Source organism: Serpula lacrymans (assembly GCF_000218685.1).
Source record: "Serpula lacrymans var. lacrymans S7.9 unplaced genomic scaffold SERLAscaffold_23, whole genome shotgun sequence".
Taxonomy (NCBI): domain Eukaryota; kingdom Fungi; phylum Basidiomycota; class Agaricomycetes; order Boletales; family Serpulaceae; genus Serpula; species Serpula lacrymans.
Window position 1 is genome coordinate 1 of NW_006763312.1, and position 64,542 is coordinate 64,542.

General features: G+C 43.2%; 16 protein-coding genes across 16 annotated transcripts; 11 read left to right on the top strand and 5 right to left on the bottom strand.

The window, feature by feature from the left end:
* Positions 1–476: 476 nt before the first annotated feature.
* Positions 477–927, top strand: SERLADRAFT_404326 (uncharacterized protein; the record flags this gene model as incomplete). The annotated part of the gene is made up of 1 exon (XM_007324779.1): positions 477–927. A coding segment is annotated over one exon (198 nt), but the record flags the coding sequence as incomplete, so codon positions are not given.
* Positions 928–1,227: 300 nt separating this feature from the next.
* On the top strand, positions 1,228–1,606 carry SERLADRAFT_404327 (uncharacterized protein; the record flags this gene model as incomplete). The annotated part of the gene is made up of 2 exons (XM_007324780.1): positions 1,228–1,331; positions 1,408–1,606. A coding segment is annotated over one exon (179 nt), but the record flags the coding sequence as incomplete, so codon positions are not given.
* A 16-nt stretch (positions 1,607–1,622) lies between these two features.
* Positions 1,623–2,078, top strand: SERLADRAFT_339970 (uncharacterized protein; the record flags this gene model as incomplete). The annotated part of the gene is made up of 1 exon (XM_007324781.1): positions 1,623–2,078. A coding segment is annotated over one exon (456 nt), but the record flags the coding sequence as incomplete, so codon positions are not given.
* Positions 2,079–6,298: 4,220 nt separating this feature from the next.
* On the top strand, positions 6,299–7,177 carry SERLADRAFT_444135 (uncharacterized protein; the record flags this gene model as incomplete). Its single annotated transcript, XM_007324782.1, has 1 exon — positions 6,299–7,177. One exon carries the CDS (start codon positions 6,299–6,301, stop codon positions 7,175–7,177), a length of 879 nt encoding a protein of 292 aa, XP_007324844.1.
* A 579-nt stretch (positions 7,178–7,756) lies between these two features.
* Positions 7,757–8,169, bottom strand: SERLADRAFT_404329 (uncharacterized protein; the record flags this gene model as incomplete). The annotated part of the gene is made up of 1 exon (XM_007324783.1): positions 7,757–8,169. A coding segment is annotated over one exon (195 nt), but the record flags the coding sequence as incomplete, so codon positions are not given.
* Positions 8,170–8,298: 129 nt separating this feature from the next.
* SERLADRAFT_404330 (uncharacterized protein) lies at positions 8,299–8,550 on the top strand (the record flags this gene model as incomplete). Its single annotated transcript, XM_007324784.1, has 1 exon — positions 8,299–8,550. A coding segment is annotated over one exon (252 nt), but the record flags the coding sequence as incomplete, so codon positions are not given.
* A 2,396-nt stretch (positions 8,551–10,946) lies between these two features.
* On the top strand, positions 10,947–15,616 carry SERLADRAFT_404331 (uncharacterized protein; the record flags this gene model as incomplete). Its single annotated transcript, XM_007324785.1, has 2 exons — positions 10,947–11,361; positions 15,523–15,616. One exon carries the CDS (start codon positions 10,950–10,952, stop codon positions 11,112–11,114), a length of 165 nt encoding a protein of 54 aa, XP_007324847.1.
* Positions 15,617–16,133: 517 nt separating this feature from the next.
* Positions 16,134–16,965, top strand: SERLADRAFT_412243 (uncharacterized protein; the record flags this gene model as incomplete). Its single annotated transcript, XM_007324786.1, is given in 5 exon segments — positions 16,134–16,163; positions 16,297–16,408; positions 16,458–16,526; positions 16,576–16,882; positions 16,902–16,965. 5 exon segments carry the CDS (start codon positions 16,134–16,136, stop codon positions 16,963–16,965), a joined length of 582 nt encoding a protein of 193 aa, XP_007324848.1.
* A 3,514-nt stretch (positions 16,966–20,479) lies between these two features.
* Positions 20,480–21,406, top strand: SERLADRAFT_412244 (uncharacterized protein; the record flags this gene model as incomplete). Its single annotated transcript, XM_007324787.1, has 3 exons — positions 20,480–20,597; positions 20,939–20,994; positions 21,200–21,406. 3 exons carry the CDS (start codon positions 20,480–20,482, stop codon positions 21,404–21,406), a joined length of 381 nt encoding a protein of 126 aa, XP_007324849.1.
* A 384-nt stretch (positions 21,407–21,790) lies between these two features.
* SERLADRAFT_375165 (uncharacterized protein) lies at positions 21,791–22,957 on the top strand (the record flags this gene model as incomplete). Its single annotated transcript, XM_007324788.1, has 3 exons — positions 21,791–22,199; positions 22,384–22,678; positions 22,801–22,957. 3 exons carry the CDS (start codon positions 21,791–21,793, stop codon positions 22,955–22,957), a joined length of 861 nt encoding a protein of 286 aa, XP_007324850.1.
* Positions 22,958–23,578: 621 nt separating this feature from the next.
* Positions 23,579–24,865, bottom strand: SERLADRAFT_412245 (uncharacterized protein; the record flags this gene model as incomplete). The annotated part of the gene is made up of 6 exons (XM_007324789.1): positions 23,579–23,656; positions 23,749–24,063; positions 24,121–24,452; positions 24,512–24,560; positions 24,619–24,675; positions 24,734–24,865. The coding sequence occupies 6 exons, from the start codon at positions 24,863–24,865 to the stop codon at positions 23,579–23,581; spliced, it is 963 nt and encodes a 320-aa protein (XP_007324851.1).
* A 10,012-nt stretch (positions 24,866–34,877) lies between these two features.
* Positions 34,878–37,714, bottom strand: SERLADRAFT_481149 (uncharacterized protein; the record flags this gene model as incomplete). Its single annotated transcript, XM_007324790.1, has 11 exons — positions 34,878–35,428; positions 35,484–35,584; positions 35,648–35,667; positions 35,727–35,891; positions 35,999–36,095; positions 36,147–36,329; positions 36,382–36,666; positions 36,722–37,005; positions 37,068–37,146; positions 37,206–37,366; positions 37,430–37,714. The coding sequence occupies 11 exons, from the start codon at positions 37,624–37,626 to the stop codon at positions 35,306–35,308; spliced, it is 1,695 nt and encodes a 564-aa protein (XP_007324852.1).
* Positions 37,715–41,685: 3,971 nt separating this feature from the next.
* On the bottom strand, positions 41,686–41,865 carry SERLADRAFT_353386 (uncharacterized protein; the record flags this gene model as incomplete). The annotated part of the gene is made up of 1 exon (XM_007324791.1): positions 41,686–41,865. One exon carries the CDS (start codon positions 41,863–41,865, stop codon positions 41,686–41,688), a length of 180 nt encoding a protein of 59 aa, XP_007324853.1.
* A 3,240-nt stretch (positions 41,866–45,105) lies between these two features.
* On the top strand, positions 45,106–45,717 carry SERLADRAFT_444143 (uncharacterized protein; the record flags this gene model as incomplete). The annotated part of the gene is made up of 2 exons (XM_007324792.1): positions 45,106–45,499; positions 45,572–45,717. The coding sequence occupies 2 exons, from the start codon at positions 45,106–45,108 to the stop codon at positions 45,715–45,717; spliced, it is 540 nt and encodes a 179-aa protein (XP_007324854.1).
* A 9,309-nt stretch (positions 45,718–55,026) lies between these two features.
* SERLADRAFT_412247 (uncharacterized protein) lies at positions 55,027–56,909 on the bottom strand (the record flags this gene model as incomplete). Its single annotated transcript, XM_007324793.1, has 10 exons — positions 55,027–55,201; positions 55,262–55,484; positions 55,541–55,575; positions 55,798–55,917; positions 55,967–55,988; positions 56,230–56,409; positions 56,449–56,486; positions 56,600–56,632; positions 56,705–56,791; positions 56,839–56,909. The coding sequence occupies 10 exons, from the start codon at positions 56,907–56,909 to the stop codon at positions 55,027–55,029; spliced, it is 984 nt and encodes a 327-aa protein (XP_007324855.1).
* Positions 56,910–59,378: 2,469 nt separating this feature from the next.
* Positions 59,379–60,038, top strand: SERLADRAFT_353376 (uncharacterized protein; the record flags this gene model as incomplete). The annotated part of the gene is made up of 1 exon (XM_007324794.1): positions 59,379–60,038. A coding segment is annotated over one exon (660 nt), but the record flags the coding sequence as incomplete, so codon positions are not given.
* Between the last annotated feature and the right edge of the window lie 4,504 nt (positions 60,039–64,542).

Consider the following 64,542-nt stretch of genomic DNA (forward strand, 5'->3'; position numbering starts at 1 on the left):
CTATAGACTGTGAAGCTCGCCTGCATTGCCTCAGTTTGCTGTTGCCTAGAGCCTCTCTCAGTCTGCGGTGTTTGGGGAGCTTAAGTCACTTTGTTGACTCATATACAAGCCCTATTAACCAACACTGTCTCGAGGCGATTTCTCTGTTAATATCAGTGTGGAATTGAAAGGGGAACACAGGCGTAACCCTGTAGCAGCACTAGGAAGCCTTAGCACCCTCCTGGATCGCTTTTGGACCCTTTTTGGACCCTTTTTGGACCTATCCTTGCACTTTCTGACCCTCTCCATATCCTCTCTCTACCGCCTCACCATCTTATCTGCTCGCCTCCTACTGTTGCCCATTGTCTTTGCCACTATTCCATCGCCTATAGCCGTCTCCTACATCATTTATCATTGCTCTATTGTCTTATACAACACCCATCATGTCTGACTCTGATCCCAAATTCCATCCCTTGTCTGGCACTAACTACCCCCAGTGGAGTGGTGAAATGCAAGCTTGGTTGATGACCAAGGGACTGTGGAGGCTCGTCTCTGGCGCTGAAAAGTGTCCTGGGACTGACGCTGAAGCAATAGAGAAATGGGAGTTGAGAGCTGAAAAAGCTGCTGGTGCATTATATCTCAATGTCACCAAAGAGCAGCGCATCCATCTTGATGGCATCATTGATGATCCTGTCAAGATCTGGGAGAAACTGGCAATTGTGCACGTCTCTAAGAAGCCTGGGACGAGATTTAATGCCTATGACGACTTCTTCTCTATCAGAAAGAAGGAGGACGAGTCCCTGCAGTCTCTTATGACCAGAATTGACGAAGGCATGCATCAGATTCAAAATCTTTGTCCTACTGGCTTCTCATTGTCTGAATTGGACGATGAATTGACATGCATGGCCATGATTAGGGCGCTTCCTGATCAATATGCCCACTTCACTTCATCTCTACTACTTCTGGGCACCTTGGACAAGACCCAGCTCAAGGATGCTTTCCTTGCTGAAGAGGTCAATCGCCGTCGTCGTGCTGAAGTCGATTCTGCCTTGCATTCTTCGTCTACCACTGCCAATAGCACCTGCACCCATCCTAACTGCCATCATTGCAACCAATCCACCACCTCTACTCGCGTTCAGTGTGATTTCTGTGGTTTACTTGGTCATACCCAAGACAAATGCCACAGATACATTGCTAGTCGCCAACAGGCAGTGGAGGGTGCTAAGAATCGCTACAAGCGTGGCAATGAGGCTCAGGCAGGCTCCAGCAACTCTCAGAATACCTCTCAGCAGCCCAAATCTTCGCCCAACAATGCCAATTCATCTACTGTGGTCACTGAATCAGCTGGGAATGCAAGTCTTTGTTCTATTCATCCCTCTGATCCTCATTGCCCTCTCCAACTTGATGCTGACATTGATTGGAATGCAGACACAGGCGCCACTTCTCATATGACACCTCATCGTCATTGGATGCACCACTATACCCCATATCGTGTGCCAATCAAGCTGGCTGATCACACTGTTGTCTATTCAGCTGGTGTTGGTACTGTGGTGTTTAATCCTGTGATGAATGGCAAAGTGGCTAGGGCTGTGGAATTCTCTAGAGTGCTCCATGTACCAGATCTTCGAAATAATCTCCTCTCAGTCTTGTATTTAACTCGTCAAGGTGGTTTCAATGTCACTATTTCGTCTCATTCCATGTCCTTTATGCGTGACAACACTCTCTTGTTCACTGCAACTATCAATGACAACAATGCAGCATTCCTTGATGGATCTACTGCTGCTTGTGTTGAATTGGGACATTTTACTGCGACTATACCACTTGATTTGATGCTCTGGCATCGCAGATTGGCTCACCACCATCATGCTGATGTCAAGAGACTGATACAGAGAGATCTGGTCACTGGGCTTACACTGGAATCCAAGGCTGCTCCTGACCCTGTCTGTGAACCGTGCTTGTCTGGCAAGATGCATGCCAATCCATTCCCCTCATCTGATACTCGCTCTGCTCATCCTTTGGACCTCATCCATTCTGATGTACACCAAGTCTCTTCCCCCACATTCTCTGGTTATCGCTACTGGGTCACCTTCATTGACGATCACAGTCGATTCCGTGTTGTTGTGCCTCTCAAGGCCAAGTCAGATGTCTTTGATGCTTTCAAGAGATTCAAGGCTTATGCTGAGACTCAATTGGAGCGTAAAATCAAGGCTCTGCGCGATGACAAAGGGGGAGAGTACATGTCCAAGGAATTTGAGCAATTCACAGATGATCATGGGATTGTCAGACAGCATACCACCAGGAATCGTCCTCAGCAGAATGGTGTGGCAGAGCGAGCAAACAGACTTCTGACTGAGCGTATCACTGCCATGTTATCAGAGTCTGCATTGCCTAACAGCTTCTGGGGTGAATGTCTGTCCGCTTTGGTGCATGTCTGGAACAGGTGTCCCACTGATGCAGTGGCCCATGCCACTCCATTTAAGTTGTGGTATGGACGCAAGCCTGACATGTCTCACCTTCGCGTTTGGGGCTGCACTGCCTATGTGCATGTGCAAAAGGACAAAAGAGGCGTCTTTGGCTCTCATATGGAGAAATGTGTGTTCATTGGTTACCCTGAGGGATACAAGGGATGGAAATTCTACAATCCTACCACCAAGCACACTGTTATCTCTGAGAGAGCTGATTTTGATGAGCGCTACTTCCCTGGCTTGAAAAGGTCTTCTGACGATGTCCCGCCTCCACCTCCCACTCCACCTTCGCTATCCATGCCATTGGGCCTGATTGAGGATGTCCCTGCACCAGGTCCAGGGGGAGATATGGGCCCACCAGCTGCGCTTCAGCAGCCTCAACCATTGCCTGACAATGGGCCTCATTTGGACCTTGATGCAAAACCACCTGTGAATCAACCTCCTGAGCTTCCAAATCACCCTCCTCATCGCTCACCTTCTCCTGACTTGCCTATTGCACTGAGACGCCCTGTAAGGGCTAGGAGACCACCTAGACCATGGTGGCTTCAACACAGACAACCTACTCCTGCCATTGAGAGTGATGACAGTGATTCTGAGGCAGTTGATGATGAAGTGGCACACTTTGGAGACTCTGCTGAGCCTAGGTCGTTTGCAGATGCAATGAAGCGTCCTGATGCAGATAAATGGAGAGAGGCAGCCATGGAAGAGCTTCAAGCTCATGAGCGCAATGGTACTTGGTCACTAGTGGAACTACCTCCTGGAGTCAAGGCTATTGGTGGCAAGTGGGTCTTCAAGATCAAGCGCAACTCAGATGGCACTGTTGAGCGCTACAAGGCCAGATATGTGGCCAAAGGTTATAACCAGCGCCCTGGCTTTGATTTCCTCGAAATATTTGCACCTACTGTCCGCATATCATCCATCAGAGTTGTCCTTGCCATTGCAGCCATCCACAACCTCCATTTGCGCTCCATTGACATTTCCCATGCATTCCTGAATGGAGTCATGGATGTCAAGGTCTACATGCATCAGCCAGAGGGATTCCATCAGGGTCCTCGCAATCTTGTTTGCCAGTTGGACAAGGCCATCTATGGGACAAAGCAGGGAGGCAGAATGTGGAACCAGAAGATGCACACTGTGCTTGAAAAACTCGGATTCAAGTGTACTTATTCAGACTCTGCCATCTATGTCTTTAACAGAGCTGATGTGCGCATTATCCTGCCTGTCTTTGTTGATGACATGACACTGGCATCCACTTCTACTTCTGCACTTGACCAAGCTGTCAAGGACCTCTCCCTGCACTTTAAGCTTCGTGATCTTGGCCCTACTTCTTACCTACTTGGCATTTCCATCACTAGAGACCTAAGTAATCGCACCATCTCCCTCTCCCAACATCAGTACACTCTGGACATTCTGGAGCACTTTGGCATGAAGGACTGCAAGCCTGTGTCCATTCCCATGGATCCTGGTTTGCGCCTCACCAAGGACATGTCTCCCAAAACATCCAGTGATGCTGCTTTGATGAAGGACATTCCCTACCTTGCTGCTGTTGGTGCTCTGATGTATCTGGCCACTACCACTCGTCCTGACATTGCCTACACTGTTGGAGTCCTTGCCAGATATAACTCTAATCCTGGTCTTACTCACTGGAGCGCTGTCAAGCACTTGTTCCGCTACTTGCAAGGCACCCTTAATCATTCCCTTGTCCTTGGTCCTGATCCCAATTCCACTGAACTCTTCACCACTTTCTCTGATGCTGATCATGGTGGTGACAAGGACTCTGGTCGTTCTACTGGTGCCTATATTGTCAAGATGGGATCTGGTGCTGTCTCCTGGAGCTCCAAGCTTCAGAACATTGTTGCTCTGTCCACCACTGAAGCAGAATACATTGCTGCTGTTGAGGCTGGCAAAGAGATTTGCTGGATGCGAAATTTGTTGAAGGAAATGGGCTATCCTATCACCTCTCCTTCCACCCTTCATATTGACAACCAATCTGCCATCTCTGTATCCAAGAACCCTGAGCACCATGGTCGGATGAAACACCTTGATCTGCAATGGCATTGGTTGAGAGATGTTGTTGACTCTGGGCAGATTGCTCCTACCTTTGTTCCCACTGCTGAAATGCCTGCAGACTTGTTGACCAAGGCTCTTGCCAAGCCTAAAGTGGAAGTGTTCAGGAAGATGATGGGACTTATTAGATCAGGGGGGAGCTGATGCTTGGGAGGTGCAGCATCAGGGGGGAGTGTTAGTTTTGGTGATTCTGCACCTTTGTGCTACCTATATATTTTCATTCCTTTCTCTATCTATTCTTCTATCATTCACTATTGATTGTGTTCTCTATTATTTCGCCTTTGTGGCTGCTTTGTTTACCTTTGTTTACAAAACTTCGGACAGTATTGCAGAGTCCAATGCTTCCTATTCTCTAGTTACTCACATTGGACTCTAGGTACTGTATACCTGTCATACTCTCTAATAATAAAGTTACTCACATTGGACTCTAGTTCCAGTCCCTGATTGCTCTCAGCAAGTGGCTAGACACTCCCTTCAAGCTTTGTTCTTAATAAGGAAGGGCGGACAATCCTACAAGACTTCAAGGCTCACATGACTCACGGTTTTGACTACACAGCATCACCAGAGGAAGTACAAGATTTGTTTCTGACAGTGTATGATTTGATGCTGAAGGTTTTATTTGAGGTCAAGTTCTTTGGAATCAAAGTGTCCGAGTATGTGCATGATACTATCTTGCCAGATATATCAGGTGAGAGAGACCTGTAATGCTGGAAAGACGAAGTATATATTTTTGGACATTATACTCCGGTGTGCATAGCAAAAAAATCCTAGAGAATCAGTCATATAGCAAATTTCCTAGTCATTTTGTAGGGGTTCTTCTGTCCAAGTCAGCTTGCAGAAAGTATTGTACAAAAAAGGCAATCTTTAAGGTGTGTGATGGCATTGTACATACATTGGCTGTGAGTGCTTGGATTTCCATCATCGTTCTTTGCCCAGTTCATTCACCATTCCAGTAGCAGTTCCCCCAAATCCCAAGGCACAAGTGTTTGTGACAGTCGGGTGGCTGGTGTTTTCTGCAATGACCAGTAAGTCTATTACTGGTGTTAGTATCAGTTTAGGGGCATACACTGAAATCACACCCAAGCACTGAATGCTGAGCTGTGGTGGGTGCACATCGTATGCAATCCTGACACGCCTATCCTTTGGCAATGCAACCATAGGGGCAATCAAGAAATCAAGCACACCCTTGAAGTAAACATATTACAGTCCTACATGGTGACATGGTGCGTTGTAAAGATGTTCATGTTTTGTTTTGAGCTGATTAATGCCTTTCTTCACTATTCTCACTACTTACATTCATTCTTGCGTCGTTCAATGATGGATCATGTGTTTATCTATTGTTGTATGTGCTACATTTCCTCCCCAATCCAGTAATTATCTTGACTCACTGCAAAGAGGATCCAATGCGCTATCATCACACCAAACCTTCCATGCTCACCAAAGGTAAGTACTCGTCACTTTTTGTTATAACTTCTAAATGAAACTAAGCCAACTGGTATCATTTATCAGAGACTTTGGCTCACTTGCACGTGACGCCAACATTCACCACTGTTAGTTATCATAGTTCTTGCCCCAAAATTCATTTAATGTTGATGCAGGTTTAATATTTGGTGGTCTTACTAGGCCATTTTGGCCAAAACACCGGTATATTTTTATTTTATTGGCATGTGTACAATATTCTGCAATGTGGGGGGTTCACATTGTGTTCCAGCAGCTCCACTGCATGTTCATTACCAAGACCCCCTTGGATAAAATTGTCAATTCAAAGAAGCAGCCTCCATCCATCCATGTCCAAATTCAATTTCCCTCCTCCAAATGAGGTGTTTCAGGGAATGGCGCAGGATGAAGGCGAGATGGAGAGACTTTGGAACTTCTTAAATGATCCTCTGGAAGTCCCCCCTGCACTGACAATATCTGGAAATAATGGTTTTTGGAGGAACAAGCTGGAGGATCGTACAAGTTATGTACTGGATGCAGACTTAGACGACCCTTGGAGCATGCATGAACACCCGCCAGCAACCTCTCCACTCCCAGACACCCAGGCAAACAGCACATCTAACCAGTCAGCCACAGTCAAACCAGATGTGTCAGTCAATCCATCTGACACATTGTCCCCACCTGATCCATCTGGCATGTCGCCCCCACTTGATCCATCTGGCACGTTGCCTCTAACTGATTTATTGCAAGGTGCACCAAAAAAGGCTTTTAATATATTCAGTGGCGCATCAGGTGCGTCTATCCCTCTCATTGACAGAGCAACACTCCCTTCTGGCAGTGTTCATCCTATAGAGGGGCAATTGGCACAGGGCAATAGTGCAACGTGGGCCTCACGCAATCCCACTAGAAGGACATTACCTGTTCGCCCTCCTCCACAGCCACTTACTGATGCTGCAAAGGCCTCGAGAAGTATTGTGAGGAAAGTAAAAAACAACATGCTCAAGAAGCTCAATGAAGACATCATTACATTTGTAAAAGAGCAAAATAATAAAATTACGGACATTGCCAAAAATCATGATGTAAAGGTGGAAAAGGTTAAGAATATGGTAATTGCATACACTCACTACACAAAGGCGCAAAAATTACAGCTTCACAATGCTATATTACATGCCAAAGCATTAGAAATAAATCCAAGTACTGTTACGCACGAAGTGCTTAACAACGTCTGAGGGTTCGTCGAGGTTTTATAGAGAGACTTATCCGAAGACAAGTTCGAGAATGTAGTTCTGAGTGGAGGTCTTCCAATGAGAGTTGGTCTTCTTCTGAGTAGAAGTCTGATCTTAGGAGTCTAGCTTTGTAAGCGTAAACTGTGTAGAATCGTATTGAAGAATACTACTGCTTGTTACATGGTATTTATAATGGAAAGAAATCGGTGATAGGAGTTAGGTCCTATCTAGGGCAGGTCCGTTTGTTGAGGACTAAGTACTATAATAGGTACTGTGAATGCAAGAGGAACGGAAGTGTACGTGAAGGAAATGAGTCATCGGTCTGATGGTATAACCGATGAGTAAAAAAAAATGAGTAGTCCTCAAATGTCCAATAGAGATCGTAACATTACCCCCTTACTTGCTCCGAGTTTCACCGAAATTCGGTACATTCGCCGTCCATATTGTAACTGTCGTCGTAGCTGACATCTCCATGTAATCCTTCCATCAGAATCCTATCCTTGTCTTCCCTGCGGATGGGACACCAATTGAAACTATGTCCCAGTGCACGACGGTCACAGTCGGGACAATAGTAGGCTTCGCAATAGTATGTGCGATGATCGCTCCAACCGCAGTTTTGGCAGTATGGAGCGTTGTTACAAACACCTTCGTGGTATCTTTGTCGGGTGTTGGATGAGGTGTCAGATTGGGGAGTGGTTGGATCGACATCTCCCAGGTTGTACGTTCCTGTGTACAACTGATCGATCATGGCTGCATTGTCGTCTACGTTGATTGGGTTAGAGGGAGAGCCAGTTTCAGGCCTGTGCATTGCGCCAGGCGGACTGTCTTTCTGTCCCTTTGACATACAAGACTGTCATTTCAATGGAGTTCTGGCGGCGGAGATCTGGAGTATCACCTCTTGCCGGCCGTGTCGGGCTCCTCATCAGTTTGTTAGGCGACGGGTTTGGGCGTTTGGCACTGGTCAAGGTGGAGATAATGGGGGAGACGGTGGTTTTGGGTTCGACCCAATGGAACGGGGACTGGAGTGGTTCGACTCTTGTGAGATTGGGCTGGTTGGGACGGTGGGAATATATTTCTCCTCCGACGGGATGGGTGGAGGTTGACGGGTGACAATGTGGTAAGTGCGCTCCGGGGTAACACTGGTCTGGTCTGGGTGCGACAGGGACCGGAGGGACAAACCGGGCGGAGGAGTACTCGTACAACCGTCTCGCTCTATCCGCGTGCGAGCTTTGTTTAGCAATGTCCTCCCACCTGATTCCAAATATTCCTTTGCCGAGTCCATCTGCCCATTCGAGGAGCTCATCCTCAAGCGTCGTTCCAAAGACTCCAAAACTAACTTTTCCATCCAGAGTGCCCGACAGATACCCGAGTCCTGACTGTTGAGCTGCGAATGCTCGCTTTCCAACGAATGTATTGAGTCTATGGCTTTTAGGAGTTCGTCAGCTATGAGGTCTATGGCAAGGAAGGTATGCATGGAAGAAAGAGCATAATACGCATGGGGACAGCATTTTTTGGTCTCGTAAAAGAGATAGGTATAGGCGTCTTTTGCTGACATTAGCTCTATGGCGTCAGTGACGTCGGCTTGGTTGTGTCATTGCCCACGGGCGAAAAACACTTGTTTGTTGGCTAGCAAGTTGGCGTCGCCAGGTATTGAGTAGGTGGTGGTAGGGAAGCCGGTGGAGTTAGAAGTAGACATGTTTTTGTGTTGAGAGACAGAGGCTTGTTGGTAATGGGGTGATTGTCTCTTCAACGCAGCTTGTGGTCCTTCTTATAGGCTTCCAGTATCTCCGCAGCATTGGTTAAATGTTCTTCCGGTTCCCATGAGTTTTTGGAATGAGGGTAATGGCGCCAGTTTCCAGGGTTTGTGTCTAAGAATACTTTCTACTTCGTATTCCTCTTCTTTGTTAATCAGGTCAGGTGGTGGTCGGATAAAGTTCGGGCTGTGAGTGTTGGTTTCCGTATACGGCGTGAGAAGGGATGCGTGGAAAACATTGTGTATCCTCCAATGGGGAGGCAGGGATAGTTGGTAGTTCACCGGGGAAATCTTTTCTTGGATGCGGAAAGGTCCGATGCGTTTCATGTTGAACTTCTTGTATTCGGTAGCTTTTTCTTATAGGTTGGTGTTCTCTAACCACACCTTTTGTCCTTCGGAGAATCGCGTGAACTTTCCATTGTTTTGTTTCATCATCTTGCTTCTCGCGAGTTTGTGTGCTTTTAGGGTGTTTTCCCTTGCCCTAAGCAGTTCGGATAATCGTCTTTCCACTGATGGGATATTCGTGGATCTGTGTTTAGTCGGGATTCCTCGGGGTTCATATCCCATGAGGAGGTAGAATGGCGATTGGTTGTTTGTGGAGTGTGGTCTTTGATTGTGACAGAATTCGGCGGTTGTAAGGTATTTTGCCCAGCTGTGTGGTGTCAATGATGAGGACTGTTGTTAGAAAACCACACACAAAAACAAACTAACAAACAATCCTCCCAGATTCCACGGAACTTGTTTATGGGCTTTGCCTCCTAGAACAGTGGGTGCTCTGGTTGTTCGTGGGGTGGTATGTATGAAGATCCTTCAAAGTAAAACTCAGAGATGTATGGGTGTGGGTATTGAGGAGGAGGGATAGTTGAATTTATAGAAGATGGGGGCTTAATGACGAGTATAGATGAGCACTACCTTGCTAATTGTAGCACAAGGTAGGTTTGAGAATGACGAGGATGACGAGGTGACGAGGTTCCCAGTGATAGCAGGCTCCTGACGCACAAACTGTAGTGCTCAGAAGGACTCTAATCTAAAGGGATAACAATGACTTCAAAAGTGGGAAGTGACGATGACAGCAATTAACAGTGGTAGCAGTGGGAAGTGTTGTGACCACACTGGATCACAAGTAGCAGAGAGTAGTGAACTTGAGATTAGAGAAGAAGTCTGGATTGGAGTTCTTTGTTGTTTTTTTTACAAGGTAAAATACAGGGGTTTATATAGTGAAAAGAAAGGTAGGCTATGCGCAGTATAGCTGTGCAAAAAGGATGAGAAAGAACATGAAGGAAGGAATGTACGCTGATGAATCCTGTGTAGTTGCTACAGGATAAGATCATCAAAATAAGGGAAAGAAAGGGATAGAACAATGAATGCTGTGAATAATGTCACAGGTTTGTACAGCCATAAAGTAAAGTCCAATAGCAAAAAGAGAGCAGGAAAATCATGATGTCATGGGAAGATGCAGTAGAAAAAGGGCAAGGCAAAACACTATCAGTATCAACACAGTTCCTTTATTGTCAGTCAGGCATTTGTAAATGAATTTTCTGCTGAAGAAAAAGAAACTGGAGCCACCAGTCCACCACCTAGTCCAAATCCGACAGTTCCATGGCCTTACCAATGGACTGGTTGTGTTGGACCACCTGATCAAATGAGGGAGGGAGAGGAGTAGTTCCAATTTGGAACAAGTGAGTCCCAGGCAGGGTGTGGTAGGTGTAGCTGTAGCAAAGACGATGGACAAATGATAAGTGTACCCAAGTGAATGGGACAGCGATGAACATGGGCGATGCAAGGGGATGAACCTTCTCCAGCTGAAAAAATACCCACCCACGCTCCAACCAGGCAAGACAAGCGACCAATGTTTTGATAGTATATGATGGCAGATCGACGTCATGAAGATGGACCTGTTGCCCTATTTGAACCGGCCGCCGGGGCTTTGCTGATATCAGCAGTGGCACGTGGTAGTCAACGGATCGGCGATGGAAGCGGATAGGAAGTTGTGACATCAGAAATGGTGGGGGTGCAAATAAGATGAGGAGGAGGAGGGTGGAGGTGACGAAAAAGTGGATTAGAATGGGGATCCAGAAACGACCATCAGGTGAGAATAAAAAGGAGAGGAAGGGGCCCATGGTGGGGCTAGGCAAAGGAAGGGGAGTAAGGGAAATGACAAAAGCGAGGGCGCAATGCAATGTGTAGCCAGTGGCGACGCAAAAATTTGCCGAAATGCCGAAACACGGAAAGTACCGGATGGAAAAGCAAAGGTGAGCGTGACTGGATTGCCTAATAGAGGTGGTGCTGATCAGCCACAAGTTCGAAAAAGGCAATATTAATTACTATTCCATGTGGTACTGTGCCTGTGTGGCGCAAAGGCGAGTCTTTTTGAATATTCGCTTCGTTATTGACACCTGTCCATGCTACCAATCAATTTTGGTGCATGACAGCGGTTGGTTCTGGCAAAATATGCGGAGGTAGATCTCCAGTTCTTGATTGGATCGTTCTGTTTGTCCATCCGTCTGGGGATGATACACAGAGGAGAGTGCGGAATCAATGTTCAGGAGTTTGTGGAGTTCTTTGGATACTTCAGAGGCAAACTGTGGTCCCCTGTCGGATATGAGTTTATCGTGCAATCTGAATTGTTTGAAAATGGAATCATGAAAGATTCGTGCGGTTTCGATTGCGTCAATGGTTTTATGACAAGGTGAGAGGATTTCCCCCTTACTAAGTCCTTGGTCTACCATTATCATTATACTGTCGTATCCTGAAGATTCTGGTAAATCAGTTATGAAGTCTACGGATAGGTACTTCATCGGTTCAATGGTTTTTGGGGTCTGGTTTGGGATTAATGGTATGGTGGTGGGATGCGTGTTCACTTTCGCTTGTTGACAAGTTGCGCATCCTTTCATGTATTCTTTCACTTGTTTCATCATTCCTGGCCACCAATAGGCCTTTTTGATCAACTGGTAGGTTTTGAGCCTTCCTGGGTGTCCTGCGGACAGGGAATCGTGGTGATCTTTGATGATTGTCTTTTGTTCTTCTACTTCGTCAATCAGTAATTTATTCTGATAAAAGAACTGTCCTTCTTCTTTTCTCCAATCGTCTTTCTTCGTTCTTCCTGGATAACTATTGTTTGTGAGCATGGCTTGCTCGACTGTGTTTTTAATCGTTTGTGTGTGGTACAGGAACGCCGAGGCGGGTATCATTGGTGTGTCATTGTCATCTCCTTCTGTTTCAACGTATAAATCAGGTCTTCTTGAGAGTGCGTCGGGTACCACCATATGGGTTCCTGGTACGTGCTCCAAGGTGTAATTGTATTGTGACAGTTCCAGCTGCCATCTTCTTTGTTGTGGTGTGAGTTTCCTGGCTTCTTGCCAGTACGTCAGGTTCTTGTGATCTGTAAGGATTTGGATCGTGTGGGGGCTTCCCAAAAGTAGGTGTTTCCACTCCTTTAAAGCTCTCATTACCGCTAATAATTCTTTGTCGTAGATCTGGTAGTTCTTTTCAGCGGGGGATAGAGTTTTGGAGAAGAATGCACATGGGTGCCATTGTCCTTGGTTATCGGGTTGCATTAATACAGCTCCTGTGGCGTGTTTGCTGGTGTCTGCAGCAATCTTTGACGGTTTTGAGGAGTCGGGTATTTGTGTTACGGGGGATTTGAGGAATTTTTGTTTCATCAATTTGAAAGTGTCATCTTCAGTTTGGGTCCAGTTCCACTTCCTATCCTTTTCTAGTAAGGCATTCAAGGGTCTGGCAAGGTCAGAGTAATGACCAATAAACTTCCTGTAGAAGTTTCCATAACCTAAAAACTTCCTTACGCCTTTGGTGTCTTTCGGGATTGGCCAATCGCGGATTCCAGCAAGTTTGGCTGGATCCATTGATACCTGATTGTGGGAAACAATTATCCCAAGTATTTGATGGTTTCTGCTTTGAAGGTGCATTTTTCTAGTTTCAGGAATAGATCGTTATTGCGTAATCTTTGTAGAACCTGTTTCGTTTGGAGTCGGAGTCTTTCAATGTTGGTGTCAAAGATGAGGATGTCGTCCATGTATATGATCATCCAACCTTCGTTGATGTAGTCTTTGAATTTGTCGTTCATCAGCCTTTGGAGTGTTGCCGGTGAATTGCACATGCCAAAGAACATGACCGTTGGTTCAAACACTCCTTTGCTGGTTTTAAACGCAGCTTTCCATTCGTCTCCTTCTTTTATCCTTACGTTGTTGTATCCCCAACGTAGATCTAGTTTTGTAAAGATGGTGGATCCTTTCAATTTTTCGATGAGGTCGGGTATCAGGGGTAGTGGATAGGGGTCTTTCACGGTGTATGCGTTCAGTTTTCTGTAATCCTGGCACGGTCGGAGTGATCCATCCTTTTTGCCGATGAAGAAGAAGGGGGACACCTGTGGCGACTTGCTCGGTCTGATGTATCCCTTCCTGTAGTTTTCCGTTAAAAATTCTGTTAATGCTTCGTCTTCCTTTGGTGCCAACAGGTACAATTTGCAATCTGTTGGTACAAATTCTGGTTTCATGTTGATTGCATGATCATATTCCCATCGCTTGGGGAGTCTTTCCGACTTCTTTTTCTCAAAGACGTCCGAATACCCTTTATATTCATCCGGGAGGTTATGCTCCTTCTTTTCTCCGTGAATTTGTGCGTGTTCCATTGCCGAGTTGACCTTCAATCGAATTGTGATTCGAGGATAGGGTGTTTGGTCGGATATGTATCTATGAATGGTTTTGTATACATCCTCGTTTACTGTGGTTGTCCTGATTTTTGTTTCCGTGGTTGTTTGGTTCATCCTGATGGAGTGTTTGTCTGAGTTTGGTAATTCTTTGTTTTTCCAGTTAATGACAGGATTGACTTTTCGTAACCAGGGGAATCCCAGTAATACGTCTTCTCCGTCTAGTTCGGTCAATAGGAACTTTGTGAACCTGTTTTGTCCTCCTGCATCTATCCTCTGATAGGTGCAATGCGTAATTTTTCCGTTTTTGTTCGTGGTTCCGTCAACATTTTTACATATTATAGGAGTTGGGAGTTTTTTGGAGGGGGAGTCGGTGTCTGATGGCAAATTTGGTGTCCATGAAGTTGTCTGTAGCTCCTGAATCTATCAGGGCTTTGGTTCCGATGGTTTTCTGTTTCAACAAGCAATCAATTTGTAAAGAGTTGGCATTGATTGTTGCTATTGTTACAGTTGCCATTTTTGACGGTACTAACATCGGGGTAGTCCGTTGTTTCAAAAACCCTCGTCTTCCAATCCTTTCATCGCCTCTGTTCTTTGATCTTCTCCTAACTCCCTCCATATCCTCATGATGTTTTGGACCCTGTCTTCTTCCACCACTGTTTTGGTGTCATCTTCCGTTTCGGTTTGACGTACCTTTCTTTCGGGAGTTTTTCCCTTGTTCCTACAATTCCTTCCTATGTGTCCTTTCTCGTTACATATGAAGCATCTTCCCTCTTTCCTCCTTGATTCTTCTTCGTCTTTGGTTAATCTTCTAGTGCTGGTGGATGGTCCACTTTTGCGGTTTCTGTCATTCTGTCTTTCTTTGTTTCTGGCGCCCCACGCTCCTTCCGAGATAGCGTTGGCACTGATCCAGTTAGCGTCTAGGTTCGCTACTGTGCTCATCCAGTCTTCGATGGTGAGTAGTTCCTTTCCGGTGAGTGCCCCGCAAAAAAGGGGTGACCGGATAGCCTTTTGATAAACCATGATCATGGCTTTGTTGTTGATGCCGCTTTTCCCAGCATCTAGCATGAACCTTGAGTTAAACACTACTGCATTTTCTCCTTGTTCCATCTTCATTTTCATCAAGGCGGCCGAGGCCGTTCCTTTGACATTTGCCGTTCTGAAAATGGCTGTGAAGGTTTTTCATGAAGTCTGCCCATGTGGGGTAGGCATTCTTCTCTTTGTATTTGGTCATCTTGGTTTCGCTCCATGAGGCGGCGTTGCCGTCCTTCATGTAGCTGAGGGCCACATATACCTTTTTCTTGTCGGAGTTGTAGATGGTGTTGTTGATATCAAAGTGTAGATCAGTGGACGATATCCACCTTTGGGCTTTATCTGGGGTTCCATCGAAGTCATTGATTTTCCCAATCATCGTGGGTTTGGGGGCTGCAGCGTTAGACATGGTGTGTGGTGGTGGGGTGTGGGATGGAGCAGGTGCGGCGGGGAGTATCTGTGGAGTGGGAGGTGGTATCGGGTCGCCGCCTGCTGCAAACTCTTCAAAGTCGTTCTCGTTGTAGAGGTTTTCTACAGTTACTGGGGGATTGTGTTGTGTTGTGGGCAGTAGCTGTGGGTGGCTTCCTGCGTAGTATTGTAGCCAATGTGTTCTGGTCTCGTAGAAAGTGTCTGCTTGTTCTCTGGTGTGGAGTCGGGTTACATCTGGTTGGGGAAAGGGAGGTGGTGCTGCTATCCTTTCTTGTTGGGATGACGTCGGTGGGGTTGCTGTTTGTGGGTTGTCTGAGCTTCCTCTTGCTCTCTGTGATCTGGTTGTTGGTCGTTGCGATGTCTTGTCGACTTTTTCTTCCCAAACCTAAATAGGTGGGACTTCTGGTTAGGGTTAGGATTATGATTCTTTTGTTACGCACAAAGTGCTTAACAAAGTCTGAGGGTTCGTCGAGGTTTTATAGAGAGACTTATCCGAAGACAAGTTCGAGAATGTAGTTCTGAGTGGAGGTCTTCCAACGAGAGTTGGTCTTCTTCTGAGTAGAAGTCTGATCTTAGGAGTCTAGCTTTGTAAGCGTAAACTGCGTAGAATTGTATTGGAGCATACTACTGCTTGTTACATGGTATTTATAATGGAAAGAAATCGGTGATAGGAGTTAGGTCCTATCTAGGGCAGGTCCGTTTGTTGAGGACTAAGTACTATAATAGGTACTGTGAATACAAGAGGAACGGAAGTGTACGTGAAGGAAATGAGTCATCGGTCCGATGGTATAACCGATGAGTAAAAAGAAATGAGTAGTCCTTAAATGTCCAATAGAGATCGTAACAAGTACGTACTTTACACTTTGCCTGTGGTTATAAACATATCTAACTGGTTCTCATATTTAGGTCTGAGTCCGGGAGAAAGGAAGGACCTTATTGAGCTACAGAACATGGCCACAAAGGACAAACAAGATCTGTCAGAAGAACAAAAAGAGGAGCTCCTCCAAAGATTGGCCAACAATCGCATACACAAGGCCACAAGCATGTGATTGAACAATGCCACAGCAGCTAGAGACATTATGTGCACAGCTGATAGCATGATTAAGGAGGTATGCCCCTATAATTATCTATTTTACATGTATTTTGATTAGGTATTCTGCTAGCTTGATAACCTTTCCTTACGAATGGGAATGTACGGCTATTTTTTTTGTCACACCCGAGTATATCAATCATCTTGCGCAGCCAACATGGTACGGCAGTGATAATTCACTGAATTTTCTTCAAGATGTGTTAAAAATTGATCCCGGCGAGGTTTCAAGGTTGTTTGCATTGTGGGAATGCACTTGTAACCAGAGTAAGTCCTTTCCCACTCCACTGGCAAGCTAACTGACAATGTGTTGTAGACACGTCGGAACTTGATACACTTGCTGTTGTACACAGCCAATGTGTGGAGTTGATCCAGACCGGCCTCAGTAAGTTTCAAAGCTTTATATTCAACAAAGCTAACTACAGACTTCATAGATTGCTTACTCAACAATGGAGCAGTTTCCATGAACTATGTAAATTACAAGACTGCTATTGTGCAAACCCACAAGGTCCGGTTGGTCAATTGGCCCACTGGCCTGAAATTTGTCAATCCATCCTTCATAGGAACTGTTGGTGATATACAAACCCTTCGCAACTCCCTAAGGACTAGCAAGTACCATTGGGAGAAGCTCAAAAGACTCCAACAAATGGCCCATAAACTCAACCTAGAGAGATGTCAAGAGGCTGGAGAAATCGTTGGGAAACCACAAAAACAGCGCTCAGACGCTGGTACCAAGTGCAAGTGAGGAGGTGCCTTACAGGGTGGAAGAGGAGCTGCCCCAGCACAAAGAGGCCGTGGAGGGGAGCGGGGTCAAAGTGCAATAAGCCAAGAGATTGTTGAAAGCTCTGGGGACAAGTAGGATGAGTAGATAGTATAGTACTCACTGGCTTAAGGAACATGTCACTATATTCTCTCCAATCACTCAAAGTTGGTCCTTTTGAGTGCGGCTGCCGAATCCCCGCCACAAAAATAGCTCACAAACCTCCAAAATCTCAGATTTATCCAAGAGATATTGAAGGAGGCCTGTAAAGACGATTCAAGAGGCTAACTAGCTGTGCAATCAGCCGGAGGTAGCAAGGATAATTAGTGGACTTGCGTGGGAATCACAGGTGAACCTATCACAAACATCCAAAGCATTATTAGACTCCCAATTGTCAGGTACCACGTCCTTTTCAAATATAGGAATAAACTGATATCCTTGTTGTAAACTGGTGAGAGGAACTATAGTGCCTACTGGTGTACTATCTGACCTTGTGCTAGGCTTTGAAACCATGTAGATCATATGACTTGGTTCAACTATAGGCTTATATTTTGTATATCATTCAATATAAGCCAGATGGACTTTTGGCTAAGCATTGAGAGCTGGAAATGCTCCAGCATGAATATGAGTAGGAAGCTTAAATATGACTTTCAATCTTCCAACTCTAGTTTCTAATACATGAAGATTATGAAACACATATAACTAGATCAAGATATAGTATACTCACCTGTAACCCCAGCTTATTCTTCACTCAAGGACTCCAATACTAATACAGTGTCAAACTGAGCCTTGACAGTATCATTACCAGGTCTGGCTCTAATCAATTTGTGCTTCATATCAGCAACATTACCACCTACTTGAACAGGGGTGAGCTTGAGGTTATAAAAAATGTCTAGTGCATACAAAAGTAGGGAGGATGGTGAGATTTGATATCTGGATAGATGACTTGGATGCCCTTTTTAAAGTTGATTGAGGAATTCTTTCAAATCACGTTCAAAGCCTGGACATTTAAGTTTTTGATGAATTGACTGAAGTGGCTGAAGAGGATAGGACAGTAATTTTTTTCAATTGAATGCCTAATCCAGAGGATGTTTTCAGGATATTGGTAGGTGGGGTAGACAATAGTAGAGATTTTTGATAGCTTTCAAAAGACGCCACTTTTTCTTGCCTTGTGAGCCATTCAATCATTTTAGGATGTTCCTTCCTGTGATTAGATGCTCTCCAAGCATCTTTGGCCATATCAATATGAAAGTGTTCAAACATTTCAATGTTGTAATTGTCAGTGGCCCCAAACCACCTGATTAAGTCAATATAATGTAGAAGATTGCAATAGCTTTTGAGAGATATCCCCGAGTAGTGTCACTATGAGTGGGATATTGAGCTATATATATGACGTCCAGAAGTGATCTGATGGAGATTATTGCTTGCTTGGGTAATTTGCCAATAAGATAGCCCAAAACAATTTTTGACATGTCTTTACACTTACTGCCTGATAGTTGAGGTAATAAAGATATTCTGTTCTTGAAATGTTGAGTGCCATAGGAGGGTGGGAGGCAACATATTCTTTGATCTAATTCTTCAGCTCTGAAGAGTTCTTGGCACTATTTTATGATATATTTAACAACCCCTTGGTAGAGCTGATGCAGACTATTCAATGATGGGCTAGCCTAAGGTTTTTCATCTCCTAAAACAGTATTTTCATAGGTGTGATGGTTGCAAGTCTGGAATGAATCTAAAGTAGTGATCATAGTTTGAAACTTGATGATATATTTTTGACCCAATTAAAATTTCAGATACTGGTCCCTGCTTTTGGGGATTTAATAATTAATATTGTCTTACTTGTTCCTTATAAACGGCTTTGTTTAATCTTATTTGTATTATTTCACTTGAATATTTTAGTGCCTCAATAAAAATGGACAAAAACTGATAAGTGCCCTAAGAAAAATGTAGTTTTCCTAATGGAGTGGGCAGTTACCATACTTGAGTGGGCTGTTCCCATATCTAAGTAGGCTATTCTCATTTTTAATATGGGCTGTTCTCATACTGTTTCTATGTTTAAGTGGGCTTTTTCCATACATATTTAAGTGGGCTTTTCTTATTTTTAAAATGGGCTGTTCCCATATCTGGTAGGCTATTCCCATACCTAAGTGGACTTTTCCCAATTTAATATGGTCTGTCCCTATACATAAGTAGGCTTTACCTATGTCTGAGTGGGGAGTTCTATTGTTTGAGTGGGTATAACCCATGTTAACATAAGCTTTACCTATATATAAGTAGGGTTTTTCTATTTTAATATAGGGTGTCCCCACTTTAGAGTAATCTACTCCCATTAATTTCTTAGGCATTAACTACTATCATCAGACCCTTCATATATTAGGTTTTAATTTTTAATTTTTGCATATTGCTGGACCATAAGGAGTGTAGAAAAGCAAAGTGGACTAGATTGAGATTATTATGATCTGTTTACAGTAGTATGCTTTGTAATTAATATTTTATTTATTAGTATCAATGTATGTAAAGTTAGTAGACACATTAATCATAATATTTAAATTAGTATGTTAGTTCAAAAGAATAATATAAACAATATAATCTATTTGGGCTATGTACCACATAACTTGTTCTCTTGATTTTACTTTATAACATGGGAATAGCCCACTCATATATGGAAAAAGCCCACTTAAACATAGAAACAGTATGAGAACAGCCCATATTAAAAATAGGAATAGCCCACTTATATATGGGAAAAGCCCACTCAAATATGGGAATAGCCAACTTAGACATAGGAACAGCCCATACTGAAATAAATAAAAACCACTTCATAATATGGATAGCCCTTACTAAAATAAGAAGAACCTACTTTTAAAATTAAAACAGCCTATATTGTAAAATAATTAGAAGGGCTAGCTTAGGTTTGGGAAATATATATGAAGTACTTATGATACTACACTGTGATATTAATACTGCCAAACTACACTCCTCCATTATTTTTTCCTACCTTACTATCTTTTCCTTTGTTACACCAAATTCTACTTTCCAGTTACTCTTTCCAATATTCTGTTACTTTTACTTTTCTCATTATCTTTCCCTTCTTTCCACCAAACTACACTTCTCTATCACTTTTGCCTTCCTATTACTTTAAACTTTCCTCTTTAGGAACAAGTAACAAAAGTGCTTTTGTTAATTATGCAATATAAAATATCTTAGGACTGAAAATAATATTTGCTGTAAATAATCCCACTTAAATAACTCATAAAATATTATTGAGGAGTTTAGCCCTAATAGTGATTTTCACCTCAAGGTGTAAAGTACATTATCTATATAGTAATATTATCAAGTAATAATACTCTGTGTAAGACAATGTTATTCCAGGTTATCCCAAACAGATATATAAAAGTATTACCTATAAGTGGATATCAAAAATCATTTAAATATATCTTGCTCTAAAGCATTTTTAGCCAAACAATAGCATTAGTTTAATTGGGGACCCCAGACACCCCATTACATGTGACAGTTCAATGGGATCAGCCCATTAAAAACACCTTATTGGATTGTCCCACATTGGTGTGGTCCAGTTTAATATGGGACAAGTCCATCCTCAACAGTGTAGAAAGACTGGTGATATGCTTGAGGCTGAAGTTGGTGATGCTGATCAGAGCAATAACAAAGGGGATGAAGAAGAGGATGAAGAACCCATCTGTAAAAGGGCAAGGAGGATAGCTGAAGATGAGATCCATGTAATAAACCTAATAAAACTCAGCCGCTGCCCAAGAGGCTATAGAAACGACTGAGGTATTCCTATACTAAACCCCCTACTACTTATAGTCAGAGGTGCTACTCGCTACAGTATAATGACTCCTAGGAGAACAATGGTTACTCCATGGAGAACAATGGCTGCTTCGGCAGAGACCGGGTTTATCCAGTTTTGTCACCATGAAGAACTTGATGATGAGGAAGAAGAGTTAATGAGTTCAATGAGGCCAAATGATATGTCAAATCAACTAGTCTGGTATAGTAGGCTGACCTTAATATAAGCACAGATAATTATACTCCTCCTGCTACACCTACCTCTAGTAGATCTCCTGCGCATAATGAAGTAAGTAACATCCTCCACTACAAAAATGCACAAATAATGTATTGTATCATTTTACACATAATTTGCCAAGATTTAAATGAGAGGCTTTTTAATACAAATTGTGGTATTACCCCTTCTGCAACTTCATCAAAAGACTCAAAGGTAAAATCATATTTTCTGAAAGGAAAAATCATGCTCATTGACATCTTTTTATACCATAAAATAGGTTTTAATGTCTAGCTTTAGCCTTACTTCAGCAAAATTAGCCAAATCAGGCCATTCACGTTTGAGGGTGTTACTAGCTACATCAAAAAGTTTTCTTTCATTTGAAGAGCATGATAATCTGGTCTGGGCTGCACTAAAAGAAGTAGGAAACTTTTCCACCACTTTAAGTGCCAAGTTGTTGAAGCTGGAGAACGTAGAGAATGGGTAACTTCCCATAAGGTTTCCGCAATAGAAACAAGGTATAAACAATATATCTGAGATAGCCGAAGCACCACCCATGAATATTTTAATGACTTGAATAAACCACAAGAGCCTATCAAATAAATCTATTCAAAGTTAAACATCTTGAGTCCATGTCTGAATTAGGAATTGATCACTGATCGGATATTGATCAGATCAGGCTTACAGACACTACATTATGGACTCAAGTGAGGCTATTACGAGTTAGTCCAACAAAGAACAGTCTGATGATGAACTCATTGAAGGAGTGGCATTTGTGGCTGCTATTGCATACATTGGAGCAGAAGAAGCACAACTTCTCCGTGCTTGAACTTGCCACCCCAATCGACTATATTACTGCCGTTCCCAACTCATGGCAGATCCTCATATAGATACACCTTGGCAGTGTCTTCTCAGCAGTCACAGTGATTGTGCTTTCATAACAACAATGGGGTTTGATGCTCACTCATTTGATGCCATCCTTTCTGCAGGTTTTGAGAAGATGTGGTATGAAAGGCCCATTGTGCGTTTTGATACTATTGGAGGAGGAAAATCACGACCTGGAGGTTGTTCTTTGGATGCTGCTGGGGCGCTAGGATTGGTTCTCCACTATCTCAATTCCACCATGTGTGAGGTTAGCCTGCAACAGATCTTTGCACTTATTCCATCCACTGTCTTGCAATACAACCACTTTGGGCTTAACATCTTGTTAGAAACATTGCGTAACATGCCAGACACAGCAATAACATGGCCCAAGGGTGCCAAATTTGAGGAGAATACTTGTTGCTCGTCATCCCCGTTTACAAGATGCTTTTGCGAGTATTGATGGGCTCAATCTGCCTACGTAGACGTCAGAGGACATTGACATTGAGAATGCAACCTTTAATAACTGGCTTTTGGAGCATTTTGTCAGCTCTGTGCTTGTTTTCTCTCCAAAAGGTGGGTTTTTCTCGGTAGATCCACCAGCTTTGTTGACTCATCTTGTTTTTTCCAAATGCCTGATCATTGCTGCAAACCTGAATGTCCCTGGGAGTTGGCATGATTCTTGGGTTGCTCAACCTATATACAAGAAACTGAGGACAAAGATGCCAGACAAGTACTATCTAGTTGCTGACACAGCTTTTCCTCGCAGCACAACACAGATTTCTGGACGTATATGTGCTCCTATTAAGGCTGGTCAGCATATTCCAGGAACAAGAGAAGATGTGGCAGAGAAGCTGGCATTTAACCGGGAGCTCCTGTCTTATTGCCAGACAGCTGAGTGGGTATGCGTGCACTACAAGGCTCATTTGGTTGGCTTCAAGTGCCGCTTGAGATTAACCATTCTGAACAAAGAGCAAACCTTCTGGAGACATGTGTGCGGCTGCACAACCTTTGAGCAAGGCTGGTGGGTATCAACAAGATTAAGAATGTGTACATGAAGGAGTGGACAAGAGGTGTTGATCAGGAGGAGCTTTGGAGGAGCTTTGAGGATATGTTGTTTTCGGACAATAAAAAAGATTGCATCTCACGTTTCCATATTGTTGCTAGTTATGAGTGATCAATATGATTAGATTCACTGACAGAAAAATACGACAGAGTAACAACAGAGTAATAGCAGTGTATGACAGTGTAACAACAGTGTATAGTAGTTCAAAATCTACTATTGTGGGCTGCGGGACGTTGCAGACCACTGAGTGCAAAGTGGTACTTTGTTCTCATCATTTTCCTTGCTCTGTGTTGCATGTGCTTGCCTCTGTGTGTAAGGTGCATCATCCGTGTATTCCAGTTGATGCAGGCTAGGAGCAGTGGCCATAGAGTGATTGTGGTCTCGGATTTTGGATTGAAGTGTGTTGCTGCTAGAAGGACATGGCCATTGAGGCTGGAGAGGCTGATGTGTGCGTGTAGAGTGAGAGCAATGGGGTGCAGGGTGAGAGTGATGATCTAACCTACCTGTGTCTGTGTCACCCATATCATCTTTGTGTTTATATTCACTCATGTCCTCTTCATCTGTAACCCACCAAATCTTCCCTCCACCATTTGTGTATCTGTCTTCACAAAGATGTTTTTGTTTGGGTGAGTTGCTGTGACGTTTGGTTTGGCCTCATGTCCGAGACTGATTGTCACTCTTATGGCCCATTCTTGCACCTGAAAGCTGCAGCATCTCCAACTTCAGCTCTGCTCAATCACAAGCACGGCTGACTTCATGAACACGGTCCTGGACTTCAGTTACTTGAGTGTGAAGTGCGTTAATGGTGGTCTGTGAATCACAAGGTTGCTGAGAAAAAGTGAGAATGTGAGTGTTTTGAAGTGATCTGTTGGAGTAGTTGTAGTCACGCTGCATTTGCACACTAGGGTCAAATACATGTGCAAGCTTGTTGATAAGGTTGAGGCCATTTGCTTCATGAGCATTTCAACAAGGAATAGGAACAACTGCACGGCTGAACGTGCAATTGCTATCCTTGGTTGGCTTGGAGGAAGAGTAGGAGGGTCATTTTTGTTGCTGCTAATGCTGACATGACTCTGGATGTCAGACCTGTCTACAAACTCTCCATCATCCAAATCCCTAGTGCTAGCACACTCATTAATCAAGTAGTCAGTCTCATGTGCACGCTCCACTTCAGGTGGACAGACAGCATCCCCAGTTGGTTTTGTAGTCTTCACTAACTATAATATGTGAACACTATTAGTTTGCCATGTGAATATCACATTGGATATACGCACTTGCTTGAACCTTGTTTCAAGTGACTTGAGGGTCCTTTTAGGTTGTTCTTGTTTGCATGCCCACTTTGTGAATTGACTATGAACTGTCTTCCAGCCTTGCTGACCAAGCAGAAGTCCTTCTTCTGTGAAATATAATAGGGCCATCATGTTGTCTGTAGAGTAGTTACCAGCTCCACTTGGTTGGCCATGTCCTGTTGGCTTCTTGTCCTCTATGTCCATCTTTATAGTCTTTTTATCATCCACGTCAGTGGCCTTCTTATGCTTGGGTTGTGGCTTGTTATGACCACCAGCTTTTTTCTTCCTTTTTGGGGTCAACTCTTCAACAGCACACTCTTTACCCTTACAACAAGACCCATATATTGTTGAGCTTGCATGCCTGGATAGAAGGGACCTGGATTTGGAAGTTGACGGTGGCCAGCGCCATCACCAGTTGTACTGTGCTACAGAAAGAATGATGCATTATTTTTGAGTGTACACTAGACAAATTGTAAGACTTACCTTCAATGGTCCATAATACAGGCTTTTGGGCAGAATCTGTGCCTCAAAGTTATGATTCTACAAAGAGCAAGTCAGAAGTAGTACAACGACAACACAAATATATAGAAACAAGTACCTCTGCAATGCCTGGGTGTGGCAACCACTGGCCATAGCTGTCTCTCTTAAATGTGTTGCCTGCCACATTATAGCAGAGGTCAGAGTCTTTCGGACGTGAAATTTGGAATGCATCGGGTGGTGTGGTAGACATCACAGGTGAGGGTGAATGAGTGAATGAGTATTACTTACTGTCAGTGTAAGGACAAGACAGAATAGTGCAGAGAAGACATACCAGGACTATTTTCTTTAAGCACTTTGCAAAATTCCAATATCAGGTGGGTAACTACAACAACACAGGGCTGCAGCTGGGGCGGATCTCAAAGTGGCGACTATGCAGTCAAAGCTGGCAACACCGACAGATGGAAGGACGACAACTTACGATAAAGTAAGCATATCATTGCCTGTCTGGGTGTAGTCCTTGTCAGTGCCACGCTATGGTGGAGCTGTAGGAAATGTGGAAAAGTGGGAAATGAAATACGGACCTGGATAGGTGGGGCTTTTATATTACAGAAAATTTGAACAATGGTGTTGATGTAATGAGGGACTGTGCATTGAGAGCACAATTTATGCTGTTGTGCTTGGTTGAATAGCAGGCCTTGAGCAACTTTTGATGTGACTGTGGACAGATCATCAATTACTCAGACATGTGTCCAAATGCAGACAAAAATTAATATATTTAATTCTATAAAATCTAAAAGGGGGGTAGGTATCCCCCTTCTAGATGTGCCATTTAATGATGTTTATTCATGGGGTCAAAATAATGGGCCATTGCAAATAGCACCCAATAGGGATGCCAGATCTCGGCCATCACTGTTTATTACTTGTGTTTATTCTATTCAGCTGTATAAATGCTTATGGAAAGTCACCCAATGAGCTATTAAAAGGGAGAATCATGGACTACATTGTCATATCCGTACCAGAGAACAGGACTCCAGCATCTTTGAAGGAGATATTTCCTCAAGTCCGAATCTTCCAAAATCTCAGTATTCTTGGGATTACGCTCCTCATGGCCTGCTGGTTGGCATAGCCCCGTGCCCTACCCCCACATGGTACTCCAGACTCCCATTCCAATACTCCTGCAACAGACTTCTAGTCCATCATATGCTTTCCTATGCACGTTCTCATACTCCTCATGGACTCTGTAGTTTAGACTTTATGATACACTCCTTGCACATATGTTCTCCTCTTGCTAGATAATTGTCCGCATGGAACTCTGTACCTACATTACAAGTTACTCCTTATGGGCCCCTCCAACAGTGTATAAGTTGTAGCTCCTGTACTCTGTTCCTGCAGTTCAAATATGAACTAGATTCCCTTGCCTTTTTACAAGTCCCTTTCTAAGTCTTCTCATCCTTCTCCAAAGGATCTTTACTCTGCTCCCTTTTCATCCTCTACTCGCCTCCGTCCATTCTGTTGAGTTAGGGACCAAGGTCTGCGGAAGGGCCTAGCACACAAGCTAAGCCAATTCCCCATCTTGTACTCCATTACCCCCTACTTCATCTCCATACTCCATAACTCTGACACTCCGAAGGTGACATTTCTGACATACATCCACCAAATCTCTATATTTTTGATTGTTTCACAATACTAATAAAACTCCACAGATTTGGTTAGCTTCTTCCCAGATGAGGGGTGAAGTCAAGCAGAAAGCACGTGTATTGGTGATTTTCTTACAACCAAAGTTTTTATATTCTGGCGCACAGAAAGAATAAGCAGAGAGGAGTGAGTGAGAGAGTGGATAAACTCCTTTAGGTTTAGGATCGAGTTAATTGTGGGTAAACAACAGGAGGACTCACTGAGGAGTCTCCTTCATCTATTGGGGTATTTATACTACTATAGACTATTTGTACATGTGTACTATACAGTTGATGAAGGCAGTGGCCAATAATGTCATAGGGCACAGCCTATGTGATCAGCTCCACTATGTGAGATACTTGTAGCTAAGAATAAAGAAAGGCAGTGCAGCACAAGAAAGTGGAGTTTGAACAAATATGGAAAGTGCTGCATGGCACAGTGTGTGAAAACTACAAAAGAAAGTTAAAGTGGAGAATGAAATTTTAAGGTCCAAAAATTGTGTATCGTAACAGGTTTCAGAATATGGGCTTGCAACAGATAAATTTCCAGAAGAAATATGTGATGTGGTAGAATGGCTTTAAACAATGGAAAAGGTATTTTTATCTTTGGTAACCTGGATGTCAAGGTGAGTACGCATATTGTTTCATCTTCACCACACTAAATATATAACAAATGTTCCACTCCAGGTCCGTACCTATGACAAACAAAAACCTTTCAGTCATAATATCATTAAGCTTATTCTTCAAGTCCAATAGTTTCACAAGAAAGGGGAAGGAGTGCAAAATGTGCAAGACTTCAAATACATACCTCTCCCTCTCATCACTTTAGTGGTAGTTGCAGTATCTCCTTTTTTATTATAAATGTGAAAGCTGATGTTTTTCTTCAGATAGAAAACTGCCTCCATGAGTTTGCTACAGGTGTAAGATGTACCCTAAATTTTTCAGACCAAGGTTTGTACATATTACTGAATATTATATTTGAGAATACTAACAACCCTCTACTACAAGGTACACCGTAATTATATTGCTAGATTAGAAGAATTTCAAAAAAAGGCTCCAAGGTGGATGGAGCATATGTGCAGTTCCCTATACAGTGGTATCTTGTATCTTGTCACAAGGACATTTAATTTGATTAATTTTAACACATATCTTTTAACAGGGACCAATGCAATCTGCAATATATCAAGGATCAAAACATTGAATCAAATGATAAGGTTTACTTTACAGAGGACTCTATAATTGCTTAATGTTGTATTTAATATCATAGAAAAATAACAGTTTCAGTGCTTCCCAATCAAATTATGATAGTAATAGATTTATTTGACTATGATAATCATTAAAGAAATATATTGCTCTACAAACAACACTTGTAACAGTGGTAGATGTATTTGGCTATGGTAGTGGCCATAAAAATGTATTTTTCTGAAAGTGTAGTGAAACAGTTATATCTACATTGAGCTATACAAGGCAATATAGCCAGCCTTGTCTTGTATAGTTGACAAAATACAAACCTGTTTGGATAGTAGATTTACATATTATTATAGCTGGTAAAGCTGAAGCCCAGCTATATAGAGCTATATAATAGGGACTTGTCTACACCAACTATACCAGCTATACCAGCTATAAGAGCCTATATAGTGCTATATGGGCTATAATAGCTATCTGGGATTTTTCTGACATAGAAACTCAGGGTCTATGATATTATGTAATAGTAGTCCAATATTCCCGGGCTTTATAGTAATCCTGTGTTCCTAGGCTTTGTAGTAATATAAAATTCCCAGGCTTCTCCTTGCTCCCGGTATTCAACTACAGTATGCCTGGGTTTCACCCTTTTCAATGAGCAAGCTACTATAAATAGCTACAAAATTGTAGCAGTGATGTACCTGAATCAAGACAGTTCTGCTGCTATTCCACATTTATAACTGCATAACATGATAATGTGAAGGTACTGACCATCCCAGGGTCTCCACCCCACACATTTTATGTATATACTCCCTCATGTAATATGCAAAACATATTCTCTCACCACTGCAGGACAAAACCCCATGATTCAGCTACTTCCCACTAAACACAGCAATAATCCCACTATCAAACTTGAAGCAAAAACCTGCCCTTGTGAACTCCAGAATGGCCTTATTGTAGTCTCCTATGCTTGCCAACATATCATACCACTTTGTTTTGGAGAGACAATCCTGGTTGCTGATGATAGAAAATGCTTTGAAGACTGAGCTTCATGCCTTCAGTACCGTCACATCATATATATGGTCCTCAACTCAAACCAGCGCCTCCCAGGCCAACTTATAGAGCGCAGGGTGAGCTACACACAAGGTTGCACTCATGAGGACCCCAATCTCCACAAAGAATTGCAACCACAGCTCACTGGTGCCCGGGGGTGTAGATTTGCGCAATGATCAGGAAGCTTGTAGAGCCTCTCCAGTTTTCTGTGGTGAAACTTTTATTAATTATAATGTATAGATTATAACTCAATAACATGACCAAGTTGAACCACGCCAGGGATAAGTCTATCAACCCACAAGAGAATAGCTGACAGTCCCTGGGATTTTTGTAATATTCTGAAGATTTATACTAGCTCTTTGAGGGCATCTTGGGTCATTTGCTTTCCATATTTTGCTTGAGATACTGTAGACTATCACACATGCTTTGCTAAATATATTTTCACCTGTCTCTTCTCAGTGAGAATGCCCGGAAGGTACCATAGAATTATTCCTATTCTTCCGTGAATGTCCATTATGATAGAAGGGATTGTGATGATGCCAATATCTTTTGCAGGTTGATATTCCTTGGATATACTCTGTTCAAGCTTATCATTCTGGCTGTTACTACAAGGGCCCACCCACTCTGCATACAATGTCACATCCCATTGAATAATCACTACCCTGGTATTCATCAGTAATGTCTTTGGTGCAATACAAATGACTTACTCCTTGTGAGGTATGCAATTGTTAACACCCCAGCTGCTCTCTTACATTCACTAACAAATGTTCCTGGGAGGTTTGCATTCTAATCCTAATGGGATTCTGGCTCTGGCTGGAGGAGGTCAGGCCCCTCGGTGTGCATGCAAATCAATGCTTGCCGGAAGTGAAATAGCACACACTATGCTGCAAGTTCTGTAAACAGCAATTTCCAGCTAGAAGATCAGAGAGAATAGATGGCTCGGGTGTCTGAAGACTCATGGTGTTGCTATAGACAACAAAAATATATGTGGATTCTCTAATAAATAATTACTGGTCAGTACATTATATAATACAGCATTTCAGAAAAATGTTGTTCAAGCATGTCCATGAATCTGTAACAACCAAGAGTTTGTTACTCTGGCGCACAACTCAGACAAGCTATATAGGTGATGATGAGGGAGTGGTTACCCTTTAGGCTTTGACAAGTTAGTTGTGAGGATCAACAGGAGGACTTGCTGAGGAGTCTCCTTGATCTATTGGGGTATGTATACCACTATAGGTTTGTTTGTACATATGTACTATACAGTTGATGGGGGCAGTGGCTGGTGATGTCATGAGCACAGCTCGTGTGACCAGCTCCACTGCGTGAGAGACTTGTAGCTAAAATAAGAATAAAGGCAGTGTAGCGCGAGAAGGTGGAGTTTGAACAAAATGGAAAGTGCCACATGGCACAGTGTTTGAAAATTACAGTATAAAGTTAAAGAGGAGAATGAAAATGAAAGGTCCAAAAATTGTGTATTGTAACAGAATCTATAATGTAAGCGCTACGGTCTTAGAGAGCCTCCTGGCAACAAGACACCACCAGATTTGGAAGTTATGATATATTTGCATATTCAACATCAAATAGAAAATGATGCCTAAAAAGGTGAGAGACATATCTTCAATAAGCAGACTCTGATCCATCCGGGTTGTCTAACATGGCCTGGCTAGGACATCCACCGGACTCCATTGGCCCCATCTATATAGTAATATTATCAGGTAATAATTTCCCATCTAAGATGGGTAATTACTCTAGCAATGGTAGAGCACCAGTTTGACTTTTGAGAGGATGAAAATGTGGTAGGGTCTAAGTCAATAGTCATCTTGTGTCAAAGGTATAATAGGGCTGGTTGAAGACATGTTGTAAAACTACATGGGCTGGCCACATAGCACAAGTGAGAAAGAAAGCTGAGAGACTGAAAGGTGAAGGTCCAAAAATTGGGTATTGTAACAGCAACAATCCATTTGCGTGTGAGGGAAGGGAGGATTACCACCAACCGATCAACAATGAGGATCTGCCAGCTGATGACAATGATTTCACCACGAGCGAGCAGCCAGTTAAAAATAAAAAATGGGTGACTAAAAGAATATGGAGAAATCACCAGTTCTGGAGTTTTGTGGATGAACCCCTTGTGAAGTCCAAAACAATGCTAATAGTAAGTAGGTGTCTGATGACAAATGCAAAGACAAAATCAAAGAGTAAGTAACTCTGCTCCCTTTTTCTTCATCCTCAGCTAACATTCTTTTCTCAGTTTTTTTACTGAATGTCTTCAAACTGGCATGGATATTTATGGATGGCCGTCTAGTTTGCTCCTTCCCTCAATATAGTTAATGTAGAATGGCAGGAAGCTATCAACTTGAAGCTTAACTGGTAATCTACTCAGCCATTAGTTGGGCATCTTATGTTTCTGTAACATACTTCTGCATAATAAAAATGACAATGTTGTGTTGCTTCCAACAAATTGTTTGATGTTATGATGTGCTCAAATAAATACTTGAATCATGCTAACAGTCTAAGTGGTGTATCAATTATTTTAAGAACCTTCACCAGACTATCCCTCAATCTTTCGGCAATATATTGTGATAAGAACATTGACAAATATTATAGACATTTTGCATTGACATTTTTCTCAGTGTATAATTAACTGATGATGTGCCTTGCTTCTCTCCTAAATTTTAAAGATATTACTATTGTATCCAGAGAATATTATCCTGATTCAGTCATTGGTTTATTTCTTATGCAGGCAAACCAGTTGAGGAACAGCTTGGAATGACAAACACTGTGGTGCTTTGTGGTATTTGGACAAAATTCAGATGACTAAGGCCATGTTCGGTAGCATCATTTTGCAGATTATATCATGTTCAAAATCACAGATGGTAAATTGGAGCTTGAACTATGACTTTGGGTTATTGGCACTGATTTAGATAAATAATCTACTAACAATCTACAAAGTACCATGTTGACTGAACTGAGTGACGTACAGGCCAAGGTTGGCATATACCTCCTTGAAGAACTACTGTTGGACAAGGAAGGTATTGCGGATGAAGATGAAGAAGACATTGTGATTACTGCAGCGGCCCAAGCAGCTATTTTTTACGCAGAGCCTCTCTTTGACAAGACCCCTTATCATACACTGGTACTCTCTGGCCATGGCTGGATTCAAGAATTGATTGATGGGCATCCAGAACAAATTAGGTGTGAGCTTGGGGTCAAGAGAGAAATATTTGATGAGCTGGTTAGGACTTTGAGAGAAGCAGATTCAAAGAGTGTGTCTTTGGAGGAGAAGCTCGCCATGTTTTTATACATGAGTGTGACTGGGCTCACTGTCAGACATGTTGGTGAGCGTTTTCAATGTGCCAACAACACTATATTGAAGTAGGTTCTTTGTGTTTTATGTTTTACTCATTTTTTCTAATAATTTTGCAGGTATTTCAAGGAAGTTCTATTTGCATTTTCGTCTGCACCCATCTACACTAATCATGTATATCTACCATCTGCTAACGACCCTATGCCTCCCGGGATCCTCAATAACCCAAAGCTTTATCCATTTTTCTCCGATGCAATTGGTGCCATTGATGGGACACATATCGCCTGTGCCCCATCCGCTGCAGAACACCATCTCTCACGAAATCAAAAGGGCGGCGTCACCCTGAACTGCCTAGCATGTTGTAGCTTTGACCTCCAATTTCTCTACATTCTTACTGGCTGGGAGGGTTCGGCTGCTGATGCAGGTATTTACAATGACACTTGCCAACATGATCTTTGTGTTCTGCCGGTAAATATGACCTGGCAGATGCTGGTTTTGCTTCTTCCCCACAGCTTTTGGTTCCTTACCAAGGAGAACACTATCATTTAGCTGAGTGGGGTCGAGTGGGGCTCAGGTGAGTACTTTGCTCTTCTTTATACTAATTCTGACTATTTATTCAACAGGCCCAGGAGCAAAGAAGAGCTCTCTAACTTGCAACACGCTCAAGCGCGCAACTGTATTGAGCGCATTTTTGGCATCTTCAAGCGTTGTTTTCGGACCCTCCTCTGTCCGCCCGAATTTGATATGAACATACAGGCTCGCATCCCATCCTCCCTATGCATGCTGCACAACTACATCTGGATGCATGATCCTAACAACATCCACAAATTCTCTAAAGCTGTGCCTTCATTGGTCAGCACCAGTTCTTTGTCTGATGGGCCGCCAACCGAACCAAACTGACTTGAAGCCAATATGCGCCGCGACAGAATAGCAATGGACATGTGGACGTCATACCGTGCTGAGTTGCAGGCTAGGGGTGCTGTATGATTGTTGCCGGTATTTTTTCTTGTCATGTATTTGTAAACACGCAAATAACAGAAAATGCTTCTCATTTCAAAACATAATTGTAACAACTTTACAGCATAATACAGATGCAACGACTTGCGGTATGAAAACGGTCCAAAAACAAATACGGCTAGAGGTGCTCAAGAGGAAATGCAGTGTTCTGCCTCAGCAGCTTACCCACTCATGTCATCTGAAGGCTTGGCTCCTGTGTAGCCATGTCCAAATAATTGGAGACCAGCTCACTATCAACGCACAACATATCAATCAAAGCCACTTTCCCTTTGTCATTTAGCTGCACCTCAAGCTGCCCCACAGTCTTGATGGCTAAGCTCCTTATTGCCGCTGTGATGACCAAGAGTTTCTTACTCTGGCGCACAACTCAGACAAGCATATGAGAAGAGAGAAGGAAGGGATCACCCCTTAGGTTTCAACAAGTTAGTTGTGCTAGACAACAGGAGGACTCACTGAGGAGTCTCCTTGATCTATTAGGGTACTTATACTACTACAGGTTTGTTTGTACATATGTACTATACAGTTGATGAAGGCAGTGGCTGGTGATGTCATGGGCACAGCCCGTGTGACCAGCTCCACTACATGAGATACTTGTATCTAAAATAAGAAGAAAGGCAGCGCGGCATGAGAAAGAGGAGTTTGAACAAAAGCAAAGTGCCGCGTGGCACTGTGTATGAAAACTATAGTAAAAGGTTAAAGGGGAGAATGAAATTTAAAGGTCTGAAAACGTGTTATGGTAACAACATGACTGGTCATGTGACTTGGAAAATGAAAAATAAAAGTACAAAAAAGTGAAGTGTGAGTAGGTGCTGGTATGTCAATTGTAACAGCTAGCTGCAGGTTCCGATGACTGCGTAGGAGCAGCCGAAGCTGAAGAACTTGGCTGAGCTGCTTGGCCTGTGAAGGCACGCTCTAAAGCAGTGGCGAGTCAATCTTTGTACTTGTAACGTTTTTCATCATGCTTGCCCTGATTGTCCACCATCCGCTGGACTTGTTCTTTCAAGCCATTAATGGCAGCAGCATCTGATGAGCACGGGGTTTTGCTGGGAGTGGCTGAGACTACAGAGATGGATTTGACGGCTGAGTATTTTTGTTTCCCAGACAATGTAACACTCATAGACGTGCTGATAGGTTTGGATTGGGCACTACTTGTATCCAGGTAGGTACCAGAATTGCTGGCACTCTTCCGCCCATCCACAGCCATGCCCTTGCCGCCATGATCCTCCTCCTCCTCCTCCTTGTCATTGTTGTTGTCATTGTTTTCTATCTCTCCATCCAAAACTGTAGCCTCCTTCCTCAGTAATGTGGTGGGTGCCTTATTAGACTGTGCTTGTGAGGCTCGAAACACTTGAGTTCCTTTCACCTGGCTGGGTAAAATTCCTGCAATCTTATCATACCATTTACATCCATCTGCAGCTAAATGGATGATAATTGCCTTTGTCGTCTCTTTGTTTTTACTCTGGAAATGGTGAGTTCATGTGTGGGAATAGGAAATTAGATGCTACTTACCTTGAGAAGCGTATCCCAGACATGTTGGTTCGCATTTGTGATCTTCAAGCCCGCTTCAACGCTAAAACTGAGCCCAGGCGTATCTAACAAGTCTCCGGCACAAGTAAGCTCCTTCTTGAGGTAACAGGCTTGTCAGTACGGGCCATGGCTCCAGCGCCTGTCGCAGTAGCACCCCCTACCACAGCTACCCCCGCACAAGCTTATCCCGGATACGCCTATTCCAACAGTGTAGAACTGGGGTTTAAAATTCCCCCCCTCTCCAAGAAGCCCTCGATGCTCTACAGCAATATCCATGAGTTTCTTCAAATCTGCTCCAGTCCATATGGCCTTTGGCCCCTTTTTCTTCTTTGTAGTTGTTTGATTACTTGTGTCGTTGATGCTTGTCATTTTCAATGACCATAGAGGGTACCATTGTGGGGGCTTGGAAAGCCTGCTGCTGGCTGGCCTTCGTGCCATCGATAGGGTTGTTTGGTGGGTAAATTGATGGTATCAATACAGGTGTTCTACCTTCAAAGACGCCCAATTCTGTATCACCCTATGATCAGCCTGTTCGGCATTCGGCATCGTTAAGCCACCTGGCACAATAAAGTTACAACTCAGCATTATCAAGCCACCCAGCACGACAATGTTCTAATGCCATGACATCTGCAAAATGACGCTACCGAACATAGCCTAACTAACACTGAAATGATATTTATAGAGGCTAATGGTTTAGGAAAGGTTTTGGCGAATCGCCAGTAACTATCAAAAATTTTGTTATACAAACCAAGTGAACGGCCATAATTTGGGTTGCTTATCACCCAATTTCACCACCTAATCAACGAGTGATTATCAACTGATCCAGAAAATCACCTGAATAGCACGTTACAATCATCCAAAAAGCGGTTGCTCCATCAGTTGATTCTCAACTGGTCGGAGTTACATAGTGAAACACCAGAAACCGACAGTTTCAGATTTCAGGAGTCTTGACATAGCTCCACAATACCTTAAATACAAATCGGGGATGGAGTGCATCTATTCCCGGTGATAAGTAGTTAAGGATGTGCCAAAATTTGGAGCTAGTTGCTTTGTCCTGTGAATTCGATGATTTATCGCCATAAAGTGATGTCATGCCAACAGCGACTTACTGTGAGTGATACGATTCGAAGTCTACGCATGTACCACCGCATCCACGCACCCTTCTTCAGGCTTTCCCCGCGGACAGGCACCGTGGTAGGCTGAGCATAATCTAGTGGAAGGATATCGTAGTTGATAAACCGTCGAAGTCAAAGGCAATAAATGCTATACATACCCGCATTTTTCGTGGATGTCCTATGTTAACCAAACGGAAATATCAATACAACGTTGAGATGGCAAGAAATCAACCCCACCAGAAGTTCTCAATCTTGGCTTTCTGGATATTGAAAAAATTGGTCGAGAAATCAGCTGGCAGTGTAGTTGACTGTGCGTTCAAAGTCGATGATGACCCAGGAGGAACTGTCCTTAGAATCTGGCTCAAACAAATCAAACCGTAGATGGCCTTGGCCAAACCAGTGCTAGAGAAGGTGTGTGTGAGCTTACGATACCCAAATGAACTCTGACAAGAGCAGCAAGAGGGACGAAACAAAGAACGTGCCCATGGTTCTGGAAAGGAAAAACATACCCGAATATAGGATTAATGTTCATGACGCTGTCCCCTAACGCAACCCAATTTGAAGGCAATTTCGCGGCCTGGTGAAAACGGTAATAGCAAGAAGGCGCTAATGCATAGTCAATAAAGTATATTGTTAGGTAGCATGCACGCCACTTACGAACGCGGATATAACTAACGGTCATTGTTTCATGCACTTGAGGATCCTCTCCCAACATGTCAAGCAGCTGGAAAAGCCAGCTGGGAAGCGGTACATCCATAATCATTGAGCTAGCAAATTTCTTTACACCATCGATTGTCTTTGGCAGATCTGCTATATCCCAAGCACCCGAGCTGATGTGAACTATGGAGCTTTGATAGCACCCTTCGGGCATAACGAAAGAAATATAACGTACTGCGATATGGGCCATCGATGCCAATCAAATATAGGGTCTTACGATCCTTCCGAGCATTACTCAAGCACATTGCAATAGCTGGATGATCATCCATTCCACCAGGTATAGGCAATCGCTTTGCCAGATCAGGTGGGATAGTAAGCTCTAACGTCGAGTAGAACATCTTTGGGTCATACGAAAGCTTGATATCGTCAAGGGAAAGTTTTCCCTTCGGATACACATCAGCAAAGCCATATCCGGCATGCTTTAACATTTTGACCCCTGCGCGAAATACACCAGTACAGTCTGAAAGCCATTCAATGAGTAGAAGACACAAGAACAGGGCTGAAAATTATCAAACCTATGACTAGGTCCGCACGGATATCAGTTTCTCCGTGTTCATTGCGTACCGTGATCCCGCCAAGCACCGTAGAGTTTCCCGCAGCAGGATGATATTCGGAGACTGATCCTACGATGTAGTCGATATTAGGGTACTTGGTCGTATCTTTAACTAATCGTCGAATTAGAGTTTCGAGACCTTGACGGCTAGTGAAGCAAGTCTCCGGTAAACCATCTGGATACTCGTCATACGGGACTCCTGGGAAACGACCAGAAATACACATCTTAAGATCAGAAGCAGCGATACTGTAGCACGTAGAGATATGAATATCGTCCATCGTAAACGAAGAAGTCAAGCAGCAACCCACCGAATCCCTGATGCCTTGGCTTGTTCGTCGAAATGAGGGAACATGGCTCTGTATGCTTTCAAATTTAGGGCTTGTTGGGCTAGTGCAACATGTGTTATGTCAGAGGATGCAGCGCCTAACAAACACAGGATTAAACACCTTGAACTGAATGATACTGCACGATCCGAGAACGCTTATGCTGCTGCTTCCAACCTTCAACCATCTGTGCCTGTTCGCTAGCCAACCATGGCTCAGGTTCGATAATCACCACGCGCTTGAAGTGATTGTGGCATATACGAGCAGACAAAAGCCCTGCAATGCTAGAAGCGTTGTCAGTTGTTTTCTCAGTAATACTTTAAACAGCACTCAAAAGTGATAGTCACCTCCCTCCACATATTATGGCTGTGCCATGCAGTTTCTCGTGCTCGGGACGTTCTTGCCCTAAGTAAGGAACGTCGCTGGCACCTGTAGTTTCAACATAAAGTCGTTGTCTCAAACGGCGTCCTAGATATAAACAACTAGACAAAGAAACGATAAGGATGGCTGAAGCATACTCTAGCATTCGAAAGGCGTTCGACATGGCTTGTTACAAGATGGGTGTCGTTTAGATGATATACCGTATACCACGGCTTCTACTGCTGGTGCCCGAATTTATAGCTTTTGACCATGCTGATGCTGTGCCGCGAGCCTTCCTTTTTGAACGAACTATGCATATTTGATAAATTTGGGAAAGTACGGTCAGAAAACCTAGTACCGTAATGAGCTTCCCAACTGCGGCACGACACCCTCGACGCAATTATTAAAAGTCCGGGCGCCGAAGTACCTTTTACTTAGACCTATACATCATTCAGATCGCACGATCACTGCAAAAACCCGGGAAGCTGGGGCCATCGAATTATTTATTTATTTGAGCGGTTAGCATTTACAAAATATTTATAAAAACCGAGGATACAGCAAAACGTAATCAAACATGCCTAGAACTACCTCTTGTCAAATTGTCAGGTTTAACCATCTCATCTCGTGTAGAATATTGACCTGCCCGGCATGCACGGAATATGATTGGTGTTCATTCTCTCAAGCAGCAAATCTCGGGCTTGCAAGTTGAGTTATAGTGTCTTTGTGTTCTGTCTTACTGCTCCACCCCAAGCCTACCTGCATGAATAGGTGCACTACTGGAGTCTAAGGGATACACCGCTGTTCAAGTCTTTGTCAACTGATTTAGCAAAATGGCACATTTTGTCCCCACTTTTGTCACTCTTGACTCTGCCGGTTACACCTGTCAGCTCAAAGATAGTGTGATCCGACTCCACAGAATTCCCAAAAAGATCATCTCCAATCAAGGCCCACAGTTCATGTCATAATTTACCAAAGCCTTCTATGAGTTGATGGGGATAAAGCCAGCCCTTTCTAAGGTTATCACCCTCAGACTGATGGACAGTCCAAACAGATCAATCAAGACCATGAGCACTACCTTCACATCTTTGTGAATCACTGGCAAGATAATTGGGCAGGTTGGCTTTCCATTTCCGAATTCACTTACAATAATCATCTCCATACCACAATGAACCAGACACCTTTTTTTTAAACTATGGCTTACACCCATGAACAAACACCACTATTTCATCATCCCCTCAATCCACATCAGCCACTGAGTTTGGAGAACAAATGAAACAACTTCATGACCTCACAAAATCCTCTCTCCTCTTAGCAAACAACAATCTGAAATGTTACTATGACTGTAAAAGGTCCCCACTTCGAGAATATCAAACAGGCGACAAAGTCTGGTTTGAAGGTAACATCATCACAATGGATAGATCAATAATTGGATGACAAACACTTTGGTCCTTTCAAAATCACTCAAAAGATAGGACCTTCTGCCTATCAACTTGACATCTCAAAAAGTTGGAAGTCCATTCACCCAGTATTCAATGAAGCCATTTGTCACCATAACATGTTCCTGAATTCCCCAATGAATCTGTATCTTCGAGACCGCCTCCGGAAATCATAGAAGGAGTTGACAAATATGAAGTCAAAAATATCATTGCCTCTAGACCAACAAAATTATGAGGTTCCAAACTTGACTATTTTATTCACTGGGTTACCCGGTCTCTGAACGCACGTGGGAACCAGACACCATTCTAAACACATTTCCGATCTACTCACTAAGTTCCATAATTCACAGCCTGCTGCCCCTTGTATTATCATCACTTCACTTCAATTTTGCCCCTATGAAAATTATACCACCATTTTTAAACCCCCAATGCTTTTTGATTGAATCACCAACAAATTCCAAAATGCCACATTCTGGACTCATAAGGACACAAGTCTTATAAAAAGGGGGCTAATGTAAGGAATCAATTTCTCTCCTTTGATATATTCTATCTTAAAGTTGTAGTCTGCAAGTTGAGAGGACTATTGAGCTTGACAACAATTGAGTTTCTGAGGTTGACGGAAGAGGAGGTTCTGGTGGTCTGAGAAAATGGTGAACACGTGTTTGGTGTAAGGAATCAATTTCTCCATTGCATTCTCACCACGTTATGGTTATCCAATTCCTTCCTTGTCACTCCTCTTGCTATATGGTACTCTTCTACTTCTATCTTTCTTTGTTTTATTTTCCTTTCACACTCATATTCTATCATACTTACAACGTAGGAAACTCTTCTCCCATCCCCAAAAAGATATCCCAATGGCATAACTCCAATCAAGAGCTATGCTTGGGAATACTTTGGTGAGAGATTAATCAGCAATACAGACTGTGACTCAGCACCTTCTCATGGGGTCACTGATCCAGTCAATTGTACATCCCTTACTAAAGATCTTTCTCACATTATTAGTAATTATGATAGATCACACCATTTCTTCTCTTTTTTACTATTGGCTAGTTGTTTGGTCAGACCACTTTCTTATTCTTTCTCTTTAATCTGACACTTACTATTCACTATATAAGGAGTAGATACTTGATGTATTATTCCTTAGTTCAATATTAGCTTGGATTAGCTTATATATCAATACTCTTCAACCTCAATAATCCACCACCTTCATCAGGAAAAACACTTTGGCTATATAGCAAAGGTAATACTATTTATGCTATTATAGCTCTCATAATACTATGAGTTTGAGCACACATAGCACCAGTATAATATTATATAGCTAGCTAATGCATTACAATGGCTCTTATAGCTATAATAGCCTATATAGCTGTTAAGACCATAGTACATGTTTATAGCAATGCTTTATCCAAGTATAAGTTGTGACAATGTGTAAAAAAAATAACAAGTCCATGGAAGGTCAATATATTACACATATATAGTATATTTTGTAAGCCTTTATGGTGTAGTGGATAAATATGTGGTATGTGGCTGTAGATTGATTGGTCAGTAAAAAAATGGACCAACAGGTTGAGAGTTCAAACCTTGTGTGTGTGATTATTTTTTATTTTTTTAAATCAGCCACAAGCTCTCTCATAGCTCATATAGTCAGCTATATGCTATAAATGCTATAAGTGCTATAAGTGCTATAAGAGGCTATAGCCAACTATAAGAGTACTATAAGAGCACATTGTTCCTGAATAGATGTTGGGGTTTCTATTGCAGCTATGATCACTATGACAACTATATTTGCAACTATAGTACTATTAGGGTTCGTATGGCCAAAGTGTTTTTCCTGATGTTTTACAAGGACTTGGCCAGACATTTGTTGTTGTTATATAGCTTCCTATTCATTACCTGACATTTGGATCCTATGAGGTGATGTTGCCATTCATCCAGTGCAGTCACAACAGCAAGCATTTCTTTGTCATAGATTTCATAGTTTTGTTTAGCGGGAGTGAGGGCTTTTGAGAGGAATGCAATGGGTCTGAATTTATTGTCCTATTTTTGGGATAAGACATCTCCTACAGCAAATTCAGAGGCATCTAATTCTAGTTTGGGTCATTGTTGTTTGGAATAGCAAGAATAGAAGTGGTGGTGAGCACTTTTTTCAAGGTTTCAAAAGATGTTACTTGTTCAACCTTCCAACTCCAGTCAACCTTTCCAATGAGCGTGGTGAGTGGTTTTTCAATCTTCCCATAGTCTTTGATGAATCTTTGGCAGAACTTGGAGAACCCTAAAAATAACTGGAGTTCTCTCTTATTCTTTGGTGTGGGCCATTCTGCCACCACTGCTACCTTTAATAGATCCATGCAAATGATATCTTTTGAGATAATCATGCCTAGGTACTTGACCTCTTTTTTCTCAAACTTGTATTTCTCTGGTTTAAGGTACAAGTGGTTCTGTTGCAAGATATGTAAAAGTTGGGTAACAATTTGACAATGTTCCTCAAGAGTCTCTATGAATATCATGATGTTGTCCATCCAGGTATACAATAACTTGCCCATCTGTGATTAATTCTCAAAGTAGTTGATCCATCATTGTTTGGAATTTGGCAAGGGAATTGATAAGTCTGAAAGCAGCTTTATGTTTATCACCATCTTTGATGCATATATTATTGTATCCCCATTACACGTCTATTTTGTAAAGTAATTGGTGTCTTTGAGTTCATCAATGAGTTTGGATATGAGGGGAAGGGTGTATCAATTCTTTGTGGTGAGTTTATTCAGTTTGCAATAGTCTTGGACTAGGCATAATGAACTGTATTTCTTTTAGAAGAATGGTGAAGTGTAAGGTGACTTGGATACCTGGATGTATCCACTCTTTAGGTTCTCATCTAAAAATTCATCTAAATGGTGGTGTTTGTCTCTGCTAAGAGGGTACATTTTGCAGTCAAGACCATTAGCTTCTGCTGATAAATCGGCAATGAAGTGGATTGAAAGAGGTGACATCAGATGTGGAGGAGGCTCAAGGAGGTCAAGTAAAAGGAGTGTAGAAGTGACAAAAAGGTTGACTATGGTAGGGATCCAAAAATGACTCTCTGGTCAGAAGAGAAACAAGGGAAGAAGGCCCATGGTGAAGCTAAGTAAGGGAAGGGGAGTAAGGGAAACAATGAAAGTGAGGGTGCAATGTGTAGCCAGTGGCAACGCAAAATATTGCCAAAATGCCAAAATGCAAAAAGAACCGAATAGAAAGCAAAGGTAGGTGCAACTTGATTGCCTAATAGAGGTGGGTACTGATTAGCCACAAGTACAAAAAAGTCAATATTAATTACTATTCCACGTTGTCAATGATGAAAACTGTTGTTAGAAAACCACACACAAAAAAAAACTAACACACAATCCTCCCAGATTCCACGGACCTTGTGTATGGGCTTTGCCTCCTAGAACAGTGGGTGCTCTAGTTGTTTGTGGGGTGGTATGTATGACAATCCTTCAAAGTCAAACCCAGAGATGTATGGGTGTGTGTTTTGAGGAGGAGGAATAGTTGGAAGATAAAAATAGGGGCTTTGTGATGAGTTTGGACAAGCACTACCTTGCTAATTGTAGCATAAGGTAGGTTTGAGAATGACAACATAACGAGGTTCCCAGTGATAGCAGGCTCCTGATGCACAAACTGTAGTGCTCAGAAGGACTCTATTCAAAAGGGATGATAATGATTTCAAAAGTGACGAGTGATGATGACAGCAGATAACAGTGGTAGCAGTGGGAAGTGATTTCTTCTTGTTTTTTTACAAGGTAAAATACAGGGGTTTATATAGTAAAAGAAAGATAGGCTATGCACAGTATAGCTGTGCAAGAAGAATGACAAAGAATATGAAGGAAGGAATGTACGCTGACAAATCCTGCACAGGTAGTACATGATAAGATCATCAAAATAAGGAAAAGAAAGGGATAGAACAATGAATGCTGTGTAAGTAATGTCACAGGTTTGTACAGCCATAAAGATAAAGTAAAGTCTAATAGCAGAAAGAGAAAGAAATCATGATGTCATGGGAAGATGCAGTAAAAAAAGGGCAAGGCAAAACAATATCAGTATCAACACAGTTCCTTTATTGTCTGTTAGACATTCTAAAAAAGAATGTTCTGCTAAAAAAACAAAAAAACTGGAGCCACTGGTCCACCACCTAGTCCAAATCCAACAGGTCCATGGCCTTACCAATGGACTGGTTGTATTGGACCACCTGGTCAAACAAGGGAGAGAGTGGAGTAATTCCAATTTGGAACAAATGAGTCCCAGGCAGCGTGTGGTAGGCGTAGCTGTAGCGAAGATGATGGACGAAAGATAGGTGTACCCAAGTGAATGGGACGGCAATGAACATGGGCGATGCAAGGGGATGAACCTTCTCCAGCTCAAAAAATACCCACCCACGCTCTAACCAGGCAAGACGAGCAACTGACGTTTTGATAGTATATGATGGCAGATTGAGGTCATGAAGATGGACCTGTTGCCCTATTTGGACCGGCCGCCGGGGCTTTGCTGATATCAGCAGTGGCACGTGGTAGTCAACAGATTGGCAACAGAAGCGGATAGGAAGTGGTGACATCAGAAATGGTGGGGGTGCAAATAAGATGAGGAGAAGGAGGGTGGAGGTGACAAAAAAGTGGATTAGAATGGGGATCCAGAAACAACCATCAGGTGAAAATAAAAGGGAGAGGAAGGGGCCCATGGTGGGGCTAGGCAAAGGAAGGGGAGTAAGGGAAACAACAAAAGCGAGGGCGCAATGCAATGTGTAGCCAGTGGCGACGCGAAAATTTGCTGAAATGCCGAAATGCGGAAAGTACCGGATGGAAAAGCAAAGGTGAGTGTGACTGGATTGCCTAATAGAGGTGGTGCTGATCAGCCACAAGTTCGAAAAAGGCAATATTAATTACTATTCCACGTGGCACTGTGCCTGTGTGGCGCAAAGGCGAGTCTTTTTGAATATTCACTTCGTTATTGACACCTGTCCATGCTACCAATCAACTTCGGTGCATGACACCGGATCGACTCTAAGTTTGCAACCGGAGCAAAAACCTCCTGGTAATCAATCCCCTCCCTTTGAGTAAAACCTCGTGCAACAATCCGGAGTTTGTATCTCTCAATGTTTCCGTTTTGATCAAACTTGATCCGGAACACAGTTTTTGATGTGATGGGTTTTACTCCCTTTGGAAGTGGAACAGTGTCATATACTGCATTAGTATTGAGACTTAGGAGTTCCTCCTCCAAGGCAGACTTCCATAATTCTCCATCCTAACGTGATAAGGCTTCCTTTAGTGTCCTTGGAAGGTCTGTGTTAGATGGACCGGTACTTGCTATTCCAGCAAAGAATGTCTCCTCTGTATCAGATGTTTCTTCATGAACCTCAGGAGTGTTAGGTTTCTCCATGGAGTTGTCATGCTGCTCTTTTTGAGACTGTTTCTCATCTAGAGTCCTTTGATAATCTCGGTTTTTGTCTGCAGGACGGGTCTGGCGACTGCTTTTGCGTACTCCTAGGACTTCAACAGGCATAACTGCTCTTTTAGGAACTTGTGCAGGTACTCCAGGGAGTAGACACATTTGTGTGTGTGTTGCCCCACTCACTCCTGAAGGTGTTAAATCACTCCTCGGAGGTATTGGATGACCCCTCGGAGGTGTTGGATGCCTTCCAGAAGCTGATCCAATGGACAGGCTGTTTAGCTGTATCCGGACCTTTTCCACATTAGCTGGCTGTATGTTGAGGGACTGTCCTCCCACTGACTGTGACTCTACTTTGGCTTTCCATTCTGAAGATGGCCAGTGTTCAGGTCTTGGTTGTAGAGACTGTTGTGGAGGGTGTCTTAGCTGATCAGGTGCTCCCACTGCTCTTGGAACGTCTCCTGTAGCAGCACCCTCAGTTGAGAAAAAGTTCAACAAGAAAGCCGAAGCCATCACTGACCCCGGCGCTTTTGAAGGAGAAAGCGCAATTTGCCGAATGTTGGATCAAACTACAAATTTGGGTCAAGGCAAATTGGGATGCATTTGCTGACGACTTTGAGGTAGCATCTGCAGTGCTATCTCAACTAAAAGGAACTGTGGCGGGTTGATACACCCAAGTTAGATTACAGGAGTGCTACACCGCGGGTGTGTGGCTTACCTGGGACAATCTCAAGGTAGAGATTGAAAAATATTTCAAACCACAGGCTGAGCGTGACTGGGCTCGCCAACAAATCTGTTCCTTCAAACAAGGAAACATGAGGATGGATGATTACGTAACCTGGTTCCTGGCCCTCTCCATCCAAGGAGGGCTTGGCAATGAATATGCAGTAGAACTGCTGAAACACAATGTGAACCCCTGCATTGCAGAACAGATCTATCTGCAGGATACACGAAACAAGGACTTGGCTCTAGCGGCTGAGGAAGTACAACGAGTTGGTAGAGCCATGGAGCTCTATGCTATGCAACAACGTGGTGGGTCCACCACTAAAAACAACTTTTCCCAGAGGCACCCTGGGTCATCAAACCAAACTCAAAATCACTCTCACGGGTTCAAGCCGTTCGGGCTGCAGCCAGGGCAGGGTGCACCTATGGATATCTGCGCGGTCCAAGGTGGACAAATGCGCAGATTCAAGGGCAACTGCTACAACTGTGGCCAGGAAGGATACATGTCCTGAGATTGCAGAAATAGGGCGCAGGCCGCCCAACAAAAAAAAAATCAAGGGCACCAGGCGCGCCACTTAGAAGCAGAAAAAATGGACGATTGGCTCAATACTCTGGCCGTTCGTTCATACGTTGAGATCCAGGCTTTCTTTTACAACCAGCAGGTCGCTGAAATGAAAGCTCAGGGAAAAGAGTTCAGAGCTTAGGTCACTTGGGTGCCTTTGCTCCCCGTAACAATGAAGTAAACCACAACAAGGTGGCCCCTGCTCCAGGGTGTTGCACAAGCAATCACAGAAAGAAGGGGGTGGCTCCCCAATTTGTAAAAAATAAATTTCTCAATTTGTTATCAGAAGTATGTACTTGTATGCAAAACTGTAACTGTGATATTTATGATACCACAGCTGCACCAGCATCTCCCTTGGAGTGTGGCCCCGGCGAGACAAACACTAGGGTGCTTGATTCTGGTAGAATAAAAAATAAAAATATAGAAAATCTTAAAGTAGAAAAACATGTTTCTTTTGATATTTCTTCTCCTTCTTGTCTGGGGCATAGTACACCCAACCAATGCACTGCTTGATTCAGGCACTAACGGCATCTTCATGGATCAAGTCTGGGCGGAGCAAATTAGACTCCCCCTTGTAAAATTAGATATATCTATTCCTGTCTATAACGTTGACGGTACGCTCAACACGGGTGGCTGCATCACGCACAAATGTTCTTTTGTTGTCAAGTACCAAGGACACAGAGAACAAATCATTGCAGAAACTACCCAACTAGGGAAGATTAATTTAATCCTAGGCTGGACCTGGCTATTTAAACACAATCCTAAAATCGACTGGCAGACAGGGGTTGTCACATTGTCACGTTGCCCTCAGGAGTGTGAGGACTTGGGTAAGCCAAGTCGTGTCCGTAAAACTGAGTGAGATGAAAGGATAGATGCTGGTCACGTTTATGCCCAACTCAGATCTTTAGATAAGATTGACAATGACAATAACAAGGTAAAACCTGAGGAAGAGATTAAGAGGCTGGTACCTCCCGGGTACCATGACTTCTGGAAAGTCTTTTCAAAACATGAATCAGAGCGCTTCCCAGAGGCTAAGCCTTGGGACCATGCTATAGATTTGAAGGACACCTTCAAACCGAGAAAAGGACACATGATACCGCTCTCTGCTCCAGAAAGAGATGAGGTTTCTAGTTTCATAGATGAACAGCTTAGGAAGGGTTACATCAGACCTTCCAAAAGCCCTATGACGTCCCCGATGTTCTTCATTCCTAAAAAGGATGGTAAGAAGCATATGATTATGGACTATCATTACTTGAATGAGTACACGGTTAAAAACACATATCCACGGCCAGAACGGAATCAGGATGGACCCTGAGAAAGCTTAAGCTATTTTGGATTGGCCTGAACCTACTTGCATCTGTCAGGCAACGAATACGAAGCTATATAACAAAACTCAATGCTTGGTCAAGTCCTTGGTGCAAGGCAGTGAAGCAGGGTATAAGAGTTGAAGAGTATCGGTATAAGCGCAAATCCAAAATAATATTGAACTAAAGAATAATACATTGAGTATGTACTTCTTTATATAGTGAACAGCAAGGGTCAGACCGAGAAAGGGAAGAATTAAGAAAGTGGTCTGACCAACTGACTAACCAATAGGAAAAGAAAGAGAAAATGGTCTGATCTATCGTATTTACTAATCGTATGAGAATAAGTATTGGTAAGGGGTGTGCGATTGGCTGTATCAGTAAGCCCATGAGAAGGCACTGACTCACAACCTTCTTCGCTTATCAATATCCCTCCAAAGTGTTCCCAGACATAGCACTGGATCGTTGCTATGCCATTTGGATATCTTCTCAAAGGTCTACAACAGGTCTCCTTTGTTGCAAGTACAATAGGACGTGAGTGTGAATAGAGAATAAGAAGAAAAAGGATAAAAGTAATAAGATACCGGCTGTGATCTCTAGTCCAAGAGCAAGAGGAGTGACAGGGATTGAGTCTGTTAACCACAACATGATGGGAATGTGATGAGAAAATTTGATTCCTCACAGCGTCAAAGGAGTTAGGGCCTTCCTTGGCTTAGGCAACTTCTACCGAAGATTTGTCGAAAACTTCGCAAAAATCACGAGACCGTTGAACAATCTCACCAAAAAGGATATCGTTTGGCACTGGGGCACCAAAGAACAAGAAGCTTTTGACAAGCTTAAACAGCCATTTACAACAGCGCCCATATTAGCATTTCCAGAATTAGACAAAGAGTTCCGGCTAGAAACCGACTCTTCTGCTTCTGGGGCTGTTTTGTCAATTAAATGCCCTGACGATCTTTGGAGGCCTTGTGCCTATTTATCACATAGTTTGTTGCCTACAGAGCGCAACCTGGACTCATGTAGAACAGCCAAACAATGCCAATGTGATCGGAAGCAGATAAGTCTTCAAGGTCAAAAAGACCACATTTGGAGCTATTGACAAATACAAGGCCAGGTTAGTTGCACAAGATTTCAGTCAAGTAGAAGGGGCTGACTATTTTGATACCTTTGCGCCTATCACGAAAACAGCCTTGCTACGCATCATCTTCACAATAGCTGCCCAATAAAACTGGGAACTACATCAAATGGTCATCAAGACTGCTTACATAAAAGGTGAACTTGACAACAATGAAGTGATATTTATGGGTTAATCCCCAGGTTATGCTACCCCAGGATGAGAGAAGCCAGTGCTTCGCCTAAATAAAATGCTGTATGGTGTTACGATAACGCATTTTTGGACCTTTAAATTTCATTCTCCTCTTTAAACTTTTACTGTAGTTTTTACACACTGTGCCATGCATCACTTTCCTTTTTGTTCAAACTCCACCTTCTCACGCCACGCTGCCTTTTTTATTTTTATTTTTAGCTACAAGTCTCTCACGCAGTGGAGCTGGTCACACAGGCTACGCCCTCTGACATCATCAGCCACTGCTTTTATCAACTGTACAGTACATAAGTACAAATACTCTGTATTAGTATATATACCCCAATAGATCCAGGAGACTTCTCAGCGAGTCCTCCTGTTGTATACCCACAACTAACTCGGTCCTACCTAAGGGGTAACCACTCCCTCATCACTACCTTTATAGTTTGTTTTAGTGTGCGCCAGAGTAACTAACTCTTGGTTGTTACAGTATGGCCTGAAAAAGGCAGGACACCGCTGGTACCAAACATTATGCAAGAACCTAAAGAAAATAGGGCTACAACAATGCAAGTCAGATCATGCTGTGTTTTACAGACAGAAAAGAACTAAGCTCACCATCATAGCTGTCCATGTTGATCACATGACACTTGTTAATCTTGGGTAGTTGCATTGTATGCTGGGGATAGAGATCAAGAGAAACCGGCCCACCCAAACCATAAGTCTCTCCTAGTGCTCATATATTGATGCCATAGTGCAACAATTCCATCTTGAGGATACTAAACCATTGTTTATCCTGATAATCACAAACACTTACCTAACCAAGGACCAATGTCCCAAGATGCCTGAAGATTTTGCGGATATGCAAGATGTCCCATATTGAGAGGTTGTTGGATCCCTCATGTATGCAGCTATTGCAACTCGTCTGGACATAGCTCACACAGTCTTCATACTCTCAAGATATGTTGAGAACCCTGGGAAGCTGCACTGGGAAGCTGCAAAGAGAGTGATTAGATACCTAAACGGGACACGGGAATTATGGCTGTCCTATGGGCCAGAGAAATCAGACATCACCAGATACTGTGATGCTGATGGCAGCACCAACAATAATTGCCACACAATTTTGGGATATGCCATCATGCTGGATGGCAGAACAATCTCCTGGTTCTTGAAACAGCAGGAATTGGTTGCGCTATCAACAACGGAGGCCAAGTACATGGTGGTGACCCACACCATGAAGGAACTCCTGTGGATCAGGATGTTTATGGACAGTCTTTGGAAACAATGTACCGACACTAATTTTATTTTGCAATAATCAATCAACAATTGCACTGTCAAAGATAAGCAATACCATGCAAGAACCAAACATATTGACATAAGACTTCACTTTGTACGTTATGCAATCAAGCAGGGCAAGATTGAGATAGTCTACTGTCCCACAGATGATATGATTGCAGACACACTTACTAAGGCCTTACCTTCTGCAAAAGCAAAACATTTTGCGGCAGCACTGGGACTTTGTGTAGCTTGAGGGGGAGTGTTGGAGGCAGCAGAGGATGAGGCAAGCATTGACAAAGTCTGTAAAAGGAAAGTGAAAAGGATGGGGTAGCCTGTGCACCCAATATACCACCATCAGAAAACTTTTACTTTTGTTCACTTACATATAGCAAGTTGTTGCAATGTAACCACCTCGGTTATTCCCCCAGAATACTGAGGTAAGATATTTATTTGGTTTTTATCAAATGTACCTAGTTTATCAGACTTGTTAGTCTCCATGTTTATCTAGGTACTTACTTCAACACACTCAGTTGTTCCCCCAGCACACTGAGTCTTTGTGTTTATCTAGATTAGATGTCTCTTTGAAATATTAAAACCAAAGTTTGAATACTCTGGTGCACACAGTGATAAGCTAAGAGGAGGATGGAGGAGTGGATAAACCCCTTATGATAGGACCAAGTAAATTAGTTGTGGGTATACAAGAGGAGGACTTGCTAAGGAGTCTTGTGGATCTATTTGGTAAACCTAATACAGAGTGTTTGTACTTATGTACTATACAGCTGATGATGTTATAGGGCACAGCTCATGTGATCAGCTCCACTGCGAGAGAGACTTTGTATCTAAAAATAAAAAAAGGCAGTGCAGTATGAGAAAGTGGAGTTTGAACAAAAAGAAAGTGCTACATGGCATAATTGTGTGAAAAACATGAGTGCACCACACTGGTATTGTGTGCAGTATGAGTGTGCCACATTTATGACTGGACACAATTAGTTGCTTATGTGCTCACCCACAACCCAACCACCCTAACACCTCACTCGCTGCAGTGTCTACTATTGGCCCAATAGTGTCAACATAAAGTGATATTGAGCACCACTACATCAGAAAGTGTGAGTTGTAAAACAACCAGTTGAATGGCTGATACTAGCTCCATCAATGGCCTTGTCAATCATCTTCTGTACCATATCTTGTGTAATGTGTTCACCAGGGTGAATAACTCCATTGGCTCCAATGGCAGGAAAGACAAAGTTGTCAGCTTTCAGGGAGTGGCCATAGTGATGTTTCCGTAAAAAATCAAGCCACAGTGACAGCCAGTAGAAGGCATTACAAGATGGTAAGTCAGTCTGATGAAATATCCAAAATACAGTATATTGTCTGTTGATTGTGCCAGTTATGTGACATCATGAGAGGGAGGTTATCATACTAATGTTGGTAGACACTAAAAGAGGACTTGCTGAGTCCTTCCCCATGTATTGCTCAGGTATATATGCTACAATACACGAGTACTAAGTTGTGCTCAGCTTCTAGTCAATCCAGATGTCTACATGTTAGGACAGATCATATCAATGCTCTAAAACTAACAAACCAAATAATTTTGTCTCTTGTTATTGCATGTATTGCACAGCTCAAAGATATCTTAAAATCACTTTCACACCATATCAACTATATCATCTTCCACTATTTCATATCCCTCTAAACCTTCCGCTTCAGCTATTTGGCAAAGAAATTCCACCTCATCTACATTATTGTCATTTTGCAGTATATTTTCATTGTTGTCACTTAATGTGAGGTCAATGAATTCAGCCACTCCTGTGTATCTTCTATGTGATGCAACAGTATTATCTGAGAACTCTTTCTTGGATGTGGTAAGTATACTGTGTGACTGAACAAAAAGTTTTAACGTGTATAATTCTTTGGAGGGATAACACACTGGATATTTTTGGCAAAACTGCCTACTAAGGTTAGGCTTTGCTTTCTCGAGCACAACAGCTGGAATTTTCAAGAGAAGGGATTTCCTGACCCCCGCTTTGCTTGGTTCTTGACTATTACTATTAATCCTGGTTGCAGCCAGGTAAGGCTTCCCTGAGATCCGAACCTGATAAACCTGTGCACATCCTTTTGGGGATTTTCTTTTCCAAAAGCTGACAATTGTAATTGAGGGAGTTAGTGGTCCTTTCCCTGCATTACGTGGAAATTTTACGGAAAAACAATTGCTATGTCAGTTATTTGTGCAACAAATAGGGAATAAACTCACACCACATAATTCACTAATGCACGCCACTGCCCACACATGTGCACAGAATTTGGAGTCTATGTCTACCCTTGGATCTGCACTTTTGACCCATCCAAACATTTTCTTGCATAGTAAGGTGAGCTAACAAAGGTTTGGTTGAGACTATAGGTGGAATAGCAGCAAAACCCTGCTCTCCTTCACTTCCAGAAGTTAGTGGTTTCACGTAGAGCAAAGTTACATGAAGGCCTGAAAAGGTGTTAGGGACCATCAAATACTACATATAATTTTATTGCTAGCTTTGCGAGTTGTGCTGCCCAGCACCACAGACTCTGCAGCTCAGGGTTTAGGCCTCTTCCAGCATGGTTAATCTGACGGATGGCACATGCGCAATGTATGATAATACTATGCAATAATTCATGTTAAATAGAACTAATAGTAAAATGGAGATCTACCTTCCACAAACCTTGTACACCTATAAAAACAGTTTGGCAGATGGAATAAAGAAAGTGGCAAAGAAAACAACAAAGAAAAAGGGGGGCCTGCAGTTCCTTTTTAAAAAGTTGTGGTTGAATACAAATATACCTGATTTGGTGGCCGCATAATCATGACATCATTGCAAAACTTGAGAACTGGAGGTGCTAATGAAGGAATGCATCTCATGGTGGCACACAAATCTGGAACACAAAATTCCAGAGTAATGTTCAATGGCATGGTTGAATAGTGAGTTGAGTAGAATGATGCACATCATGAAAGTAGCATTGTGTTTTTTTGATGACACAATATACTCCTTGGTGTCATGACACAACCCCCTTCAAAACAACATGGTTTTCATTCTATAGCAGGTGTCGGAACCGTGACCTTTGGAAAAAGCGGAGTTTGGAGTGCGGAGATGGAGTGGAGAGAGGAACGGAGTACGAGGTTGGGGGACTGACTTAGCTCATGTGCTAAGCCCTTCTGCAGACCTTGGTCCCTAACTAGTTGGAGTGAACAGATGAGAGTAGAGGATGAAAGGTGGAGTGGAGTAAAGGTCCGAAATTTAGAAAGGGACTTGAATAAAGGTGAGGGAGACTAGTTGATATTCAAACTGCAGGAACGGAGTACAAGAACTACAACTTATTGTTAGTTTTGGTGATTTTGCACCTAGTTGTGCTATTTATTTTCTAAATCACTTTCCTCTTTATTCCTTTTGCTCTATTGTTCAGTATTCACCGAGCATTTTATAATTTTGCCTTTGTGGCTGATTTGTTTACCTTTGTTTACAAAACTTCGGATTAGTATTGCAGAGTCCAGTATTCCTATTCTTTAGTTACTCATACTGGACTCTAGGTACTGTACACATTCTGTACTCTCTGATAATAAAGTTACTCATACTGGACTCTAGTTCTGTCTCTGTTAGCTCTCAGCAAGTGGCTAGAACACTTATATGCTATTGGAGGAATGGGAGTTTGTAAGGAGTGACTTGTAATATGGGTACAGAGTTCCATGCGGACAACTATCTAGCAAGGGAAAATTATATGTGGGAGGAGTAGCCTTAAATTACAGAGTCCATGAGGAATATGAAAATGTATCTGAGCAGATGTCCGGAGTACCATGTGGAGGTGGGGTGCAATGTTATGCCAAACGGCAGAATACGAGGAGCATAATTCTGAGAGTACCAATAATTTGGGGGGGTTGGGACTTGAGAAATGTTTTCTTCAGAAATTCCAGAGTTCTGCCTTCTGGCATAAATATAACATATATATACTGCCCAAAATTTCAAAGCTTTCATCATTTGTTCTCTTGCCTGAGGATCTATACCATCTACTGTATTATATGTAACTATAGCACCAGCTATAGGAACCAATATTAAGCTTTACATGCATTATGATAGCAGGTAATCCAATGGGGACATGGATCAAATGCACTTTTTACCCATGTAATCTGATCAGGATACAAACCAAATCAACTATTTATTGGAGCTTTATCAATGTTGTGAAAGTAGGTTATCAAATGAGGGCATACATTACATGTACTTCCACCACATAATCTGATAAGGGTACAAATCAGACCAATTATTTAGTAGAAACCTATCCACCTGTGATTCCCATGCAAGTCTGCTAATTAGCCTCCCAAATTGTTTTTGCAGGCCTCCTTCAATATCTCATGGATAAATCTGAGACTTTGGAGGCTCCTTTCAAGCACAGCTCACCAGAAAGGACCGGCGACCCAGATCCCCCACGTGCGCAAATGTGGTGTCATTGCAATAGCATTAGCATTTCCTTACTGCCACTGGCAATGTCGCAAATACTCAGCTTGTCACGTGTTGTCACAGGATGCATCAGACGCACGCTATGTCGCATCGGATACTAGTAATGGGTTGAGCTTGCTGTGTGAGACAGCGAGTTCGACAATCTTACTTATAATAGTAGCATGTAATGTATGTTGAATGCAAATATAACTCAATATAAAGCAAACTACGTCCTAAGTGTCCTCAGATACCTCCAAAATGCCTAGTACCGCTTCAAAGGCCTCCTCAACGTGTTTGTCTTCCTCTTCCTTGTCTTCTAGGTCCTCTGGGCTATCCCTTTGTTTGTATATGTTGTTTTCACTTGGCTGTCCATCACAAGGGGAACAAGACACAGGTACAAGTAATGAAGGTAGCTTTTCCATAGGAACACTTCCACTCTCACCTGTTCCTGTTTGTGTTCTTTCCCCTGGTACTATCATACCGCTGAACCCCAGGCAATGTCTAATAGACGGTGTACATGATGTGCGTTGAAACAGCCCCGTTCCATGCAATAAATGTGTATGTGGTAGGCAAGAGCAGAACTTGCTGGACGAATCTGTTCTTCACATATTTGCAGATACTTATCTTCGTCCCTCAGGTAGGTGGCAACTCAGTGAATCTCAACATTGAGCCGCTTGATCTCCTGGCAAGCACGGCAGGCCTTGAAGTAGAAGTCCATAGCCAAGCGGCCAGCTAGCGTTGCCAAGGGCTGATGAGACATGTCCTGGCGGGTATCATGTGGCAAGTCAAAATCTGAAAGAAATGTGTACTCTATTACTTCTTTCCATTCAAGTAGGCAACAGGGGGGTGTCAGGGCTCTGGCTGCAGTATTGTAGTGATTGAGGGCAGTCCTAATGGCTGCAGATTGTGCCTGCAACACCTTGCCAATATGTTTTTGCAACGCATATCCTGTAACTGCTGTAATTTATGTACTGTAATATAAAAACTAACCGCTCACCTGTTTTTGAACGGTTCATCTTTCATAACTCAAAAATGCGGGCAACAATAAGACCTTCAAGGTGGTCAAGTGCCCTTTGGTATTTACACATTGCTACCATCCTCCCCACTTCTTGCTATTCCTTAGAATCTGGTGTCCACCGAGTTAAGATGTGTAACTTTAACTTATACTGTTGCACATCCTTGAGGTTCTTCTCGTAGTTTTCCATAGCAATTTGGCGAACCACTTGCTGCTCCTTTGTCAGGACTTGTGCAGCTTCCCATGCCTTTGTGATTGCCTCAAGCTCTACTCTAGCATTATGACATTACAAGTGAGCCAATAGTTGTCACCACATTTAACAATACACTCACCTGTTAGCCTGCACATTGACCAGCTTTTGCCAATACTCCATGTGTAATGTTTCTTTAGTGGGTTCTTTCTGCAAGCTCATCAAATATTCTTTCTCTTCTTTCAGCCATTGCTTGAAAACACTCTCATCTGTCACACTAAGGTCATAAACTGTATCTTTAAATCCAATAGAACTCTTGGACAAGATATCCAGAGCTTGTTGGTAGTTATTGTACAAGAAGCTGGCTTTAATAGAAGATTAGGTGTTAGTATATCTTGCGTAGCACAGATTTAGTACATACTGAGGTTATAGTTTACTTTGAATTCATCCCCGTGTCTAAAGTAAGCGTCAATTGCCTGTCTTTGGTGAAAAACACTGGCATATCGGACTGAGCCAGCCAAAGCGTTGGACTTTGAGAATGCTCTCTCACAGCCTTCAAGATCCTCAAGACCAAGGCCTTCAGTGTACATGGCAAGGTGTGAAAGTTGGCAAAGATGGTGGTGGGCATGTCCATGAAAGGCACCAACAAGACATGCAAGGCATAGAGCACGGGCTCACGGGCCAAGCAGGCTTTTACTAAGGGTGGTCTTGAATTTACAGTTAATATCAAACACGCCTGCTATATCCTCCCCAAATGTGTTGAGGATCTCTTCCACCACCGCCAAAGGGTATTTCTCCCTATAGATGTATATATAAAAATTAACCTGAATAATATGCAAATACTTACAATTTGCCGCTTTGAACCATGTCTGCAATGACAAGAAAAAATCCATGTCTGCAAAGAGAAAAAAATATCCTTATCTCATCATAAATGGCCCATGTCTTCTTCAAAGCATTGTCCTTCATGTTTTTCCAATGACCCACACAGGGATTCTCTTCTGATTCTGTCTGTTTAGATTACTGTTAGTTAGAACATAATGCAAATATATTGAATCACTCACCGCATCATTTGCTCCATTCATCATCTCCTGTATTACTCCATGTGCCCACTTAGATATTTATCTCCGTCAACCTCCCTGGAGTCTGGAAGTTTGCAAGTCTTGCCTACAAGCTGGTTGTTGTCCTCGGGAGTGGTCCTTCTAACAATTCTCTTCAATGAGTTATTACCATCCATTGTATAGAGCATCTGGAACTTTAACTCCTCTTCCCCCTTGACGGCATATGTGCATGCTGGACAGACATGCTTCAGGCGCCAGTCACACGACTCACGGTTCAAGGCAGTCCTAACCAGCATTTTCACCCCGCTCCTAATAGATATGTATAAATCAAAAGCTATGGAAAATTGTTGGGACAGATAACAACAAAAAGGAACCTGGAAAAAAATTAGTGAGAAATATACGCTGATCATACTGAGACTCACCCCATGAAGGTCACATAATGTCTTGACAAAGGCCTGGATTGATATTTCAGGTGTCCAAAGATGAGCTACGCGGTATAGCTCAAGTGTATCTGAGGTGATACTGACTGTTGGAGAGATGGGTGAGCAAGGCATGACACCCCGTCTAACCAGTGCAGAGGTGATAAACCGGTTGGTGGGAAAAATTGCAAGAACCTGTTTGTGAGCGTCTATAGTCACGTTAGAATCACATGTGCAATTACTTGTTGTATGTACTGAATGTGTCTGCTACTTCCACTTTCAGTGATCCCATCTCACCCATGCTAGGATCCATAGTACACTCTGCTTGGTGAGTCGAGTCTAAGCAGTTGAGACACCACTCCATATATGTGTCTATAAGTGCAGGAAGTTGTTCTTGAAAGGCCAGGTTGTGCCTGTGTATGCGGTTGCAATGTGTCCGGTAATCTATGTGATGAGGAATACGCTGATAGTGCCTATTGAGAACAAAGTGTCATCAATGTAAAGTCAGTAGAATACTGCTACACCAACTCGCCTTTTCCACAAGTCAGATCAGATTTCCCTCGTCAATGCCTCAAACTTGCCACCTGCGTGACTGATCTCAACTGGCTCAGATCCATCCAGCACTACCTCCATATCACGTTGAAGGTTGTTGTCTTCAGCCTCCCAATTATTGAACCAGTTTCGGAAGAGGATAAACTTGAATGGGGGGTTGGCTGGGAACCCAAAATCACTTGGTTGAGCCATTTTGAAGAGGGCCTGGGTCAAGCACGAAAGGAGAATATGAGTGGCATTGAATATTTTTTTGAGCAGTGCAACATTCACACAAAGGAATGTTAGTTTTGGTGATTCTGCACCTTTGTGCTACCTATATATTTTCATTCCTTTCTCTATCTATTCTTCTATCATTCACTATTGATTGTGTTCTCTATTATTTCGCCTTTGTGGCTGCTTTGTTTACCTTTGTTTACAAAACTTCGGACAGTATTGCAGAGTCCAATGCTTCCTATTCTCTAGTTACTCACATTGGACTCTAGGTACTGTATACCTGTCATACTCTCTAATAATAAAGTTACTCACATTGGACTCTAGTTCCAGTCCCTGATTGCTCTCAGCAAGTGGCTAGACACTCCCTTCAAGCTTTGTTCTTAATAGGTTATGAGCCCTGTGCTCTAGCCATCTTCCTGACCTCATATCTCACCATCCAAGCGTCCTACTGCTTATCCATCGTAACCATTGTCTTCTGGGACTCTTATTATCTCATCAATCACCTCAGATTACTCTGATCTCATCTTGATCTCCAACAACAACTCCTTGTTGCAAGTTACCCCCATTTCGGACGCTTTTTTGGTCTTATCTGCACCATATCTCGCCCAATCCTTATCTGATCGTCCTGTAACTTCTACCATCGTCTTCTACGGCCTAAATAACCCTAGGAGACCTGTCAGAGCGGTTGAATTTGAGCTGGATCTTTCTGTGAGCCTTCATCATCATTTGATCACCTTTTGGCCCCCTATTCCATATCTCCACATCCTGTGCTCGGATCTTGGCCCTATTTGAGCCATCTACTACCCTATACTATTGCACTCTACACCGTCAATTTGGGGGCAATCCATCCACTCCATCATCCTCTGTGAAGTTCGCATTTTTGGCACTTTCACCCCTATTGGACTCCTATTGCATATCTCCACATCCTGTGCTTCACTTCTTGTGATATTTGGGCCATCTATTACTCTATAAAAATGTTCCCTATACCTCTGATTTGGTGGCAATCCATCCATCTTATCTGTCTCTGCATCAATTTCGACTTTTTGCCCTATTTTTCGCTTTTTGGCATATCTGGTGTGTGCATAAAGCTCCAATCTTCTCTACTCTGTCCATTATCAGATAGAACAAGCCTATAGACTGTGAAGCTCGCCTGCATTGCCTCAGTTTGCTGTTGCCTAGAGCCTCTCTCAGTCTGCGGTGTTTGGGGAGCTTAAGTCACTTTGTTGACTCATATACAAGCCCTATTAACCAACACTGTCTCGAGGCGATTTCTCTGTTAATATCAGTGTGGAATTGAAAGGGGAACACAGGCGTAACCCTGTAGCAGCACTAGGAAGCCTTAGCACCCTCCTGGATCGCTTTTGGACCCTTTTTGGACCCTTTTTGGACCTATCCTTGCACTTTCTGACCCTCTCCATATCCTCTCTCTACCGCCTCACCATCTTATCTGCTCGCCTCCTACTGTTGCCCATTGTCTTTGCCACTATTCCATCGCCTATAGCCGTCTCCTACATCATTTATCATTGCTCTATTGTCTTATACAACACCCATCATGTCTGACTCTGATCCCAAATTCCATCCCTTGTCTGGCACTAACTACCCCCAGTGGAGTGGTGAAATGCAAGCTTGGTTGATGACCAAGGGACTGTGGAGGCTCGTCTCTGGCGCTGAAAAGTGTCCTGGGACTGACGCTGAAGCAATAGAGAAATGGGAGTTGAGAGCTGAAAAAGCTGCTGGTGCATTATATCTCAATGTCACCAAAGAGCAGCGCATCCATCTTGATGGCATCATTGATGATCCTGTCAAGATCTGGGAGAAACTGGCAATTGTGCACGTCTCTAAGAAGCCTGGGACGAGATTTAATGCCTATGACGACTTCTTCTCTATCAGAAAGAAGGAGGACGAGTCCCTGCAGTCTCTTATGACCAGAATTGACGAAGGCATGCATCAGATTCAAAATCTTTGTCCTACTGGCTTCTCATTGTCTGAATTGGACGATGAATTGACATGCATGGCCATGATTAGGGCGCTTCCTGATCAATATGCCCACTTCACTTCATCTCTACTACTTCTGGGCACCTTGGACAAGACCCAGCTCAAGGATGCTTTCCTTGCTGAAGAGGTCAATCGCCGTCGTCGTGCTGAAGTCGATTCTGCCTTGCATTCTTCGTCTACCACTGCCAATAGCACCTGCACCCATCCTAACTGCCATCATTGCAACCAATCCACCACCTCTACTCGCGTTCAGTGTGATTTCTGTGGTTTACTTGGTCATACCCAAGACAAATGCCACAGATACATTGCTAGTCGCCAACAGGCAGTGGAGGGTGCTAAGAATCGCTACAAGCGTGGCAATGAGGCTCAGGCAGGCTCCAGCAACTCTCAGAATACCTCTCAGCAGCCCAAATCTTCGCCCAACAATGCCAATTCATCTACTGTGGTCACTGAATCAGCTGGGAATGCAAGTCTTTGTTCTATTCATCCCTCTGATCCTCATTGCCCTCTCCAACTTGATGCTGACATTGATTGGAATGCAGACACAGGCGCCACTTCTCATATGACACCTCATCGTCATTGGATGCACCACTATACCCCATATCGTGTGCCAATCAAGCTGGCTGATCACACTGTTGTCTATTCAGCTGGTGTTGGTACTGTGGTGTTTAATCCTGTGATGAATGGCAAAGTGGCTAGGGCTGTGGAATTCTCTAGAGTGCTCCATGTACCAGATCTTCGAAATAATCTCCTCTCAGTCTTGTATTTAACTCGTCAAGGTGGTTTCAATGTCACTATTTCGTCTCATTCCATGTCCTTTATGCGTGACAACACTCTCTTGTTCACTGCAACTATCAATGACAACAATGCAGCATTCCTTGATGGATCTACTGCTGCTTGTGTTGAATTGGGACATTTTACTGCGACTATACCACTTGATTTGATGCTCTGGCATCGCAGATTGGCTCACCACCATCATGCTGATGTCAAGAGACTGATACAGAGAGATCTGGTCACTGGGCTTACACTGGAATCCAAGGCTGCTCCTGACCCTGTCTGTGAACCGTGCTTGTCTGGCAAGATGCATGCCAATCCATTCCCCTCATCTGATACTCGCTCTGCTCATCCTTTGGACCTCATCCATTCTGATGTACACCAAGTCTCTTCCCCCACATTCTCTGGTTATCGCTACTGGGTCACCTTCATTGACGATCACAGTCGATTCCGTGTTGTTGTGCCTCTCAAGGCCAAGTCAGATGTCTTTGATGCTTTCAAGAGATTCAAGGCTTATGCTGAGACTCAATTGGAGCGTAAAATCAAGGCTCTGCGCGATGACAAAGGGGGAGAGTACATGTCCAAGGAATTTGAGCAATTCACAGATGATCATGGGATTGTCAGACAGCATACCACCAGGAATCGTCCTCAGCAGAATGGTGTGGCAGAGCGAGCAAACAGACTTCTGACTGAGCGTATCACTGCCATGTTATCAGAGTCTGCATTGCCTAACAGCTTCTGGGGTGAATGTCTGTCCGCTTTGGTGCATGTCTGGAACAGGTGTCCCACTGATGCAGTGGCCCATGCCACTCCATTTAAGTTGTGGTATGGATGCAAGCCTGACATGTCTCACCTTCGCGTTTGGGGCTGCACTGCCTATGTGCATGTGCAAAAGAACAAAAGAGGCGTCTTTGGCTCTCATATGGAGAAATGTGTGTTCATTGGTTACCCTGAGGGGTACAAGGGATGGAAATTCTACAATCCTACCACCAAGCGCACTGTTATCTCTGAGAGAGCTGATTTTGATGAGCGCTACTTCCCTGGCTTGAAAAGGTCTTCTGACGATGTCCCGCCTCCACCTCCCACTCCACCTTCGCTATCCATGCCATTGGGCCTGATTGAGGATGTCCCTGCACCAGGTCCAGGGGGAGATATGGGCCCACCAGCTGCGCTTCAGCAGCCTCAACCATTGCCTGACAATGGGCCTCATTTGGACCTTGATGCAAAACCACCTGTGAATCAACCTCCTGAGCTTCCAAATCACCCTCCTCATCGCTCACCTTCTCCTGACTTGCCTATTGCACTGAGACGCCCTGTAAGGGCTAGGAGACCACCTAGACCATGGTGGCTTCAACACAGACAACCTACTCCTGCCATTGAGAGTGATGACAGTGATTCTGAGGCAGTTGATGATGAAGTGGCACACTTTGGAGACTCTGCTGAGCCTAGGTCGTTTGCAGATGCAATGAAGCGTCCTGATGCAGATAAATGGAGAGAGGCAGCCATGGAAGAGCTTCAAGCTCATGAGCGCAATGGTACTTGGTCACTAGTGGAACTACCTCCTGGAGTCAAGGCTATTGGTGGCAAGTGGGTCTTCAAGATCAAGCGCAACTCAGATGGCACTGTTGAGCGCTACAAGGCCAGATATGTGGCCAAAGGTTATAACCAGCGCCCTGGCTTTGATTTCCTCGAAATATTTGCACCTACTGTCCGCATATCATCCATCAGAGTTGTCCTTGCCATTGCAGCCATCCACAACCTCCATTTGCGCTCCATTGACATTTCCCATGCATTCCTGAATGGAGTCATGGATGTCAAGGTCTACATGCATCAGCCAGAGGGATTCCATCAGGGTCCTCGCAATCTTGTTTGCCAGTTGGACAAGGCCATCTATGGGACAAAGCAGGGAGGCAGAATGTGGAACCAGAAGATGCACACTGTGCTTGAAAAACTCGGATTCAAGTGTACTTATTCAGACTCTGCCATCTATGTCTTTAACAGAGCTGATGTGCGCATTATCCTGCCTGTCTTTGTTGATGACATGACACTGGCATCCACTTCTACTTCTGCACTTGACCAAGCTGTCAAGGACCTCTCCCTGCACTTTAAGCTTCGTGATCTTGGCCCTACTTCTTACCTACTTGGCATTTCCATCACTAGAGACCTAAGTAATCGCACCATCTCCCTCTCCCAACATCAGTACACTCTGGACATTCTGGAGCACTTTGGCATGAAGGACTGCAAGCCTGTGTCCATTCCCATGGATCCTGGTTTGCGCCTCACCAAGGACATGTCTCCCAAAACATCCAGTGATGCTGCTTTGATGAAGGACATTCCCTACCTTGCTGCTGTTGGTGCTCTGATGTATCTGGCCACTACCACTCGTCCTGACATTGCCTACACTGTTGGAGTCCTTGCCAGATATAACTCTAATCCTGGTCTTACTCACTGGAGCGCTGTCAAGCACTTGTTCCGCTACTTGCAAGGCACCCTTAATCATTCCCTTGTCCTTGGTCCTGATCCCAATTCCACTGAACTCTTCACCACTTTCTCTGATGCTGATCATGGTGGTGACAAGGACTCTGGTCGTTCTACTGGTGCCTATATTGTCAAGATGGGATCTGGTGCTGTCTCCTGGAGCTCCAAGCTTCAGAACATTGTTGCTCTGTCCACCACTGAAGCAGAATACATTGCTGCTGTTGAGGCTGGCAAAGAGATTTGCTGGATGCGAAATTTGTTGAAGGAAATGGGCTATCCTATCACCTCTCCTTCCACCCTTCATATTGACAACCAATCTGCCATCTCTGTATCCAAGAACCCTGAGCACCATGGTCGGATGAAACACCTTGATCTGCAATGGCATTGGTTGAGAGATGTTGTTGACTCTGGGCAGATTGCTCCTACCTTTGTTCCCACTGCTGAAATGCCTGCAGACTTGTTGACCAAGGCTCTTGCCAAGCCTAAAGTGGAAGTGTTCAGGAAGATGATGGGACTTATTAGATCAGGGGGGAGCTGATGCTTGGGAGGTGCAGCATCAGGGGGGAGTGTTAGTTTTGGTGATTCTGCACCTTTGTGCTACCTATATATTTTCATTCCTTTCTCTATCTATTCTTCTATCATTCACTATTGATTGTGTTCTCTATTATTTCGCCTTTGTGGCTGCTTTGTTTACCTTTGTTTACAAAACTTCGGACAGTATTGCAGAGTCCAATGCTTCCTATTCTCTAGTTACTCACATTGGACTCTAGGTACTGTATACCTGTCATACTCTCTAATAATAAAGTTACTCACATTGGACTCTAGTTCCAGTCCCTGATTGCTCTCAGCAAGTGGCTAGACACTCCCTTCAAGCTTTGTTCTTAATAAGGAAGGGCGGACAATCCTACAAGACTTCAAGGCTCACATGACTCACGGTTTTGACTACACAGCATCACCAGAGGAAGTACAAGATTTGTTTCTGACAGTGTATGATTTGATGCTGAAGGTTTTATTTGAGGTCAAGTTCTTTGGAATCAAAGTGTCCGAGTATGTGCATGATACTATCTTGCCAGATATATCAGGTGAGAGAGACCTGTAATGCTGGAAAGACGAAGTATATATTTTTGGACATTATACTCCGGTGTGCATAGCAAAAAAATCCTAGAGAATCAGTCATATAGCAAATTTCCTAGTCATTTTGTAGGGGTTCTTCTGTCCAAGTCAGCTTGCAGAAAGTATTGTACAAAAAAGGCAATCTTTAAGGTGTGTGATGGCATTGTACATACATTGGCTGTGAGTGCTTGGATTTCCATCATCGTTCTTTGCCCAGTTCATTCACCATTCCAGTAGCAGTTCCCCCAAATCCCAAGGCACAAGTGTTTGTGACAGTCGGGTGGCTGGTGTTTTCTGCAATGACCAGTAAGTCTATTACTGGTGTTAGTATCAGTTTAGGGGCATACACTGAAATCACACCCAAGCACTGAATGCTGAGCTGTGGTGGGTGCACATCGTATGCAATCCTGACACGCCTATCCTTTGGCAATGCAACCATAGGGGCAATCAAGAAATCAAGCACACCCTTGAAGTAAACATATTACAGTCCTACATGGTGACATGGTGCGTTGTAAAGATGTTCATGTTTTGTTTTGAGCTGATTAATGCCTTTCTTCACTATTCTCACTACTTACATTCATTCTTGCGTCGTTCAATGATGGATCATGTGTTTATCTATTGTTGTATGTGCTACATTTCCTCCCCAATCCAGTAATTATCTTGACTCACTGCAAAGAGGATCCAATGCGCTATCATCACACCAAACCTTCCATGCTCACCAAAGGTAAGTACTCGTCACTTTTTGTTATAACTTCTAAATGAAACTAAGCCAACTGGTATCATTTATCAGAGACTTTGGCTCACTTGCACGTGACGCCAAC